We start from the raw sequence: 52,386 nt of genomic DNA, 5'->3' as shown, positions 1-52,386 counted from the left end.
CTTGGCCACTAGTCTGCTGTGTGACCTAGGGCACGTCACTTCACTTCTCTGGGCCTCAGTTACCTCATTTGGAAAATGGGGATTGAGACTGTGAACCCCAAGTGAGACAGGAATAATGTCCAACCTGATTATCCTGTATCCACCCCAGCACTTAGTACTGTGCCTGGCACATAGTAAGTGCTTAACAAATGCCATCATTATTATTATTATTATTATTATTATTGTTATGGGATCCGGGGAGTGGCCAAGGGGTGGACCAAGCCCGGAGGGCACCTGAAGGGGACAGAAGGCCGAGGGTCAAAGGAGGGGAGGAGCAGCAGCATGGTCTAGTGGTTAGAGCGTGGGCCTGGGAGTCAGAAGGACCTGAGTTCTGGTGTCGCTTCTGTTTTTTGTCTGCTGTGTGAAGCAAGTCGCTTCACTTCTCTAGGCCTCATTTCCCTCATCTGGAAAATGGGGGTTTAGACTGTGAGCTCCATGCGGGACAGGGACTGTATCCAACCTGATTAGCTTGGATCTACCCCAGCGCTTAGAACAGTGCCTGACACGTTGTAAGCACTTAATAAACACCATAAAAAGGGGGAGGCAGGAGGCAGGGGCAGGGTCTGGTCCAGAGCGATGCACTAGCCATTGGCTACTGACCCCCAAACATTCTCACACCCCATCCCCAAGGTCTGACACTTCTGGGCCTCAGCCTCTCGGGCCCAACTGGGTTTTGCTGGCCACCACTTTCCGGGGGCCTGACCTCCTCCCCTCTCCCCCACGGGCAGCCCCCGCTCTCCTCCTCCCTCTGGGCCCCGCTTGTCCCATCTATTATTCACAGCAGAGAATGGATTTTTAATTTGAGAAATGAAATGACTCTCCCCAGTGGCTTGGGAGGGTGGGAGGACGAGGGCAAGAAGAGGGGCGGGCAGTTGGCCCGGCGCCAGAACGAGCGCATTGCGCTGACTCAGCTGGCAGTGCAGCCATCCCCTGCTCCCGGGCCTCTAGGATTCACATAGGCCCACCGGTCACTCAGTCAGTCAATCGTATCTATTGAGCGTTTACTGTGCGTAGAGCACTGTACTAAGTACTAGGTGTGGCTTAGTGGAAAGAGCAAGGGCTTGGGAGTCATAGGACCGGGGGGGGGGCGGGGGGTCTAATCTCGGCTCTGCCACTTGTCAGCTGTGTGACCTTGGGCAAGTCACTTAACTTCTCTGGGTCTCAGTTACCTCATCTATAAAATGAGGATTAAGACTGTGAGCCCCACATGGGACAACCTGATTACCTTCTATCTACCCCAGCGCTTAGAACAGTGCTTGGCAAATAGTAAGCACTTAACAAATGCCATAATAATAATGAGACAAAAACAATATAACAGACACATTCCATGCTGCCCACAATGAGCTTACAGGCTAGAGGGGTCTAAAACAGCAGCAGAGATGCCGCCATTTTCTGACTCCCACCCACCAAATGAACAAATATTGTGGGACCCCAGCCCTAAATTCGCTCCCCTCCCTCTAGCCAGACCCTCTCAAGCTCAGGAGCCTAGGAGCTTTCAAGCTCCTCTGGGCTTGGGACTGTTCAACTCCTCTTGCCTCCTCCTCTTGCTCTCTCCAACCTACTGCCTCCAGAACCAGGGGGTGAAGGGAGTCCTGGGTGCGGGGGGACCGCTGCTCTTGGAGTAGAGACTGAATCTGGCAGTGCGGAGGCTCTGGAGACTCATTTAATTGTGTTTACTGAAGGCTTACTGCATGTAGAGCACTGTACTAAGCACATAGGAGAGTACAGTGTAACAATAAACAGGCACATTTCCTGCCTAAAGTGAGTTTACAGTCTGGAGGAGATGCTGTACTTGGCTCTGATTGGCCTGGAGGAGGAGGACAAGGAAGAAGAGGAGGAAGAAAGGAGAAGGAAGAAGAGGAGGAGAAGGTAGAAGAGGAGGAGGAGGAGAGGAGGAGGAGGAGGAGGAGGAAGAAGAGAGAAGGAGGAGGAAGAAGAGAGAAGGAGGAGGAAGAGAAGGGGGAGGAGGAGGTAGAGGAACAGAGGAGGAGAAGGAGAAGGAGGAAGAGGAGAAGAAGGAACAAGAGAGGAGAAAGAGTAGGTAGAGAAGGAGGAATAGAAGGGGGAGGAGGAGGAGGAAGAAGAGGGAGAAGAGGAGGAAGAAGAGGAGGAGGAGGATGAGAGGAGGAGGGGGAAGACTTGCATTACCCTCGGCAATTGGTTTCTGATTAAATTAACCATTCGTCACAGTGCCCGAGGACGTGACAGACAGAGAGAGAAGCTTCTTGCCTAGTGGATGGAGACAGGCCTGGGAGTCTGGAGGAACTGGGTTCTAATCTCTGCTCCGCCCCTTGCCTGCTGTGTAACCCCGGGCAAGTCGCTTCACCTTTCTAGACTTCAATCTCCTCAACTGCAAAATGAGGATTCAATATCTGTTCTCCCTCCGTGTTAGACTGGGAGCCCCATGTGGGATAGGGATGGTGTCCAATGTGATTGTATCTACCCTAACACTCAGCACCGGCTTGGCACATAGTAAGCACTTAACAAATGCCATAATTGTAGTTATTATTATGGAAAGAGAGAGCTACCTGACAAGACTGTCAGAACGGGAGGAGAAAAAAGTGTGGGGTGGAGGGGAAGAGCAAGGAGGTGTAAGCAGTGCGTGCTCTAGTGGCTCGAGCATGGGCTTGGGAGTCAGAAGGACCTGGGTTCTAATCCCAGTTCCACTTTGTCCGCCGTGTGACCCTGGGCGAGTCACTTCACTTCTCCGTGCCTCAGTTCCCTCATCTGTAAAATGGGGATTAAGACTGTGAACCCCACGTAGGACAGAGGTTTGCGTCCTACCTGTTAACTTGTATCTACCCCAGTGCTTTGGAAGGAGGCAACAGTCAACCAACTCTGTATTTTTACCAAGAAAACTCTGGATCCAAACCCCGGGAGAGACGCGTCCGTGGCGTCACTATGGGTTGGAGACGACTCGGCATAAGGCAAGACAAGACTCCAGCGCTCAGTACAGCAGGAAGTAGCTTGGTGTAGTGGAGAGAGCACAGGCCTGGGAGCCAGAAGGTCATGGGTTCTTATCCTGGCTCTGCCACATCTACTGTGTGACCTTGGGCAAGTCATTTCACTTCTCTGGGCCTCAGTGATTTCATCTGTAAAATGGGGACTGAGTATGCACCCTCTGTGGGACAAGAACTGTGCCCGACCTGACTATCTTGTATCTACCCTAGTGCTTAGAACAGTGCTTGGTACGTAGTAAGCACTTAGCAAGCACCATAATTATTAGTAGTAGTAGTAGTAGGACAGTGTCTGGCACATAGTAAGCACTTAAAACGTACCGAAAAAAAAAAAAGAAAGCAGTGTTCGCCCCACGGTGAATTTTCTCCAGTTTGTAGCAGTTGAGAGGGAGGGGGTGGGTCCTGCCTGTTAACTTATATCTCTACAAGCTCCCGGGGGGGCGATCTGTGGGCAGCGGGGCGCCGGTGCCCGGCTCTAGAGAGCCGTGCTGGTGACATCGCTGACCCCATGCCCCAGCAAGGTGGGCCCAAGCCCGCGGGTCAGCAGGTCCAGCTGCTGCAGGTAAGTAGAGTAGGAGGCCAGGCCAGGGGGTGGCGGCGGGAGGTAGAGGAAGCGCACGGCCGGCCGGGGGCTCTGCGCACGGATCAGCCGGTTGGCAGCTTCCAGGTAGCCGTGCCAGGGCCGGGCATCGGGCGAAGCCCCCCGGTGGGATCCTGACGGGGCGGCCGCGGCCTCCCAGGGCACCGGGTGCACCGAGGCGCCGATGCGGAGACCCCGCAGCAGGTCCTGGACCTGTTTCTCCCTGTAGGCCCTCCCGGGACCGGCCTCCATGCAGAGGAAGAGGCGCAAAGGCACCCCGCGCCAGGCCCGCGACATGCTGAGCACACAGGCCATCTGCAAGAGGAAGAGGGCACTGGTGCCCAGGTCTTCCAAGCCACCCCCAGGGCGCAGCCAGTCCACAGGCCACACGTCGATGCCCGCCCGGCGGGAGGCCCTGCTCGTGCCCAGCTCCGGGAAATGGCGGGCCAGCAGGACGTTCTTCCGCAGCTTCAGGGCATCGGCGATCAGCGCCACGTACTCCCGGGGGCACAGTGGAGGGGACACCGCCGCTTCCGCCCTGCCTCCAGCCGACCCCCGCGTCGGAGGGAAGTAGAACCGCGTCACTCCCGCACGCGGATGACCTGACAGCCCGTCCCGGGGCAGGCTGCCATCGGAGAAGCCCAGAATCAGAGTATTGGGCCGCATCCCCCCTGCAAGAGTGACAATAATAATAATATGAGTAACTATGGTATTGGTTAAGCACCTACTATCTGCCAAGCATTGGTCTAAACGCTGGGGGAGATACAAGCTCATCAGGTTGGACACAGTCCCTGTCCCACATGGGGCTCACAAAGCAGCATGGTGTAGTGGATAGAGCACGGGCCTGGGAGTCAGAAGGTCATGAGTTCTTATCCTGGCTCCGCCACTTGTCTACTGTGGGATCTTAGGCAAGTCACTTCACTTCTCTGGGCCTCAGTTACCTCATCTGTAAAATGGGGAATAAGACCGTGAGCCCTTCGCAGGACAGGAACTGCACCCAACCCGATTTGCTTGTATCCACCCCAGCACTTAGTACAGTACCTGGCACATAGTAAGTGTTTAACAAATACCAAAGTGATAATAATAATAGGAATCCCCTTTTTACAGATGAGGTGACTTATTAGCCTGGAAAAATTAAGTGACTGGCCCAAGGTCACCCAACAGACAAGTGGCAAGGCTAGGATTAGAACCCGGGTCCTTCTGACTCCTAAACCCGGGATCTATCCACTAGCCCATGCTGCTTCCTGGCCATGTGGCCAAAAAGCATCCTGGGGACCTGTGCCCTTCTCCACTGGGCACTGATAAGGCTGCCCTGACTCCCCGCTCCGGCCTCTGGAACACCAGCGCCCCACTTCTTGCCACAGGCCCCCGATTCTCTAAGCGAGCCCCTAAATTGCCACCCCCGCCTCCCCACACCCCTGGGCCTGAAATCCCTGCCTCGGCCCACCCAGGGACTCACCCAAGCCGGACGTGAGCAGCAGCTGCTGGGCTCCCAGCCGGACGGAGCTGGCCAGCGTCAGGGCCACGAAGGCCTTGATCTGTAGGTCCTCCACTAGTTGCAGCCATGAGTCTTCCTGGGCCAGGAGGGGGTCACTGGGTAGCGAGTCTAGGGTGGAGAGGGAAGGAAGGGAGAGCAACAACAGCACGGTCGAGGGACTGGGGGAGGAGAGGCAGCTCTCTCATCCCCCCTCCCAGCTGCTCTCCCCATTTAGTAGAGGCAGCCTCCCTGCCCCCCGCCCAGATCCTCACCAAGATCCATCCCTCCTCCCCCTCCCCAAAGCTCTCTCCATTTGCTAGAGAAGCAGCACGGCCTAGTGGCTAGAGCACGGGCTTGGGATTCAAAGGATGTGGGTTCCAATCCCGGCTCCACCACTTGCCCGCTGTGTGCAAGTCACCTCACTTCCCTGGACCTCAGTTCCCTCATCTGTAAAACGGAGATCGAGACCGTGAGCCCCATGGGGGACAGGGGCTGCGTCCAGCCTGATTACCTTGTATCTACAGGGCTTGGTACATAGTAAGCGCTTTACAAATACCATCATTATTATTATTATTATTATTATTAGAGGGGAGCTCCCAACTCTGCCCACATCCCCCATCCTTCTCCCCGCAGCTCTCCCCATTTGTTAGAAGGCAGCCCCCCACTCTGCCCACTCCCTCACCCAGGTCCTGCAGCTCCACATGGCCCAACAGGTAGAGTCCGCTCTTCTTGAGGTGGTTGACGAAGTGGATGAGTGCCAGGCTGCCCCGGGGGTTCCTCACCAGCAGCAGCACCTGCGGCCGCCAGAACTTGACGTGGTCCTTGCGGGTGTCCAGCAAGAGGAGATACTTCCGGACCTGGACAGGGAGAGCCGTGGGGCAGGGCCACGAGCTGATGGACAGCTCTCTAGCCCAGGGCCTTAAAATGACCCACAGCACCTATGGGGGTGGAGGGGTGAAGCCATGATCGTTGAGGGGAGGGAACGTGTCTACCAACTCTTATGTATTGTACTAATAATGACGATATCTGTTAAGCGCTTACTGTGTGCCAAGTACTCTCCCAAGTGCTTAGTATACTGCTCTGCACACAGTAAGCGCTCAATAAATACCATCGGTGATGATGATCTGATGAGAAATCTCTAGGGCAGGGCCTTGGACAGTACCATAAGGAGCAGGAATGATGGTCAGAGAAGCAGTGTGGCCCAATGGATACAACATGGGCCTGAGGAGTCAGAAGGACCTGGATTCTAAACCCGACTCTGCCACTTGTCTGCTGTGTGACCTTGGGCGTGTCACTTCACTTGTCTGGGCCTCAGTCACCTCATATGTAAAAAAAAGGAGATTAAGATTGTGAGCCCCATGTGGGACATGGACTGTGTCCAACCTGACTATATTGTATCTACCCCAGTGCTTAGAAAAGTGCCCAGCACATAGGGAGCACTTTACAAAATACCCTCCCCCCCCCCCAAAAAAAAATATATATATATATGGGGGTGAGGCCGTGACCTGATGAACAGCTGCTTGGTCAGAAAGGGATGATGATAATAATAGTATTTGTTAAACACTATGTGCCAGGCACTGTACTTAGCACTGGGATGGATAAAAGCAAATCAGATCGGACATAGTCCCTGTCTTACATGGGGTTCACCATCTCAATCCCCATTTTACAGATGAGGTAACCGCGGTCCAGGGAAGTGAAGTGACTGGCCCAAGGTCACACAGCAGGGATAATTAGTCAGGGATGGGACCACTTACCTGGTGGAAGATCAGGGCCTGGCTGACGTGACCCCAGTCTCGAGGGACCCCGAGTCGGCGCAGCAGCAGCAGAAGGAGCAGCCAGAGCCCCAGGCTGGTAGCGGCATAGAGCGGTTGGACCAGGAACACCATGGCCCCGCAACCCAGCAGCCCCAGGGCACAGCTGTGCCAGGAGAAGAACTGGAATGTGGGCCTGGGAAGCAGGAGAGGGAGTGTTCACAGGAGCGGGCCCACCGGAAAGGAGTCCGGAAGAAAGCTGCCTGAGCCTGGGGTTGGTTCATTCATTCATTTGTTAATTCAATCGTATTTATTGAGCACTTACAGTGTGCAGAGCACTGTACCGAGTGCTTGTGAGAGTACGATACAACAATGAACAGTCATATTCCCTGCCCACAACGAGGTCACAGTAAGAGAGACAGACATCAATACAATGTTGGTATTTGTTAAGCGCTTACTATGTGCAGAGCACCGTTCTAAGCGCTGGGGTAGATACAGGGTCATCAGGTTGTCCCACGTGAGGCTCAACTCACAGTCTGAATCCCCATTTTACAGATCAGGTCACTGAGGCACAGAGAAGTGAAGTGACCTGCCCACAGTCACACAGCTGACGAGTAACAGAGCCAAGATTTGAACCCATGACCTCTGACTCCAAAGCCCGGGCTCTTTCCACTGAGCCACGATAAATTAAATGACAGTTCTGTACATAAGTGCTGTGGGGCTGGGATGGGGGAAGAGCAAAGGGAGCAGGTCAGGGCGACGCAGAAGGGAGTGGGAGATGAGGAAAAGAGGGAAGGCCTCTTGGAGGGAGTGTGCCTTCAATAAAGCTTTGAAGGGTCGGGGGAGGGTAATTGTCCGGCGGATTTGAGGAGGGAGGGCATTCCAACCGGAGGCAGGACACGGGCGAGGGGTTGGTGGCGAGAGAGGCGAGATCGAGGCACAGTGAGAAGGTTGGCACTAGAGAAGCAAAGTGTGTGGGCTGGGTTGTAGAAGGAGAGAAGCGAAGTGAGGTTGGAGGGGGCGAGGTGATTGAGTGCCTTAAAGCCAATAGTGAGGAGTTTTTGTTTGATGCGGAAGTGGATGGGAAACCACTGGAGTTTTTTTGAGGATAATAATAATAATAATAATGTTGGTATTTGTTAAGCACTTACTATGTGCAGAACACTGTTCTAAGAGCTGGGGTAGATAGAAGGTAATCAGGTTGTCCCATGTGAGGCTCACAGTTAATCCCCATTTTACAGATGAGGTAACTGAGGCCCAGAGAAGTGAAGTGACTTGCCCACAGTCACACAGCCGCCAGGTAGGGTGAATTGTCCAGAATGTTTTTGTAGAAAAATGATCCGGGCAGCAGAGTGAAATATGGACTGGAATGGGGAGATGCAGGAGGCGGGGATGTCAACAAAGAGGCTGATGCAATAATCTAGGCAGGTTAAGATAAGTGACTGTATTAACGGGGTAGCCGTTTGGATGGAGAGGAAAGGGCGGATTTTAGCCACGTTGCGAAGGTGGGACCGACAGGAATTAGTGATGGATTGAATTTGTGATTTGGAAGAGAGAGAGGAGTCAAGGATAATGCTAAGGTTACGGGCTAGTTAGACAGGAAGGATGGTGGTGCCGTCTATAGCGATGGGAAAGTCAGGGGGAGGACGGGGTGGGAAGATAAGAAGCTCAGTTTGGGTCATGTTAAGTTGGAGGTGATGGGAGGACATCCAAGTAGAGATGGCTTGAAGGCAGGAGGAGATGCGATGTGATATTGGAGAGAGGGAGAGAGATCAGGTCTGGAGATGTAGATTTGGGTACCGTCCGCATAGAGGTGGTAGTTGAAGCCGTGGGAGTGAACGGCTTCTCCAAGGAAATGGGTGTAGATGGAGAATAGAAGGGGATTCAGAACTGAACCTTGAGGAACCCCCGCAGTTAGGACGTGGGAAGCAGACAAGCCCACGAAGGAGACAGAATGAATGACCTGAGAGATAAGATGAGAACCACGAGAGGACAGAGTCAGTGAAACCGAGGTTGGGTAGCGTTTCCAGGATAAGGGGGTCGTCCACAGTGTCGAAGGCAGCTGAGAGGTCGAGGAGGATTAGGATGGAGTAGATGCCGTTGGATTTGGCAAGAAGATCATTGGTGACCACTGAGAGGGTGGCTTATTTGAAGTGAAGGGGATGGAAGCCAGACTGGAGCGGGTCAAGGAGGGAATTGAAGGAGAGGAATTTGAGACTGCAGGTGTAGACAGCTGGCTCAAGGAGTTTGGAGAGGAACGATAGGAGGGAGATGGGGCAATAACTGGTGAGAGTCGTGGGGTCAAGGGAGGGGTCTTTTTAAGATGGGGAGAGATGGGCATGTTTGAACGCAGTGAGGAAGAAGCCACTGGAGAATGAACGGTTGAAGATAGCTGATAGGGAGGTAAGAGTTTTGATAAGGTGCGAAGAAATGGGTTGGATGTGCAGGTGGAGGGGTGGCTTTTGAGTGGAGGCAGATCTCCTCTAGAGATACTGCTAAGAAGGATGGGAGAGTTGAAGAGGGGACCAGAATGGGGAGGGACTGAGGAGAGGCAGGGGCGATTTTAGGGCACTCATACCTGATGGTGTTACTTTCCTTAATAAAGTAGGTGGCCAGCTCACTGGGGGCAAGGGATGGGGGAACTGGGGACAGAGAGCCTGAGGAGGGAGTTAAATATCTGAAACAACTGGCAAGGGTGTCGATTAAGGGTGGAGAAATAGTTTTGCCAGGCACAGGCGAGGGCAGCATTAAAGCATGCAAGGATAAACCCGAAGAGGACAAAGTCAGCCAGAAACTGAATTTACTGCCAGCAACGCTCTGCGGCTCAAGCACAGGAGCGAAAGAGGCAGGCTGTGCAGGTGATCCTGGGCTGTGGGTTAGTGGTATGAGATTGTCGAAGGGAAAGGGGAGCGAGTGAGTTGTGTTCAGCAGAGATGGTGTTGAAAACTTCTATTTGGTCAGCAAGGGAAGGTAGTTCGGGTATGGAGGCTAAGTGGGGCATGATGAGTTGAGAAAATTGGATGAGGTCCAGAGACTGGAGGTCTCTGTGGGGGAATAGTACCGATTTACGGGGAGGTGGTAAGACTGCTTGGGAGGAACAGCTCTTCTGGGAACTCTTCCTTAGTGCTCCCCAGTTTACCCATCCTTCCCTCCCGAGCTTCACGTCACCCTCATTCCTCTGGGAGGTTCAGAGGAAGCCAAGGGCCAGAAAAGCAGCATGACGCAGAGGATAGAGCACGGGCCTGGGAGTCAGAAGGTCATGGGTTCTAATTTTGGTTCTGTCATTTGTCTGCTATGTGACCTTGGGCCAGTCACTTCACTTCTCTGTCTCAGTTACCTCATCTGTAAAATGGGGATGAAGACTGTGAGCCCTGTGTGGGATAGGGTCTGTGTCCAATCCGATTACCTTGTATTTACCCCAGTGCTTACTACAGTGCCTGGCACATAGTAAATGCTTAATCAATGCCACGATCATTATTGTTACTACTACCAGATAATAATAATAATTATTAAAAAAGCATTTTATAGCTCAGCTGGGGCAGAATGTACAATCTCCTAATCCTTGGGTTTAGAGCAGAGTGGGGAGGGAAGTTGGGGCAAAGCCATCCTGGAGTTGGGGACTGGATTTGGGGGGACGGTTCGGAAGCAGACCGGCCCGGCCCTGCCCTTCCCATGGATGGGAGGGAGGTACTAAGGCTAACATTTAAACCCTCAGCGTGACCAGGAAGGTACTCTCTCCCACCTCACAGGACTGCCTGCTGCCCCCCTCACCCCCAACCCCACCCCGACCACCCCAGACTCCATCACTGCTCTCAGAACTGATTACAGTTGAAGGAGATCATTAGCTAATTAGAGCTGAGGCCACTAATTGTCCCTCGTAGGGGAGAGGGACATGCAAGGCAGAGGAACGGAGGAGAAGAGGAGCCCACGCTGGGCTCTGACGTGATCATCCTCCCCCTGTTTTGACAGCCCCCGGTACCAGCCCCACTAGGCAAAACCATTCGTCTAGGGGGCTTTGATTCTATTCATCCATTCAATCCTATTTGTTGAGCGCTTACAGTGTGCAGAGCACTGTACTAAGCACTTGGGAGAGTACGATACAACAAAAAACAGACACAATCCCTGCCCACAATGAGCTTATGGCTTACAGGAGGGAAGACAGACATTAATATATATAAAAAAATGACAGATATGTACGTAAATGCTGTGGGCCTGGGAGAGGGGAAGAGAAAGGGAGCAAGTCAGGGCGACACAGAAGGGAATGGGAGAAGAGGAAAGGGAGGACTCAGTCAGGGAAGGCCTCCTGGAGGAGATGTGACTTCAATAAGCCTTTGAATGGGGGGAGAGTAACTGTCTGTCGGATTTCTCCTAATCCACACCTTCCCCACACAATCACGATACTGGGACGGGAGTTGGGGGAGCTCAGAAGCATTTTCTCAGGTCCCCTGGCTTTAGACTGTAAGATTGTTGCGACCAGGGAATGTGCCTGTTTTACTGTTAAACTGTACTACAGCTAGGGCCTGGGAGTCAGAAGGACGTGGGTTCTAATCCTGACTCCGCCACTTCTCTGCTGTGTGACTTTGGGCAAGTCATTTAACTTCTCTGTGCCTCAGTTTCCTCAACTGTAAAATGGGAATTAAGAATGTGAGCCCTATGTGGGACAGGGACTGTCCCACAACCCAATTATCTTGTATGTACCCCAGCATTTAGAGCAATGCCTGGTACATAGTAAGTGCTAAACAAATACCACCATTATTTGTATTATTATGGTAACAATAATAATAATAATGGTGGTATTTGTTAAGCGCTTACTATGTGCCGAGCACTGTTCTAAGCGCTGGGGTAGACACAGGGGAATCAAGTTGTCCCACGTGGGGATCACAGTCTTAATCCACATTTTACAGATGAGGGAACTGAGGCACAGAGAAGTTAAGTGACTTGCCCACTGTCACACAGCTGACAAGTGGCAGAGCCGGGATTTGAACCCATGACCTCTGATTCCAAAGCCTCTTTCCACTGAGCCACGCTGCTTCTCTCCCAAGCGCTTAGTACAATGCCCTGGACTCAGTAAGCGCTCGGTAAATACGACTGACTGACCGACTGACTAGACTTGGCAGTGCCCTGCCGATCTCAGGTTGGCACAACTTCTATTGTCAATAAATAATTTATTTATTTATATTAATGCCTGTCTCCCCCCACCCCCACACTTTAAGCTTGTTGTGGGCAGGGAATGTGTCTGTTTATTGTTGTATTGTACTCTCCAAAGTGCTTAGTACAGTGCTCTGCACATAGTAAGCACTCAGTAAATACGATTGAATGTTTGAAAGAATGAACCTGACCAGCTGCCAAGTCCTGAGGAGCCAGGGTTGAGCGGACACCACTGAAGGACACCGACACACAAATCCAGACCGTGCCAGTGTGGGTGGGCAACACGTGGCTACGATGATGTTCGCCTTATGGACAGGCCTTCATTCAAGCCTATTTATTGAGCGCTTACTGTGTGCAGAACACTATACTAAGCGGCCTGGAGAGTACGATACAACAATAAGCAGACACGTTCCCTGCCCACAATGAGCTTACAGCTTAGAGGACCACAGCCTAGAGAATAGGATAGGATCTAGGCCAAGGCCCCCTGGTCTCCCCTACCTAGTGTCCTGCAAAGATTAGGTGACCCACTTCCCAGCAGGCGAAACCCCAGGTACCCATTATCCAATGGGATGCACCAAAGTTCTCTCCTCCTCCATATTCCCAGTGAAAATATGGCTCACCCAATCCCCTCTTGGTGAGGCACCAAGCAGAAGAGGCAAGAGGCCTCCCCGACTCCCTTGCCCAGTGGAGTGAAAGCTCCCAGTACATCAGTCCAATGAGGCTCCATCCCCCTGCTTCGCCCTGGCAACCACGGGATTTCTGCCATGGCCCTAGGGGCGCCCCGAGATTTACGGCTGATCAGCAGCTTGTTACCCAGCGCGTCTCGGCTCATTGAGGAGCTGAGCGGTGCCTTGTGAATGATTCCCTCCCCTCCGATACAGGGTTGCGCTACGGCCCCCCCCCGGCCTCTTCTACTGGGGAATGGGCAGATCCCCTCCCCCGGCCCGCCGCCCACCTCCCGCTCCATCCTCTAGGTCGGATCGCCCGCCACCGGTCTCGACCAGGGTGGGATCTCCGGATCGGGAAGGTCCTTGGTCCCGGGGCAAAGCAAGGTCCCCAAGAGCCTGGGGTGTCTATTTGGGAAGGTTGGGAAGGGATTGCTGATGGGTATTGGGTTACCTGAGGAGGGAACGGGGCTGGAGAAGGAGTTATAGCTGGGCCCAGTCAGCCCCCCGGCACCCTAGGGAGAGCTGTCAGTCAGGCCAGAGGGTCGGTCCCTGCCTCAACCCTCCCTCCTCATCTCCCAAAACACACACACTCACAGACACCACCCACCAGCAGCTCCTGCACTCGCCTCTGTAATGGGGCTTAATCATAACATGCATTAGGCAGGCCACACCGCCTGCAATTACAGCTTCAATCAGCTCCCCGGTCCCCCCCGCCACTAATGCCACCAGCGGGAGGATGCCTCGCTGCCACTCCACCCCCGCTTTTGGGCTCCCCAAAGCCCACGCTGCCCCCACCCCCACCCCGCCACACAGGCACCCCGACCCCCCAGATTACCAGAAGGGCTTATTAGGGAAATGGAAAAGTGCTTAGCAGAGGCCTGGGAGCCTGACAAGTGACACCTGCCAGGAGCGTAGAGGGGGGGAGGAGAGGCTCAGAGCGGGGTCACAGGCAATTATTTTAAAAGCTTGTTGAGGAGAAATGTGCTACTTTTCTGGAGTGTGGGTATTTTCTCCTCTGGTTCCTGACATACACGCGCACACGCACGTGCAGGCGAGCACCTAGGCACACACACAGACACATGTGCACACAAAGACCAGCAAAGAGCCTACCGTGTGTATACAATACTTATTATTACTAGTATTATAATTCAGTGTCCTTAAGCGCTGGAGAAGATACGAGATATGCCCAGGTATAGCCACATATACTCTCACAGGTGAAATCACAGGCACAAAACCTGCCTTGAGACTTAAAAATACACACCGTTCCGCTTCTATGTTGGTGTTCAGGTGCACCTCGACAGACACAACCACTGACGGTCAGGTCCGACTGTACACATACACACGCACCCACACACCCCACTTTTCCAAAAGGACAAGGCCCCGGAGGGATTCCCTCCGGCCCAGAGAGCTCTGGATCTTGGCTCTTCCAGCATCAGCTCTCCATTTCTTCCTCTCGCTACTCGTGACACCCTTCCCACCTCCCCCAACCGTGGAGGTAGAATGGCCCCGCAGCTCCTCCGCCCAACGACACCCATCTCAGTCTCTGGGGGTCTTAGGAGCCAGCCTGGCTCTTCACGTCACAGGGCTCTTGGGCCTTGGGCCCCATAAACAGGTGGTGGACAACTGGAGTACTGGAAACTCGGGGTATGGGGAGCAAGAAGGTCATGTGGGCGAGCGAAAATCAAAATGGCAGAGGTAGGGGCCCTGAGCTGAGAGAATGTGGGGAAGGGGAGGGGGAGAGACCAGGAGAGGGCGGGAGCGGGGGTGGGGGTGGGGGCTGCTGTTGTGCTGTGATTTTCTCTAATTGCTGTTTTGCTGAGAGGTAATTAAAATCCCTTTTTATTTCACACGTCAGAGCCCTCGCCAGCGCACGGAGCAGGCACAGGGGGAGTCAGGAAAGGCGGGGGGGGCGGTGTAAGTGGGCATTCCGAATGGGCAGGCGGCGGGCGGGGGGGATAGGGCACGGCGGGCTGCAATCCGAGTCCACCTGAGCTCCCGCTGCTGCCCATCTTCCCGTCGTGGACGGAGCCTCTCTGGCTCATTCTAAGTCCTGCCCTGGACCGAAATGCCCACCGTCTGCCCAGCGAGACTGTGCCACCGAGGTCTGGCTCGGCCCCAGGCGCAGAGTGGTGGCAGGCTGACTGACTCAGTTGGCAGAGCATCTCCCTGAGGATGACGGCAGCATCCAGGAATAATGTCTTCTGTTCCCCAGCCTCCTCCTCCTCCTCCCTCTCCAGCCTCCCTGCCCGAGCTCCCTACCCGCGCGACTCCCCTTCCCCATCAGCCCGACCGGTACCTGAAGTTGGGAGCTGATGCCCACTTTAGTGCCAGGCAGGCCAGATCCACAGTGGCATAGACCATCAGGAAGCAGATGGTGACGATGGCAGCGATGGTGTTCAGCTTCCCAGCGAACAGCACCAGCTAGGGATTAGGAGAGACAAACGGTCGTGAAGGCCCAGTCCGTTTTGGGCAAACTTGGACCACTCAGGTCCTATGATAACAATAATAATAATAATAATAATAATAATGGTATTTGTTAAGTGCTTACGACGTGCTAAGCTATCCAAACCCCTGCTGTGTGAAAAAAGCACAAGCTTGGGAGTCAGAGGACATGGGTTCTAATCCCCTCTCCGCCACTTTTCTGCCGTATGACCTTGAGCAAGTCACTTCACTTCTCTGGATCTCAGTTCCCTCATCTGCAAAATGGGGACTAAGACTGTGAGCCCTCTGTGGGACCGGAACTGTGTCCAACCTGATTATCAGGTATCTATCCCAGCGCTTAGAACAGTGCCTGGAACATAGGAGGTGCTTAGCAGATACCATAATTATTATTATTGTTAAGACATGCTGTTTCTCCCAAGACCACCTGCTCATGACTGGAGGTACATGGGGAAAGTTCGGGGGGCTCCTGGCTGTTAATAAGTCCGACTTATAGTCCATAGCAGCGGAGGAAACTGGGAATGGAGCTGGAATGCTGAGGGCCCTGTAAACTGTAAGCTCGTGATGGGCTGGGAGCTGTGTTGTACTGGACTCTCCCAAGTAATAATAATAATAATGTTGGTATTTGTTAAGCGCTTATTATGTGCAGAGCACTGTTCTAAGCGCTGGGGGAGATACAGGGTCATCAGGTTGTCCCCTATGAGGCTCACAGTCTTAATCCCCATTTTACAGATGAGGTAACTGAGACCCAGAGAAGTGAAGTGACTTGCCCACAGTCACACAGCTGAAAAGTGGCAGAGCTGGGATTCGAACCCATGCCCTCTGGCTCCCAAGCCCATGCTCTTTCCACAGAGCCACGCTGCTTCTCTAAGTACTTAGTCTGTGATCCACATACAGTCGGTGCTCAATAAATACCACTGATGGACTGAATGATTGACAGGGAAGGGATGAGCCACAAGTCTCTGGTATGGGGGAAGCTCTCTGGTCCAGCCCCTGGGTGGGATGGGCTCAAAACTAGGAGCTCACTTTCTGGGAGCTGCTCAAAGCCGGCACTGCAGGCACCAGAAAGAGAAGCAATGTGGCCCAATGGAAGGAGCATGGGCCATAAAAACCTGTTCTTTGTTTATTTTATTTATTTAATGGTCTTTATTATGTGCTTATTATGATCTAGGTTCTAATTCCAGCTCCATCACATGTCTGCTGTGTGACCTTGGGCCTCAGTCACCTCCTCTGTGACATGGGAATTAAGCCCATGAGTTCTTTGTGGGAAGGGACTATTTCCAACCTGATTATCTTGCATCTACCCCAGCACTTAATACAGGGCTCGACTGTAGTAAACGCTTAACAAATATCATTAAGAAAAAAGATAATCAGGGGCCAGGGGGCACTCTGGGTTGCGAGCGGTGAATCAGTCACACTGGGTGATTGGGAATATCGCCTCCTCGAGGACTTAATTGCAGGAGCTGAGTGGGAGCGTGCCTGGCCGTGCTAATGGAGACCCTTTCCTCAGTCCCTCTACCCTCCCTTCCCCTCACCAATCAGGGAGATCTCCCAGTCATTTGCCTTTGATTTATAATTCACTTAGCTGGGCACAAAGGGCCGATGCAGCACTGGAGGAGTTCCAGCCTCTCCTGTCCTCCCGTCATCTCCCTCCTCTCCTCCATCATGGTGGGGAGTAGGGGGAAGGGGAAGCGAAGGGAGCCAAGGAACGGGAATGGAGGAGGATCCGCTGCGGATCGGGAGGCTGGCCCGGTGAGGCTGGCAAAATCGGAGCCCCAGACCTGGAGCCCAGAGTCCAAGCATCCCTCTTCCTCCGGGGTCCTGGATCCCATGCCCTCCTGTCCAAACCAGACCTGGTGCCCGGCGCTTGACATGGAGTCAGGGGAGTCTGGGACTGTCGGGACAAACCCTGCCTCTCCATTCCCGCTCCACCCTGGGACACGAGAGACCCTAGAAGGCCCCCATTTCCTCAGCCCTTTCCCCTCCCATTCATTCATTCATACAATCATATTTATTGAGCTCCAGCTGTGTGCAGAGCACTGAACTAAGCCCTTGGGCCAGTACAACGTAACAATAAACAGACACATTCCCTGCCAACAACGAGCTGACAGTCTAAAGGGGGAGACAGATATTAATAAAAGACTGAGGCATCAGCCGTCACTGACAGAGGACTGCAACAGAGTGCGCTGGACGCTGGGGTTCCCTACACAGGTTACTTCCTGCGGGGTCCGCATCTGACTCGGGATTGGCACACGGGCAGGCACTGACACAATGGGCACAGGAATTCCTAGCACAGTTGAAGAGCTGGCAATCCTGGCACTGAGTCACTCCACCTCTCTCCTCCTCCTCCCTCCCCTTCTCTCCTCCTCCCACCCTGGCCTGTCTGTTAATTAACCTCTCCAGGTCAGGGTCACCAGACATTCCCTCCTCCAGAAGCTTATGGCAACCTTTCTTTTTCTCTGTCTTCTGCTTTCCCACTTCCCTCTTTGCCTCTGCCCAGCGCCCACCCCCAAACCTAACTCCAAACCCCAACTCTGGGGCTCAGCTGGTATCCCAGATGTTACCTTACTTCTTCTCTTCTGCAGAGCAGCTAGTATGAGAGGGCTTTATAATAATAATAATAATCTTTGTGATATTTGTTAAGCGCTTACTATGTTCCAGGCACTGTACTAAGCGCTGGGGTGGTTACTAGCAAATCGGGTTGGACACAGTCCCCGTCCCAGGTGGAGCTCAAGGTCTCGATCCCCATTTTACAGAAGAGGTAACTGAGTCCCAGGGACGTGAAGTGTCTTGCCCAAGGCCAAACAGCAGACAAATGGTGGAGCCGGGATTAGAACTCAGGTTCTTCTGACTCCCGGGCCCGTTCTCTATTCACTAGGTCACGCTGATTCTCTGGGAAATGGGAGATGATATCAGATGGGAAATGAAGATAGGGCTCTTCTCCTAGACATTGGATTGGGTGGCATTGCTGGCGGTGCGGGGAGGGAGGAGGGCCGGAGAAGGGAGGGAAAGGGGGAACCAGCAGAAACTCCTTTCTTGCGAGGAGGATGGAGAGTGCCTAGAACGTGCCTGGGAGTCAGAAGGACCTGAGTTCTAATCCCGCCTCTGCCACTTGTCTGTTGTGTGACCTCGGGAAAGTCACTTCACTTCTCTGGGCCCCAATTACCTCATCTGTAAAATGGGGATTCAGATTGTGAGCCCCATGTGGGACACGGATTGTGTCCAACCTGATTAACTTGGAGCCACCCCAGCGCTTAGTACGGTGGCTGGCACATATTAAGCGCCTAACAAATGCTATTAAAGAAAAAAATGGTGCTCCCAGCAAAAGTGGCCAGTGGGGCTTCCAGAAGAGGTAGGGTCGATCAGGACAGAGGCCCTGAAGCACAATTCAGGGGCGATGCTGAACGACAAGGAGGGAGAGCACTAGCCATCCCAACCTCTCCGCATCTTGGAGAGCAGGGGCACGGTCTCACCAAACTCTCCCCCTCTCTCTTGTCATTAAGGAGCAGTTCTTCCCCAGAGTCGGGCGAGGAAGTCCCAGCAGGGAGTCATCCTTCCATCCCTCCTGCCCATACCTAATTACCTCCTCCCAGCTTCATTAATCACCCCCATTTGTCTAACGATCCGGCGCCATTGATTCCCAATATGACAAAAGTTCATTAGAGGGACTGGCCTAAGATAATCCTCCGCCCCAGGGTCCTGAAAGCTTCCGTCCCAGGTGAGGGAACCTGGGCCACCCCAAGCAGCCTGTCCGTGGCCCAGCTCCCCTCGGGGCCAAGCCGACCTGGACTTACTGGTCCTTCTGGGCACAAGACCCGAGGCATGGGGCTAGGAGAGGAGATGGAGGTCCAAAAGCAGCGTGGCCTAGTGAAGCAGCATGGCATCGTGGATAGAGCACGGGCCTGGGAGTCAGAAGGTTATGGCTTCTAATCTCGGCTTCACCACTTGTCTGCTGTGTGACCTTGGGCAAGTCACTTCACTTCTCTGTGCCTCAGTTGACTCATCTGTAAAATGGGGATTAAGACTGTGAGCCCCCTGTGGGACAGGGACCGTGTCCAACCCCATTTGCTTATATCCACCCCAGTGCTTCGTACAGTGTCCGGCACACAGTAAGTCCTTAACAAATACTAAAGTTATTATTATTATTATTATTAGCGGATAAAGCACAGGCCTGGGAGTCAGAAGGACCGGAGTTCTAATCTTGGTCCTGCCACTTGTCTGCAGTGTGACCTCGGGCAAGTCACTTCACTTCTCTTGGCCTCAGATCCCTCATCTGTTAGATAGGGATCAAGCCTGTGAGCCCCATGTGGGGCTAGGACCTGATTTGCTTGTAATAATAATAATAGTAGTTGTAGTATCTATTAAGTGCTTACTATGTTCCAGGCACTGTGCTAAGTGTTAGGGTACAGGTAATTGGGTTGGACACAGTCCCTGTCCCACATAGAGTTCACAGTCTTAATACCCATTTTACAGATGAGGAAACTGAGGCACAGAGAAGTGAAGTGACTTGCCCAAGGTCACACAGCAGACAAGTGGCAGAGCCAGGATTAGATACCATTTCCTTCTGTCTCCCAGACCCGTGCTCTATTCATTCAATCATATTTATTGAGCGCTTACTGTGTGCAGAGCACTGTATTAAGCACTTAAGTGCTCTATCCACTAACTACTGTATCCACTAAGCCACGCTGTATCTATGCCAGCCCTTAGTACAGTGCCTGGCACATAGTAAGCACTTAATAAATACCTCAATTATCATTATTATTATTATTATTATTACGAGGGAAGAGTTTTTTGTGGAGAGCCAAGGGTGTTTCCCTTTTCCAAAGGTAGAGTGTGGAAAATACTGTTGGTATTTGTTAAGTACTTACTATGTGCCAAGCACTGTTCTAGGTGCTGGAATAGATACAGGGTAATCAGGTTGTCCCAATTTAGGGCTGACAGTCTTCATCCCTATTTTCCAGATGGGGTAACTGAGGCACAGAGAAGTAAGTGACTTGTTCAAGGTCACACAGCTGACAAGCGGCAGAGCGGAGATTAGAGCCCATGACCTCTGACTCCCAAGCCCGTGCTCTTTCCACTGCCAGTTTCTGGTACCATCCTCCCCCCAGCTCCACAACCACTCATCTCTACTGGTAAAGCCGCCTGCTGAATCTTGTATAAGGGGTTGCCTCTTCAGGCACTTATCTAATAACAATAATAATAACAATGATGGCATTTGTTAAGTGCTTACTATGTGCAAAGCACTGTTCTAAGCACTGGGGAGGATACAAGGTGATCAGGTTGTCCCAACGTGGGGCTCACAGTCTCAATCCCCATTTTACAGTTGAGGGGACTGAGGCCCAGAGGAGTGAAGTGACTTGCCCAAAGTCACCCAGCTGACAAGCGGCGGAGCCGGGATTTGAACCCATGACCTCTGACTTCCCAGCCCTTGCTCTTTCCACTGAGCCCCTAGGCCGGGCTGGGAACTGGAGAGGGCCCATCTGAGGCGGGGGTGAGGGGGCTCAGACTTGCTGTCCCCCAGCCTCACCCCACCCACATCTGTCCACATGTTTGTGGCACTGCTGGCTGCCGCCCTCCCTTAGTGCCGATGTTCTCCGGTACCTAATGGGCCAATTTTTTAGCATTACGGAGATTTGGCCAATTTGGCAGTACAGACGAGAAAGGAGAGTGAGCAAGCTGTCGCAGGGGCTGGGGAACGGGGGGGAATAAAGAGAGGGAAAAAAAAGGAGCAGGGGGAAGTAGGGGAAGGAAATGGGAAGAAGGAACAGGGGTCTGGGAGCCAACGGTAGATTCTTCCGGGGAGTCGGGAGCTTAGAAAAGGAGCCTTTCCCCACCCGTAACCTCAGTGAGCGCCCTGCTTCTCCCTCTTCCTCTGCCGGGCAGGTTTGCTCAGGACCAGTGTAAACTCCCTTCTAGCCTGAAAGCTCACTGTGGGTAGATCTACCAACTCTGTTGCAGGGAAGCAGCGTGGCTCAGTGGAAAGAGCACAGGCTTGGGAGTCAGAGGTCATGGGTTCGAATCCCGGCTCTGCCACTTGGCAGCTGTGTGACTGTGGGCAAGTCGCTTCACTTCTCTGGGCCTCAGTTCCCTCATCTGTCAAATGGGGATGAAGACTGTGAGCCTCACGTGGGACCACCTGATGACCCCGTATCTACCCCAGCGCTTAGAACAGTGCTCTGCACATTCATTCATTCAACAGTATTTATTGAGCCCTTACTATGTGCAGAGCACTGGACTAAGCGCTTGGAATGAACAAGTCGGCAACAGATAGAGACGGTCCCTGCCCTTTGACGGGCTTACGGTCTAATCGGGGGAGACGGACAGACGAGAACAATGGCACATAGGAAGCACTTAACAAATACCAACATAATTATTACTGCACTCTCCCAAGCCCTTAGTACAGTGCTCTGCACAGAGCTAGAGCTCCATAAATATGATTGATTAATCGGTTGATTGTAGAATGTCCCGCCGCACCCCCGCTTCAGGCCCTGGGAAGAGTTAAAGAGACGGTAGCCCCAGGACCTGGCTCTTCCTCTTTCCTCTTGGCCCCAGCCCGGGCCCCCCCAACCGCCAACCCTCTCCCCCACCCCACCCCCAACCTCACCCCACTTTTCTCCTGCATCTCACCTGCACCAGGCCCCAGCTGACCAGAACCGACACCCAAGGGTTGCCGCTGCAAGTTGTCCTCTTGACCGGAGCTAGAATTTTCCCTGTATATTGAGACAGAGTAAGAGGCCCGAGCCCCGCTCCCGACACCTTCCCCAGGCCCCCTCCCCAGCATAAGCACTTAAGAAATACGATTATCATTATTATTATTATACAATCAATAATGATAATAGCATTTGTAAGTGCTTACGGTGTGCCAGGCACTGTACTAAGCACTGGGGTGGATCCAACCAAATCGGGTTGGACACAGTCCCTGTCCCACGTGGAGCACAAGGTCACACAGCAGCCAAGTGGCGGAGCCGGGATTAGAATCCACCTCCAGTGACTCCCAAGCCCCTGTTTTTGCCACTAGGCCAGAAGAAGTGCTGCTTCTCTGAGCACTTACTGTGTGCAGAGCACTGCGCTAAGCGCTTGGGAGAGTACAGTGCAACAATAAATAGATACTGCCCACAGGGGAGACCACTGTAATAATAATAATAATAATGTTGGTATTTGTTAAGCGCTTACTATGTGCAGAGCACTGTTCTAAGCGCTGGGGTAGATACAGGGTAATCAGGTTGTCCCATGTGAGGCTCACAGTTAATCCCCATTTGACAGATGAGGTAACTGAGGCACAGAGAAGTTAAGTGACTTGCCCACAGTCACACAGCTGACAAGTGGCAGAGCTGGGATTCGAACTATTTAGCGCTTGGGAGAGTACGCTACGAAGGAGTTGGTAGCCGCGATCCCTGACCTCAAAGGGCTTCAGTCTAGTGGATCTGGTTGGGGTCCTGAGACTCTGTGTTGTCCTCTGCCTAGGGGGTGAGGAGGGGCGGTCGCCCCCAGGGGTTCCACCCTGCACATCGGCAGACCGGGCGGGTTTTGGCAGGAACTGCCGTTTGATGGTCACACCTCCTCCCACCAGTGTCCCCTGGCAGGGCTGTTGGGTGAGTCTGCAGCGCCCGGACTGATGCTCTCCAGCCACGGCTGCCAGCCCCAAGAGGGCCCAAGCCGGGAGGGAGAGGATCGGCTGGCCGTTGCTGGGCCACAGCCCGGGCTGGGCTTGGCGGACTGCGCCATCTGGGCCAGCGGCGGGAGCTGGCGAGGAGCCCCGGGCCAGCTGCGCCCCCGGGCCCGCCTGCTCCTCCCCCAGCCCCACCGAGGCCCGGGGACAAGCAAGCCACTGAGCAAAAGAGGAGCGGTGGGAAGGGGGTGGGGTGGGGAGATGGGGGACGGGCGGGGGCCTCGGTGCATTAAGCCACCAGAAAGCGCAATATTTCATCGTCGGCAATCGCAGCGAAGACATCAACTACTTGGGGAGCGCAGCCTTAAAAGCCTTTTGATTTTATTTCTTCCTCTTCGCATTTTTTTCCCTTTCCCTGCCAATGTCCTTGAACATGCCTCCCCGTCCTCTGTCCCTATAGTTGGGTGGCCTTGTATCTACCCAGTGCTTAGAACAGTGCCTGGCACAGTGTAAGTGCTTAACAAATACCATCATCATCATCACCAGGGCGCTCTAAGGGGGCTCCCGGACCCAGGGGGGGCAGGTGCCTGGTGGAGGATGCCCTCCCCTCCGCCCCCAGGGGAGGGGACCCCAGGTGCTTGACTGGGCCCGTTTCCAAAGGGCGAGGATGTGTGTCCTCTAGACTGTAAGCTCGTTGTGAGCAGGGCATGTATCTATTTATCGTTTTACTGTACCCTTCCAAGCGCTTAGTATGGTGCTTCTCAAACAGTAAGCACCCAATAAATACAACTGATTGAATGAATGAATGGGAGTGTCACTTAGCCGGACACACGGCCGGGGGCTTCGGTTCTGATCCCAGGGGTCAGGAGGCCGGTGACCCCGTGAGGGAGGGAAAAACGTCAGGGTCACCCGCCACCAGAAAGGCCTCTTCCTCCCTTCCCTCTAAGCCAAACCAGGAAAGGAAAGAAGGGACGGGTGTTACGGGAAACGGCTCCCTCGGATTGTGACCTCCTTGAGGGCAAGCATCGCGGTTCCCAATTACATTGTTATCCCCCAAGTGCTTAGCCCAGGACTCAGCAGACGGTAAGCGCTCAATAAATATCACAGATAGGTTGATTGACTGCCCCTTGTAGTGGGACGGAGAAGTTAGGAGTTGTTCTCCCAGCGACATTTGGAAGGCCCTGCCCTGCCTGGCCAGAGAGAGAAAGAAGGGGTTGGAGAAGGAGTCGGTTAAATCGCCTTCCCTCTCCGAGTTCCAGCGTCTGCTCTTTATAACCACTGTCGCCGACGCCGCCCTAAATGGCGGAGTAATGGACAGACCGCACCCGGCCTGCAGAGTGATACACGTACACACGCTCACTCTCACACTCACTCACATACCCTCTCAGGAACACATGTAAACTGCGCACGGCTTGCAGAGTGCTCCACAGATACACACACACACTCTCTCTCTTTCTCTCTCTCTCTCTCACACACACACACATACACACTCCCCCTGCCAGGGACACATACACACAGGGCACGGTCTGCAGAGTGCTCCCCAGACACTCTCCTCCACCCCCCAACACACACACGCTCTCCCATACACACGCACCCTCTCAGGGACACACACGAGTCGCACACGGCCCGCAGAGTGCTCTCCAGACACACACTCACACTCACATGCGCCCTATCAGGGACACGTACAGTATTCAGAAGTACAAAGCGACAGACACAAAGACACCAACGTAATATGAGGAAAAATGCCACCGTAGACACAGGTGCGCCTCCATGAAGACAACACGCACGCACATGCATAGGCAGACGTATGAAGATGGATGCCCAGAGGCACGGGGTAGCAACCGGACCGATACCCAGACACACCTAGCAGACACAAAGAGACACCGACGTAGGGATACATGCATACACCCGTGGCGAGGCACAGTAATAGAAAGCACCGACACTCATAAACAGAGGCAGCCAGGTATTACCAATTCAGTTAGAAAGGGCATGACATCAGAAAGGGATACATGACATCATTAACCGGCCAGAAGAGATTACCCACCAGAAAGTACCTCCCCTTCCCTCCCCAGGGTCGCCTTTCCTTCCATCTCATCCCCCTCCACCCTGCCTGAACTAGGCTTTTCCTCCATTTCCTTTCCCCTGCAACGCCCTGGTCCTCCCCCATCCCACCTTCCCCCAGCACCCCCATGCCTCATGTCAGACTAATAGGAAGCGACAGGGAATTTCACATCTGTCTTGTCAGGAATTAGTTAATTGAATAAGTCACTCTGCAGCAGAAGCAGTGATCAGTCAACCTGTCCCGGGCAGGGGGAAGTGTGGGGGGGGAAATAGGGAGAGCCCCAGGGGTCGGGGGGATGCACAGCCGACCCCTGCCCCTTAGGGATCCAAGTTACCCTCGACCCTGCCCTTGACCCTTATCCGGCCTTGCTGGGCAGAAGTCCCTACAAGCACCCTCTTTCCCTCAGAATCATGGAGAAGGTCAAATAGTTGTGACACGTTTCCTGGCAGCGCTCCTTCGGAGTCTCACTTTGGGACTCCATTTCTCCTCTCCCCCGGTTGGAGGACTCTTCCCTCTCTCCAGTGGCCCTGACCTGCCAATAAGCCTCATCCGGCCAGCAGTGGGAAGCAGCAAGGCCTAGTGGATAAAGCGCGGACTTGGAAGTCAGAAGGATCTGAACGCTAGCCCCGGTTCTGCCACTTGTCTGCTGTGGGTGACCTTGGGCAAATAAAATAAAAATAAATGTTGGTATCTGTTAAGCGCTTACTATGTGCAGAGCATTGTTCTAAGCGCTGGGGTAGATGCAGGGTAATCAGGTTGTCCCACGTGAGGCTCACAGTCTGCATCCCCATTTTACAGATGAGGTAACTGAGGCACCGAGAAGTTAAGTGACTTGCCCGCAGTCACACAGCTGACATATGGCAGAGCCGGGATTCGAACCCATGACCCCTGACTCCAAAGCCCGGGGCTCTTTCCACTAAGCCACGATCACTTCACTTCTCTGGGCCTCCGTTACCTCATCTATAAAACGGGGCTTAAGACTGTGAGCCCCATGTGGGATATGGACAGGGTCCAACTGGACTTGGCTTATATCTACCGTAGCGCTTAGTACAGTGCTTGGCACGGAGTCAGCGCTTAACTAATACCATAAAAAACAAACACACAAAAACCCAGCAGTGGCTGAAGGAGTCCGGAGAAGGGCAGCCAGACAGGGTTCCAGAGGGAGAGCACCTAGAGGAAAGGGAATGGGGTGAGCTCGTTGTGGGCAGGGAATTTGTCTGTTTATTGTTATATTGTGCTCTCCCAACCACTTAGTTCAGTGCTCTGCACACGGTAGGCTCTCAATAAATACAATCGAATGAATGAACGAACGGAGGGAGTGTGGGAGAGGGGGAGGCATATAACTCAGAGTCACAAGCAGCTCAAAGCCGAGGATTAGGGCAACCAAGTTTGGGGCTCTTACTCCTCTCTAAGCCCTGTTCTTTGTAATTAATTATGGTATTTGTTAAGTGCTTACTATGTGCCAGGCACTGTACTAAGCACTGGGACGGATTCAAGCAAATCGGTTTGGACACAGTCCTCATCCCCCATGGGGCTCCCAGTCTCAATCCCCATTTTCCAGGTGAGGTAACTGAATAATAATAAAATAATAATAATAATGGTATTTGTTAAGCACTTACTACCACTAGGCCATGCTGCTTCCACTAGGCCCCGCCTGACCCCGCCCTGGACTGGTTCATCCCACAGTGGGCTAAAGGACCCAAGCACAAAGCAGGGAGGTGGAGGGAGGGAAAGTATGGACGATGGGAGAACTCAGGTGTCTCTCCTCCCCTTCCCTGGGTGACTGCCCCCCGCATCCCCTACTCCTAAGGACCCCCTACATTCCCCTCCCCAATTGTGCCCTGGTCCCCAGTTCTGGATGCTTCCACGGTCCTTCTCCCTTCCCCTTCTCCTTCACCTGGCAGCCAAGAAAATAAAACTAATCCCAGAGGAAAGTCATTACGGCGGGCAGGCCGGCTGGGGGAGGGGGAGGAAAGGTGGGAGAGAGGAGGGGGCGAGCGGGGAGGGGGAGGGGGCTCCCGCCGAGAACTCATTCCCCAGGCGGCGCGGGAATAAAGAGCCGCTGCCAAGCAATTTGTCGGAGCCATTTAAGCCTGGAGGTTTCTCTCTCCCGCTCCCACTCTCAGTCCTGCGCTCTGGCCTGGTTTCTTTCTGTCTCCCCTTGGCTCTGCCTCTCTGGTTCCCTTCCCTCGGGTTCTCCAGGGTCTGTCTGTCCATCTCTCTTTCCACTAGGCCATGGTGCTTCTCTGCCTGGACATAATAATGATAATATTTGTTAAGTGCTTATTATGCGCCAGACTGTACTAAACGATGGGGTGGATACAAGCAAATTGGGTTGGTCCCTGTCTCACAAGGTGCTCCCCGTCTCCATCTCCATTTTACAGATGAGGTAACAGAGGCCCAGAGAAGTGGAGTGACTTGCCCGAGATCACACAGCAGACAAGTGGCAGAGCCAGGATTAGAACCCATGACCTTCTGACTCCCAGGCCTGGGCTTTATCCACTACACCATGTGCTCGGTTGCTTGGAGATAGCGAGCCACAGTGAGCTCCTTGTGGGCAGGGAATGTATGTTTATTGTTGTATCGCACTCTCCTAAGCGCTTAGTACAGTGCTCTGCACACAGTAAGTGCTCGATAAATACAATTGAATGAATGAGGATTATGGAGACCAGGCCTTTATAAATCTGGGGAGAAGGCCCAGGCGGTGCCCAATGTTGGCACGAATTGCTGCCTTTGTGTCCCCTCTCCAGCCGGGAAGCAGGGCTAAAAATGGTCCAAGGAAAGAGGTGAGCTTCAAATGCCCACCCAGGGAGAAGGGGTACTACCAAGGGTCAGGAGAGGGGCAGGGGGGAGTCCAGACAAAGGGGAGCCCACGGGGGACACTGACCAAAGAGGTCATCCTTGGCGATGGCATACAGAACCCGAGAGGCCCCTATGAGGTTGCTCATTGCAGCCGACAGGGTGGAGAAGAAAATGCCCAACGTGACGACAGGAGGCCAGATGTTGATGTCCCTCAGGAAGCCGTAATCCTTCTGCAGGAGGAGCCTATGGGGAGCACGGAAAAAGGGGTGAGGCAGACATCGCTACAGGCAGCGCAACGGACCGGGGGGGGTCCACCGAGAGGTGGAGGATGGGAGGGGGGAAGGGAGGTGAGATGGGGGAAGGGGGTGGAATGAGATGGGTGGGAGGGAGGGAAGTGGGAGGGATTCAAGGAGGGAGAAAGGTGGGAGGGAATGAGGTGGGAAGGAGGTGAGGTGAGAGGGAGGGAGGTGGGAGGGAGGGAAGGAGGAAGGAAGGTGGGAGGGAGGGAATGAGGTGAGAGGTAAGTGAGGTGAGAGGGAAGGAAAGAGGGAGGGAGGTGAAGTGGGAAGGAGGTAAGGAGGGAGGGAGGTCAGAAGGGTGGGAGGTGTGGAGGGAGAGAGGTGGGAGGGAAGTGAGGTGGGAGGGAATGAGATGGGAGGGAATGAGATAATAATAATGATGTATTTGTTAACCGCTTACTATGTGCAAAGCACTGTTCTAAGCGCTGGAAGGGACACAAGTGATCAGGTTGTCTCATGTGGGGCTCACGGTCTTCGTCCCCATTTTACAGATGAGGGAACTGAGGCGCAGAGAATTTAAGTGACTTGCCCAAAGTCACACAGCTGACAAGCGGCGGAGCCGGGATTAGAACCCACGACCTCTGATTCCCAACACTGCTTCCCAGAAATGGGAGGGAAGTGAGGTGAGAGGGAGGGAAGAAGGGAGGGGGTTGGGATGGAAGTGGAAGGGAGGTGAGATGGTGAGAGGGAGTTGGACGGGAGGAAAGTAAGGTGGGAGGGAGGTGAGATGGGAGGGAGGTGAGGTGGGTGGGAGGGAGCCGAGGTGGGAGGGAGGTGGGAAGGGAGGGAGAGAGGTGAGAGGGAATGAGGGAGGGAGGTGGGGAAGGAGGAAGTTAGGTAAAGAGGAAGGGAGGGAGGTGGGAAGGAAGTGAGGTGGGAGGGAGGTGAGGTGGAGAGGGAGGGAGGCAGGGAAGCAGGGAAGGGAGAAGAGGGAGAGGGAGAAAGCCGATCTAGGGCAGCCTCCCTGCTTGCGTGAGCCACTCTAGGATGGATCGGGGTCACCGGGGTCACCTAACTCTGACTTTGAAATATAGGAAAATCCCTCCCAGAGCCTAGTGTATTTGGCCAGCAGGCAAGAGGTCCCAGGGCCCAGCTGCTGAGGGGACTCTTACCCTGCCACATGACCCATAAGTGACACCAGACTCTCAACTCTCTCCGTGCAAACAGGTAACACACAAACACACCCCAAGATAATAAAACCACATAGCCAGTCCTTTATCCCTTACAGTTTTCACCCCACCACACACACATACCATTCCAAGCTGTAAGTAATAGTAATAATAATTATTATGGTATTTGTTAAGCTCTTACTATGTGCCAGGCACTGTACTAAACTCTAGGGTAGATGCGAGCAAATCGGGTTGGACGCAATCCCTGACCCACATGGGGCTCCCACTCTCAATCCCCATTTTACAGATGAGGTAACTGAGACACAAAGAAGTGACGTCAGTCATTGTATTTATTGAGCACTTATAGTGTGCAGAGCACTGTACTAAGCTCTTGGAAGACCATAACATAACAGAGTGGATAGATATATTTCCTGCCCACAATGAGATTACAGTCTAAAGGGGGAGACAGACATTCATATAAAGAAATTAAGAGGTCCTCAGCCAAGTGTGTAATCGACACAGAGGAGAGGATGGATTGACTTGCACAAGGTGACACAGCAGACAAGTGGCGGAGCTGAGATTAGAACCCGTGACCTTCTGAATCCCTGGCCCATGCTCTATCCACTACACCAAGCTGCTTCCCCCAGATGTGGAGGTCATTCCTGCTGCTTCCCCTTCTCCCCTTCAAAGTCCTACTGAGAGCTCATCTCCTCCAGGAGACCTTCCCAGACTGAGCCCCCCTTTTCCTCTGCTCCTCCTCCCCTCCCCATTACCCCTACTCCCTCTCTCTGCTCCAACCAACCCCCCCGCCCCACAGCATTTGTGTATATTTGTACACATTTATTATTCTCTTTATTTTATTAATGATGTGTATATATCTATAATTCTATTTATCTATTTTGATGCTATTGATGCCTGTCTACTTGTTTTGCTTTGTTGTCTGTCGTCCCCCCTTCTAGATTGTAAACCCACTGTTGGGTAGGGATTGTGTCTATCTGTTGCCGAACTGTACTTTCCAAGCACTGAGTAGAGTGCTCTGCACACAGTAAGCGCTCAATAAATACAATTGAATGAATGAATGAACAAAAACGCTCAGCCCAGGCCTCTCCACTCCTCAAGAACCTCCAGTGGTTGCCCATCCACCTCCGCAGCAAATAGAAACTCCTTACCATCAGCTTTAAAGCACTCAATCAGCTCACCCTCTCTGCTGACCTTACCTACCGATCTCCTACTACAGCCCAGCCCGCACACTCTGCTTCTCTAGCGCCAAATTACTCACTGTGCCCCGATCTCATCTATCTCACCGCCGACCCCTTTCCTATCCCTTCCCCCTCACCTGAAACTCCCTCCCTCTCCACCAGAATGCGACTTTCCCCATCTTCAAAGCATTATTAAGTCACATCTCCTCCCAGAGGCCTTCCCCGGTTAAACCCTCTTTAGCCGGGCTCCTTTTCCCTTCTGCGTCGCCTATGAACTTGGCTCCGTGACCTTTGGGCATTTGATAGTTGCCCCACCCGTAACACCACAGCATTTATGAACCTATCTTGAAATTTCACCTTATAAATTGCTTATTTATATTAATGTCTGTCTCCTCCTCTAGACTGTAAACTCATTACGGGCTGAGAACGTGTCTGCTAATTCTGTCGCACAGTACTCTTCCAAGTGCTTAGTATAGTATTGTATAGTGCTATGTACATAGTAAGTGCCCAGGAAGTGCCACTGATCGATTCATTAGACACACCAGAGGAGCTTCAGTCCCAGCGAACCTCAAAGAAGATGAAGAAGGAGGAGGAAGAGGGGGAGGAGGAGGAGAGAAAGGAGGAGGAGGAGGGTGGAGTCAAGAGTTTAATTTGCTTGTCTGGCCTGTCAACCCTGTTAATCTGATCCCACAGGAGCAACGAGAAGGCTTCACTCCCGGTGACAAACGAGGAGGGGCGGTGGCGGTGAAGGAGGCTGCCCTGGCCGCTGTCAGGGTGAATAATGGTGGCGCATTAAGATATTAGGCCCTGACAACAACGCTCCCTCTCCCCCGCCTCTAGAGCCAGCCTGAGAAGGAGGGGGAAAGGCAATCCCTGGGGGGGGGGGGAAATGAAATTATGGGGGAAGGGGGAGAAAGAGGAAACAGGCCTAGGAACGGAAGCAGAGAAAGGGCCAGGGTTGACAGTCCCCTCACCCCTGCTACCAGAGAGGTGACCACAGAAGTGACCGGGATGGGATGAATGGAGAGGGGAGGGAGGGAGGCGATGGGTAGGGGGGTGGTTGCCAGCTACATTGGCCTCAGCAATCTCCCCAGTTCTGGCTCCAAAGTCCCTGTGATAATCAGTTTCAAGGTGGGCAGGAAGCCAGCGGGCCCCTGGGCTCCAGCTACCTATGTCTTATCAGAAAGAAATGGAAACGACATTGATGGGCAATTAGCAGGGCTAAGCCCTGGATGCATAGAAGGTTGCTTGATCTGGGGGCCGGGGAGTGGAGGAGGTGGAGGGGGAATGATCGCGGATTCCCACCAAATCCTGTTTCCAACCCCTCACCGTACGCAGCACGGGGAAACCTGCTCTTTTCTCCCTCTCGAATCAAGAGTGCTCTCTGACAACAAAGCCAAGTGGATTTACAAGTGTGTGTCTGTATAACGTGCCCATTTATACCCACAGACACGCACGCCGATACATACACAGACACCGGAACAGAAAGACAGTCAGCCAGCCCCAGTGGCCCCAAGCCAGTTTACAGGGCATTAGGGGTGGTAGGGTAGGAAGTTTCTGCTTCTTAGATCTGATGGAGTTGTATCTACCCCAGTGTTCAGAACAGTGCTTAGTACACAGTAAGCGCTTAGCAAATACCCTATTGATTTTTTAAAAAAGGCCCTGGGTCATCTTCCCTTGGGGTTTATCCGTCTCAGGTCTTGGGCCTAAGAAGAGACCACCAGCCCAGTCTGCCCGAACCAGGGAATTAAGTTAGGCCCGAAGAGAAGGGTGGGTGCGGAGTGAAGGGGGAGGTACACACCTGTCACAGGTGCAACTGGCCAGCAGAAGAAGTAGGCTGTAAGTGAGGAAGGTGAGGAAGACCGCTGTGAGCGTCCCCCGGGGGATGGAGACGCTAGGGTTCTTCAACTCTCCTGGAAGGAAGATGGAAGACGGAGTCATTCGTCGATTCTTACAATCGTATTTATTGAGGACTTACTGTGTGCAGGGCACTGTACTAAGTGCTTGGGCGAGGACAGTATAACAATAAACGGACGCATTCTGTGTCTGGGCCAGTGGGGAGGGGCACCGAGAGGGGCAGAGGGGAGAGGGGAGATGCCAGAGACGAGAGGAGTCAGAGGACCGTTTCCGGCCGTGCCCGACCCCACAGCCCTTCTGGGGAAGACTCGTCCCGGTCTTACCTGACATGTTGGCCCCGGCCATGATCCCCGTGCAGCCGTTGAAGAGGATGGCGAACACGGAGCTGAAGCTCATAGTGAGGCCCGTGGTGTAGTCCGGGCCGTAAGCGGCTGTCAGGAGCAGGGAGAAATAAGGACTGTCTCATCTCGTCTCACCCCTCACCCTGCCCACCCTCCCACCCTCCAGCCGAGAAAGAGAGGGGTTTGGGGTGAAGAGCAAGGAGGTTCAAGAAGGATCCGAGATGTCTGTTCTGCCCTCCACTGGTAATAATAACAGTAATAATGATTGTGGCATTCATCATTATTATTATTATTATTAATAATAACAATAAAAGCAATGGTATTTGTTGGTCACTCATTATGTGCCATGCACTGTATTAAGCACTGGGGTGCATAAAGCAAACCACATGAGTTCACAGTCTCCACCCCCATTTTACAGATGAGGTAACTGAGCACAGAGAAGTGACGCGACTTGCCCAAGGTCACACAGCAGACAAGTGGCAGATCCGGGATTAGAACCCCGACCGGCTGACTCCCGGGCCAGTGCTCTATCCACTACGCCATGCTGCTTATTATGATGAGCCCAAGCACCGTGCTAAGCACTTGGATGGAGAGGAGATAACTGGTTGGAGTTCTCCCAGTCCCGCCACCCTCCGGTGAACAGAGCAGGCCGGGGCATGGAGAGGAAGGGCACGACGGCTGAAAGACAGAAGGGTAGACACTCCTCCCTCTCCCTTCCTCCCTGTTGCTCCCTCAGCTAAGCCTCCCAACTCTTCCCTTCCTCTCTCCCGGGCTTTCACCTTGTCCCGGCCGGGTAACTCACGATATAGGTTACCCCATAGGGTAACAAGCTTGAAACCGGTGAAGGATCCGTTGATCGCCAGGGTACCATTGCCTTCGGGCACGGAGAGGTGCACGACGGCGGGTCCGCGGGCAAAGAAGCTGATCAGGACGGCGCCCAGGGCCCCCACCACCACGAGGAAGATAAGAAGCGTGGCCCGGGCGTAGATTTGGGCTCCCAGCAGGCACACCAGCAGGCAGAATAGCAGCAGCACAGAACCATACAGCAGCTCATACCAGTAGCTGCGGATCAAGACGTGCACCCCGGTGCCCGGGCCGTCCCCTGTAAGAGACAGTGAGGTGTGGGCACTTTAGAAGGGCACCCATCCTCCCTCTTCCTCCCACGACGTCCCAGAGCATCTCTTTCTTCCCCTCCTCCCATTTGCTCTCTAGGAAGTAGACGATATGGACCCCGCCATCCCCAAGCCCCAATCCCTTGAGCCTCCCCGCCTCCTCCCTCTCCCGCTTCCCCATCCCACAGTGCTTGGTAGTTCTCCCGGTCCAGCCACCCTCCGGTGAATAGAGCAGGCTGGGGAATGGAGAGGACGGGCACACCCCTCCATGGCTTCCTCTCCAGCTCTCCCCACCATCTGAAAGGTTGAAAGACAGACAGGACAGGCAGCAGAGGGGGTTTGGACATGTCTACTGCTGACCTGACCCATCGGTGACTTTGAATAGAGAAGCAGCGTGGCTTAGTGGCAAGAGCCCGGGCTTGGGAGTCAAAGGTCGTGGGTTCTAATCCTGACTCTGCCATTTATCAGATGTGTGGGTTTGGGCAAGTCATTTCTCTGTGCCTCAGTTACCTCGGCTACAAAACGGGGATTACGACCGTGAACCCCACGTGGGACAACCTGATTACCTCGTATCTACTCCAGTGCTTAGAATAGTGCTTGGCCCATAGTAAGCGCTTAACAAATACCGTCATTATTCTTATTATTGTTATTTAAGGATCTCCCCCACGACTGAGAGGAATGTCTCAAGAATCCAAAGGATTGCCTCAGGGGCCCTGAAAATCCCAGTCAGCCCTTCTACATCTCTCAAACCCGTCACAGCCAATGGACCCTAAAATGAGTAAATTCTAGGATGGGCCAGTTCTGGAAGAGACGGGGTCTAGAATGTGCCGCAAGGACTCTCAAATAATAATAATGGCACTCAGTAAGCGCTTAATAGGTGCCAGGCACTGTACTAAGCGCTGGGGGAGTCACAAGATAATCAGGTTGGACAGAGCCCCTGTCCCACATCAATCAGGTGTTTAGTACAGTGCTCTGCATACAGTAAGTGCACAATAAATCACATTGTATGAATGGTGGCTATTGAGAGCTTACTATGTGTAGAGCACTGTACTAAGCGCTTGGGAAAGTATAGACCCCGGGCTTGGGAGTCAGAGGTCGTAGGTTCTAATCCTGGGCTCTGCCACTTGTCAGCTGTGTTACTTTGGGTGGGTCACTTCACTTCTCTCTGCCTCAGTTACCTCATCTGTAAAATAGGGATTAAGATTGTGAGTCCCACATGGGACAACCTGATTACCTTTCATTCATTTATTCATTCAATCGTACTTATTGAGTGCTTACTGTATGCAGAGCACTGTACTAAGCACTTGGAAAGTACCCCAGTGCTTAGAACAGTGCTTGGCACATATTAAGCGCTTAACAAATACCATCATTAACATCCAGTGCTTAGATCAATGCTTGGCATATAGTAAGCGCTTCACAAATACCATAATTTTTGTATTTTTTTACAATGCAGAATTAGTGGATCTGTTCCCTGGCCATGACGAGCATACACATGGGCCTCACAGTCTAAGTAGGAGGGAGTAGCGTTTAATCTCCATTTTACACAGGGCACAGAGAAGCGAAGTGACTTGCCCAAGATCATACAGCTGACACGTGGCAGAGCCGAGATTAGAACCCAAGTCCCCTGACTTTTAGGCCGTGATCTATCCACTAGGCTACGCTGCTTCTGTTCTGGAGAGCCAGTTCCTACTGAGTGGTGAGGGTGGAGTTGGGCTTGGGCCGAGGGAAGGCGGCCACCAGATCGAAGCCCTCCCGCCCAGTGGTTCTTGTGGTTCTTCCTCCCCAGCATCCAGCTCTTCTGAAGGTGACACTGCCGGTTGCTACGGCAACCGCTCCGATGTCACCCACGGGAGACAGTGACATCAAGTGGGGAGCGCGCCCTAGGTGCCGGGGAGACTGGCGTCATCTGGGAGACAGTCTCAGGGACCAAATCCAAAACCCCTCCTGGGGAGAGAGAGAAGGAGCCTCCCCGGCGGGCTTGCGGGTTTGGGTGAACAGCAGGGAAATAATAATAATAATGGAATTTGTGACGTGCTTACCGTGTCCCAGGGACTATGCTAAGTGCTGGGGTAGATACAAGATAATTGGGTTGGACACAGTCCCTGTCCCACACGGAGCAGCGTGGCTCAGTGGAAAGAGCACGGGCTTTGGAGTCAGAGGTCATGAGTTTGAATCCCAGGTCTGCCACTTGTCAGCTGTGTGACTGTGGGCAAGTCACTTGACTTCTCTGGGCCTCAGTCACCTCATCTGTAAAATGGGGATTAAGACTGTGAGCCCCATGTGGGACAACCTGATTCCCCTATGTCTACCCCAGCGCTTAGAACAGTGCTCTGCACATAGTAAGCGCTTAACAAATACCAACATTATTATTATTATCTTAATCCCCATTTTACAGAAGAGGGAACCGAGGCCCAGAGAAGTGAAGTGACTTGCCCAAAGTCACACACAGCAGACCAAGATACAAGCAAATCGGGATGGATACAGTCCCTGTCCCAAAATGGGGCTCACGGGTCTCAATGCCCATTTTAGAGATGAGGGAACTGAGGCACAGAGGAGTTAAGTGAGTTGCCCAAGTTCGCCCAGCAGACAAGTGGCAGAGGCTGGATTAGAACCCACGATCTTCTGCCTCCCAGGCCCGTGCTCTATCCACTAGGCCATGCTGCCTCTCTGTAAAGGCCACGGAGTCGGGGGGTTCTCCGGGGAGTCTGAGGCCTTGTCGACCGAGCAGACCTGAGTCCTTGGACCATGGGAAAGGAGCCAAACCATGCAACCTCAGCTGTGGCCGCGGTTCTGAAACAAGACGGATGGCCTTCCAGCTCAGATCTGACAGCACCCGGGCGGCTCCTGGCCTATCCCCTCCTCCCCGGCTCCCCCAAGGGCCGCCGGGCCCCGTGCCAGGAAATCCTTTGCGTCCCCACCCCCGTCCCACGCTCCTCTAAGCTGAGGTTGCTCCTTGGTGTAATATATAATGTAAAATTATATCTGTAATTTTATTTATTTGCACTGATGCCTGTTTACTGGTATTGATGTCTGTCTCCCCTCCGGCCCCCTGCCCAGACTGTGAGCTCGTTGTGGGCAGGGGTTGTCTCTCTTTATTGCTGTATGGTACTTTCCCAAGCGCTTAGTACAGTGCTCCGCACACAGCAAACGCTCAATAAATACAACTGATGGAATGAATGAATGAATGAATGCTCCTCGGCCCTGCGGGCCCTGGTCTTTTCCAACTCCCATTAATAATAGTAATAATTTAATAATTTCGGTATTTGTTAAGCACTATGTGCTGAGCACTCTTCTAAGCGCTGGGGTAGATACAGGGGTATCAGGCTGTCCCACCTGAGGCTTACAGTCTTAATCCCCATTTTACAGATGAGGAAACTGAGGCACCCAGAAGTAAAGTGACTTGTCCAAGGTCACACAGTTGACAAGTGGTGGAGCCGGGATTAGAACCCACAACCTGTGACTCCTAAGGCCGTGCTCTTTCCACTGAGCCACACCGCTTCTCTACTGCTGTCTCCCTTGGAGGACAGAGAGGGGACTCGGCCGAAGGCAGGAGGGCTTTGGGTGAGAAGTGTAAGTGTTCAATAATAATAATAATAATAGTAATGATGGTGATGGTATTTGTTAAGCGGCGAGCACTGTTCTGAGCGCTGGGGTAGATACAAGGTAATGAGGTTGTCCCACGTGGGGCTCACAGTCTTCATCCCCATTTTACAGATGAGGTAACTGAGGCACAGAGAAGTGAAGTGACTTGTCCAAGGTCACACAGCAGGAGGAGAAGCAGGTGCGGAGACAGAGACAGGGCCACTGAGAGACATGAAGGCCAAGACAGAGAGAGAGAGAGCTCCGGAGGGGGAATCGGAGAGGCCAGAATAAGCCAGAAGCGGCCAGTCTATCTCCCACCGACCCCCCCCCCCCCGTATCTTCCTCTACCTCCCCGGCTCTACCTCCCACCCCCTTCCCCTCTTTCCCTCCCTCTCTCCCCTCCCCTGCAGCCGCACTTTTCAAGTCCTTCGAAGCTGAACTATTTTCCGAGCCATTTCACCGGACGGCAGAGAAAGGGTTGGGCCGCGGGGAGCCGAGGAGGGTCGAGGTGGAGACGGGGTGGCGGGGTGTGGGGAGGGGGCTCACCTGGGGGCCTTCCGAACACATCCACGATGGCTTCCACCAGCCCCAGCACGTACAGAGCGCAGCCGCCCCCGTTGGCCAAGAAGAAGAACAGCCCGACACTGGCCCCGAACTCAGGGCCCAGGGCCCGGCTAATCATGTCTGGGGAAGAGTCAGGAAGCGGTGCTCTCCGGCCAAGCCGGGTTCTTTCTCCCTCTCTCCCCTGCCCTCCCCGTAACCGAATCCAGGGCAGGATAATAATAATGTGATGGTATTCATTAAGACTGTAAGCCCGTCAGTGGGCAGGGACTGTCTCTATCTGTTGGCCGTTTGTACATTCCAAGCACTCAGTACAGTGCTCTGCACCTAATAAGCGCTCAATAAATGCTATTGAATGAATCAAGATTTTATGTGTGCACAGAGCTGTTCTAAGCACTGGGCAGGCACAAGGTAATTAGGTTATCCTATGAGGGGCTCATAGTCTTCATCCCCATTTTGCGGATGGAGGAACTGAGGCACAGAGAAGTGAAGTAACTTGCCCGAGGTCACGCAGCAGACAAGCGGCAAAGCCGGGATTAGAACCCACGTCCTTTGACTCCCAAGCCTGTGCTTTTGCCATTAGGTCATGCTGCTTTCACTGGGCCATCCTGCTTCTCCGGGGCTAGAGATCCCCTCCCCTCCACCCCCAGCGGGCAGGATTTCCCACTAGGCCTCCCACCCCCCCTCCTTCACCAGCTCCAGACACTTGATTCTATTTATTGCTATCGTTATTGCTATTGTTCCTGTCTGTCCGTCTCCCCCGATTAGACTGTGCGCCCGTCAAAGGGCGGGGACTGTCTCTGTCTGTTACCGATTTGTCCATTCCAAGCGCTTAGTCCAGTGCTCTGCACATAGTAAGCGCTCAATAAATACTATTGAATGAATGAATGAACTTAGCAGGGGGCGGGTTGACCTCCGAGGGCCTCTGCCGCCTCCTCCCCGAAGCCCTCGGGCATGCCACCCTCTGCAGGCTCCTTGCCCCGTGCCGGGACCACCGTGGGCGACGCAGCCCTTAGGCCTAGGCCGGTCTCCTCCCTTCCCCGTTCATCACGAGCAGTCGGACGAGTGGAGGGGCATTTTCTAGGGCAGTTTCATCGTGGGGGAGGACAGTGAGGTCCTTATTTGGAATGGTACTGGTTTAAGTGCTCACTATACTGTACTGTACTGAAGACACCCCCAGTGGTCACGGCATCCCTGCTGGGAGAGACGGAAGCTCCCGCGGAGCCTCCCGGTGGGATGAACAACCAGGATGGAGGTGGGCAAGGATCCAGACGCCAGCCCGGGGTCCTGGAAGAGGAGGAGGAGGAGGGTGGGCCCTCTCCCCTGACCCTGCCGAGAGGGGGGTCCATCCAAAGAGCGGTGGAGGAGGGGAGGATGAGCACTCCTTTCTCCATCCCCATCCTCCCAGCCCTGTTTAGCAGCCCAGACACGGACCCGGAATGGATTCCCATTACAGTCACGGAGAGAAACAATCAGCTAATGGGCCCTGCGCTCCTCCTCTCCTCTCTCCCTCTCCCTCCTCCTCTCTTTCCTGTTCTCTCCTCCTCTCTTCCCCCCTCCGGCCCCCTCCCCTCTCACCTTTTGCCCTCCCTCTCCACTCCCTCATTCCGCCTCTGCCCCCTCTCCAGACTTTGGGCAACTCACTCAACGTCTCTGGGCCTCGGTTATCTCATCTGTAAAACGGGGATGAAGACCGCGAGCCCCACGAGGGACAACCTGATGACCCGTATCGACCCCGGCGCTTGGAACAGTGCTGGGCACGTAGTAAATGCTTAAGAAATACCATCATTCTTATTCCCGTGCCAGTGCGCGGCTCGGGGGGGGGATGGACGGGGATGGGGGAGGGACCCGGCGACGAGCCCGACAGCTGGGGGGTGGATGGACGGGGGCCTCGGAGATCTGGGCCGGAGGGTGGACAGGGGAGAGTGAGGACAAGGATACAGTAGGTGCCACCTGCATCGAGCACGCCATTGGTGGAGATGGCACAGACGGAGAGCACGGTGAAGCCGATGATCAGGAAGGCCAGAGCCAGCATGCCCAGGGCTTCGCACAGCCCGGCCTGGCCCAGGACGAAGCCTGTGGGTATGGAGAGTCCGGGTTGGCGAGAGGGGAGAAGAAAGAAAATGGTATCTGTCCATTCATTCATGCGATCGTACTTACAGAGTGCTTACTCTGTGCAGAGCACCGTACTAAGCGCTTGGAAAGTGCAATACGGCAGTAAAGAGAGATAATCCCTTAGATAGAATTATAGATTTTTACATATATACATAAGTGCTAAATGCCTTCTCTGTGCCAAGCACTGCTGTAAGCAGGGATTGTCTCTATCTGTTGCCAAATTGTACGTTCCAGTGCTCTGCACATAGCAAGCGCTCAATAAATACTATTGAATGAATTTATTGATATCGATGCCTGTTTACTTGGATTGATGTCCGTCTCCCCCCCCTCTAGTCTGTGAGCCCCTTGTGGGCAGGGATTGTCTCTCTTTGTTGCTGTATTGCACTCTCCGAGTGCTCAGTACAGTGCTCTGCACGCAGTAAGCGCTCAATAAGTATGAACGAATGAATGAACGAAAGGTTTTCCCACGTGGGGCTCACCGTCTTCTTCATCCCCATTTTACAGATGAGGTAACTGAGGCGCGGAGAAGTTAAGGGACGGGAGGTTAGCGTTGCTCAGAACCGGGGTCTCGACGGGAACGGAGACAAGCTCGGCCGGTATCGACAGCCGGAGGCTGCTTTGGATTTCGGGCAGCCGATCTTCAGAGAGTTTGGGCGAATCGAGGGGACTTTCAGGAGGAGGAGGAGAGTCCGGAAGGGGTTTAGCAGAACCAACGCTTCTGGTGGGCTTTTAACCGGTGGTGTGTCTTTTTTGAGGTGTAGAGGTGCGTGGATTTTTCCTACCGGCCTTTGAGGGAATCCTGCTTTCAAAATCCAATTGCCTTCCCAAAGGCCAAATGAGGCAGCTAGATGACTAACAGCAACCCAGCGGATGCTGAAAGAACCGCTGGGTTGACTGACGGAATTTCACATTACAGCTAGTGGGTTTCTTTTGAAAACGAAGTCGTCGGAGAGTTCTGTTGAGCTGGAGGGGGACTGTGTGAAGAATTCACACACGGAGAGGGGCCGAGACTGCTTTTTTGGGGAAGTGAGTTGTGGGGATAAACTCCTGCCCCCTCTCCCTCCAGCCAGCCCTCTAGCACAGATTGGAGGCGAGTGGGCCCACCCTCTCCCTGCGGCAGGGAGCGAGAAACCCAAGGTATTTGTTGAACGCTTTCCGGGGGCAGAGCCCTGTACTAAGCACTTGGGAAAGTACAATACCCTAGAGTGGTAGATCTGATTCCCTGCCCTCAAGAATCAGTGTGGCTCGGTGGAAAGAGCCCGGGTTTAGGAGTCAGAGGTCATGGGTTCTAAATCTCGGCTCTGCCACCTGTCAGCTGTGTGACTTTGGGCAAGTCACTTCACTTCTCTGGGCCTCAGTTACCCCATCTGTAAAATGGGGATTAAGACTGTGAGCCCCACGTGGGACCACCTGATCACCTTGTATCCTCCCCAGCACTTAAAACAGTGCTTTGCACATAGTAAACGCTTAACAAATACCATCATTAAATTAAATTAAATTACCTTGTATCTACCCAGCGCTTAGAAGAGTACTTGGCACATAGTAAGTGCTTAACAAATACCGTAATTATTCTCCACTAGATAATAATAATAATATTGATGGCATTTATTAAGTGCTTACTATGTGCAAAGCACTACTCTAAACGCTGGAAGGGATACAAGGTGATCAGGTTGTCCCATGTGGGGCTCGCAGTCTTCATCCCATTTGACCCACGTGGGGTTCACAGTCCCAATACCCATTTTCCAGATGCGGTCACTGAGGCCCACAGAAGTGAAGTGACTCGGCCCAGGTCACCCAGCGGACAAGTGGCTGAGGCAGGATTAGAATCCATGTCCTCTGACTCCCAAGCCTGGCCTCTTTCCACTAAGCCACTGATTTATAATATAAAATTTAAGTGTAGGCGGGGACTCTCCATCCTCTAGCTTTAGAATAAAAATAACGCTATTAATATATTATTATTGGAGTTTGTTCAGCTCTATGTGTCAAGCACGGTATGAATAACTAGAATAATTACGGTATTTGTTATTAATAATGATGATAACGGTATTTGTTAAGCACTTACTATGAGCCAAGCACGGTTCTAAGCGCTGAGGTAGATATAGGGTAATCAGGTTGTCCCACATGGGTTTCCCAGTCTTAATCCCCTTTTTACAGATGAGGTAACTGAGGCACAGAGCAGTGAAGTGACTTGCCCAAGGTCACACAGCAGCCAAGTCGTGGAGCTGGGATTAGAACCCACGTCCTCTGACTCCCCAACCCATGCTCTTTCCGCTAACACGCTGCTCTAAAATGGGAATTCTGTAAAATGGGAATTGCGACTGTGAGCCCCAAGAGGGACAGGGACTGTGTCCAAGCCCATTTGCTCGTATCCACCTTAGGGCTTAGTACAGTGCTTGGCACGGAGTAAGGGTTTAACGAATACCACAGTTATTATTATCATTTCCGGCCTGATGGAGAAGAGGTCAGATTCCCACTTCCCTCGCTAAGCAGTGCCCTCTAACCCCCACCCACCCCCACAATCACACGGATACACCCACCCACACAACCACACAGATAAGTACACACACACACACAATCACACATACACCTCCTCACCCACACATTCACACAGAGATACCCACACACCATACACACAATCACACAGATACACCCACTTACCCCCCCCCCCCCACAACCACACAGACACCCACCCATTCACCCAACACACACAATCACAGAGATACACCCACCCATTCACCCAACACACAGATACACACACCCCCCAACACAAATACAGATACACCCACCCACCCAACCACACAGATACACTCACCCACACAGAGACACCCACCCCGACATACAGAATCACTCAGACACCCACCCCCCGACCCAATCCCACAGAGACACCCACCCAATCACCCAGGTGCACCCACACACCCAATCACACAGATATACCCACCCACGCACTCCCAGACCCAATCACACAGACACCCGCCCGCCCCCCCCCCCAATCACACATATACACCCACCCGCTCACCCCCAGACCCAATCCCACAGAGACACCTACCCCCCAACACCCAATCACTCAGATGCAACTACCCACTCGCCCCCACACCCAAGCACACAAAGACACCCACCCACTCACCCCCCCACATAATCATACAAAGATACCCACCCACTCACCCCTACACACAATCCCACAGGGACACCCGCTCACTCACCACCCACCCAATCCCACAGATAGGCCCGCCCACCCACTCATCCCCATGCACAATCAACAGAGACACCCCCCCACTCACCCCCCCACATAATCCCACAGAGACACCCATCCAATCCCACAGATGCACCCACCCACCCAATCCTTCAGATAGGCCCACCCACCCACTCACCCCCATGCACAATCAACAGAGACACCCACCGACTCACCCCCCCCCACATAATCACACAGAGACACCCACCCAATCCCACAGATGCACCCACCCACCCAATACTAGGCCCACCCACTCACCCCCATGCACAATCCCACAGAGACAACCCCCACTCACCCCCCGACATAATCCCACAGAGACACCCACCCAATCCCACAGATAAGCCCACCCACTCACCCACTCACCCCCATGCACAAACAACAGAGACACCCACCCACTCACCCCTGACATAATCCCACAGAGACACCCAATCACACAGATGCACCCACCCACCCACCCAATCCTACAGATAGGCCCACCCACCCACTCACCCCCAACATAATCAGAGACAACCACCCAATCCCACAGGTGCACCCACCCACCCAATCCTACAGATAGGCCCACCCACCCACTCACCCCCAACATAATCAGAGACAACCACCCAATCCCACAGGTGCACCCACCCACCCAATCCTACAGATAGGCCCACCCACCCACTCACTCCCATACACAGTCAACAGAGACACCCACCCACTCACCCCCCTACATAATCCCACAGAGACACCCACCCAATCCCACAGATGCACCCACCCACCCAATCCCACAGATAGGCCCACCCACCCACTCACCCCCATGCGCAATCCCACGGAGACACCCACCCAATGACCCAGGTGCACCCACCCCCCCGGTGACCCAGATCCTCCTCCCCCAGCCAGGCAGGCAGAGAGGGGTGCAGAGGGTGTCCTCGGGCCCCAGCAGGGCCGAGTCTTCGCCCCCCTCGGGTCCCCCCCAAAGCCCCCTCCCTTCCCGCGGGCTCGGCCGCCTCTAATGTCGCCGATATTTCCTCCTGTCGCGAAGCGATTAGCCCTTAAATGGGGCGCGCTTCATCTTCTGCCGGCGGCTGCCGGGCCGAGGCCCGCTTTATTCCCCCCGCTCTTCCCGCTCCTGTAATTGCCTGCCGCGATTTATTGGGATTGTCCCGCTCGGCTTCATTTCTCCCTTTCCTCTCCTCTCTTCCCCCAGCCCCGCTGCCCTCCCCCGGGCATCCCCCCCGAGCCCCCCCCCCCCCCCGGGACGAAATAATAATTCTAATAACGCCATCCTTAATAACGCTATTTGTGAAGCGTTTACTAGCTGTGCCAGGCACTGTGCTAGACGCTGGGGTGGATGATGAGAATAAGAATGATAATGATGAGGGTGTTCGTTAGGCGCTCGCACTGTACTAAGCGCCGGGGTGCATAATAATAATGATAATAATAACGATGATGACGATGATGGTATTTCTTAAGCGTTTGCTATGTGCCAAGCACTGTGCTAAGCGCTGGGGTGAATAATGATAATAATATTGATAATGATAATAAGGATGATGATGGTATTTGTTAAGCGCTGATGATAATAATAAGGATGATGATGGTACTTAAGCACTTGCTTTGTGCCAAGCACTGTACTAAGCGCTGAGATGGATAATAATAATAATGATAATAATGTTGATGACGATGATGGGGTTTCTTAAGCACTTGCCATGAGCCAAGCACTGTACTGAGCGCTGGGGTGGATAATAATAATAATGATAATAATAATAAGGATGATGATGGTATTTAAGCATTTGCTATGTGCCAAGCACTATACTGAGCGCTGAGGTGGATAATAATAATAAAGATAATAATAATGATGATGATGATAATGGCAGCGTGGCTCAGTGGAAAGTGCCCGGGCTTGGGAATCAGAGGTCATGGGTTCGGATCCCAGCTCTGCCACTTGTCAGCTGTGTGAACTGGGCAAGTCACAACTTCTCTGTGCCTCAGTTCCCTCATCTGTAAAATGGGGATTAAGACTGTGAACCTCATGTGGGACAACCTGATTACCCTGTATCTACCCCAGCGCTTAGTACACATAATACTGCACATAATAAGCGCTTAACAAATACTAACATTATTATTACTATTTGTTAAGAGCTTGCTAGGTGCCAAGCACTGTTCTAAGCGCTGAGGTGGGTAATAATAATAATGATAATAATAATAATGATGATAATGATGGTATTTGTTAAGCGCTTGCTATGTGCCAAGCGCTATACTAAGCACTGGGCTGAATGATAGTGATAATAATTATGGCCTTTGCAAGTGCTTTCTATGTGCCAAGCACTGTACTAAGCACTGGGGTGGATAATACTACTAATAATAATGAAGGTAATCAGGTTGTCCCACGTGGCTCACATTTTTAATCCCCATTTTGCAGATGAGGTAACTGAGGCCCAGAGAAGTGAAGTGACTCGCCCAAGGTCACACAGCTGACAAGTGGCAGAGTCGGAATTAGAACCCATGTCCTCTGACTCCCAAGTCCGGCCTCTTACCACTAAGTCACGCTGCTTCCTCTATAATAATGATGTTATTTATTAGGTGCTTACTGTGTGCCCAGCACTGTTCTAAGCGCTGGGAGCAGGGGCTTGGGAGTCAGAGGATGTGGCTTCTAATCTGCTGGATGACCTCGGGCAAGTCACTTCACTTCTCTGTGCCTCAGCTGCCTCATCTGGGAAATGGGGATTCAGACTGAGCCCCATGTGGGACAACCTGTTTACCTTGTATCTACCCAGCGCTCAGAACAGTGTTTGGCACATAGTAAGCGCTTAACAAATACCAAATTATTATTATTATTAGTGAGCTCACAGTCTCTGCTTCTTTTCTCCACCGGCTCCCTGCCCCTCTTCCCATTTTAAGACCCTCCTCCCAGCTGGGAGAGGGTCCTCAGCTCGGGGAGAAGGGGAGGAGAGATCAAGCTTCATTCAGTCGTATTTATTGAGCGCTTACTGCGTGCAGGGCACTGAACTAAGCGCTTGGGAGAGTACGACCGTAAGCAGACACATTCTCCGCCCTCAACGATCTTATTTATCGATTGTTATTTACGTCTGACTCCCCCTTTGGACCGTGAGGTCGTTGTGGGCAGGTTTTCATTCAATAGCATTTATTGAGCGCTTACTGCGTGCAGAGCACTGTACTAAGCGTTTGGGAGAGTACAATTCAACATCAAATGGAGGCGATCCCTGCCCACAACGGGCTCACAGTTTGGAAGACTTCAGGCGTGGGTCTGTTTTATTGAACTCTCCCAAGCGCTCAGTACGGTGCTCCGCACACAGTAAGCGCTCAGTTAATACCACTGGATAATAATGATGATGACATTTGTTAGGCGCTTACTATGTGCTTGTTCTAGTTACTATGTACACTGTTATAAGCGCTGGGGAGGATACAAGGTGATCAGGTTGTCCCACGTGGGGCTCACAGTCTTGAAGCCCATTTTACAGATGAGGTCACTGAGGCCCAAGGACGTGAAGTGACTTGCCCAAAGTCACACAGCTGACAAGTGACAGAGCCGGGATTTGAACCCATGACCTCTGGCTCCCCCAGCCCGTGCTCTTTCCACTAAGCCACGCTGCTGGATGAATGAGTTGACAGTCTTCCCTTTCCTGTGTGACTTTGGGCAAGTCTGTGCCTTATCTGTGCCTCAGTTTCCTCATCTGTAAAACTGTGAGCCCCACGTGGGACAACCTGATCACCTTGTATCCTCCCAGCGCTTAGGACAGTGCTTTGCACATAGTAAACGCTTAACAAATACCACTATTTATTATTATTATTATTATTTCCCTTTACCCGGGAGCCTCGGCAGAGAAAGTGGGGAGCGGGAAGCCGCAGCCGAGGGAGAAGGGAAGAAGGGAAGAGGGGAATTCGAGTCCTGACTACTGTCTCTCCCGAGGGGTCCCTTGCCCGATCTGTGGTCAGCCCCAAGATCCTCCCAGCCCCTTTCTTCGTTGGCGAATTTCAAGGCCGGACTGAATTAATACCCCGGGGAATTAATTCAATTCACTCAATTCAACCGTATTTATTGAACGCTTACTGGGTGCAGAAGACTGTACTAAGCGCCTGGAAAGTACACTACAGCAGGAAAGAGAGACAATCCCTGCCCACATCGCCTGCCCAAAATGGGCTAACAGTCTAGGGAGTCCTCAGCTCCACCCCTCAACCTCTGCTTCGGATTAATTATTAATGAATTAATGTTGGTATTTGTTAAGCGCTTACTATGTGCCAAGCACCGTTCTAAGCGCTGGGGGAGATACAATAATAAAGAGAATAATAAATTACAGGCTGGAGGGAGTTACGTGAGAAGGAGTACGTTAGTGCTGTGGAAGGATTAAATTGAAGAAGCAACGTGGCTCAGTGGAAAGAACGTGGGCTTGGGAGCCAGAGGTCATGGGTTCGAATCCCAGCTCTGCCCCTTGCCAGCTGTGTGACTTTGGGCAAGTCACTTCACTTCTCTGGGCCTCAGTTGCCTCATCTGTAAAATGGGGATTAAGATTGTGAACCCCACGTGGGACAACCTGATCACCTTGTATCCCTCCTCAGTGCTTAGAATAGTGCTTTGCACATAGTAAGTGCTTAACAAATACCATTATTATTATTATTATTAATAAATCTCTGCACTTTAGTATGTCCTTCGGAATAAGGAGGGGTTCTGAGGGGGAGGGAGGGGACCAAGGAAAAGGGGTCAGTGGGGTCAAGGTCGGGGATGGGGGGTGGACACAGGGAAGAAGGGGGTGAGGGGTAGCGGGCCTGGGACGTCGAGACCGTGGGGAATTTGACAGATCTACTCCGAGAGGCCAGCGGGTCCTCGGGGAATGTGGAGTGCCCCTGCTAGGAGCTCGGCAGCCCGGGCCTAGGGGCAGGAGAAGGAGCGTGGCTTTAGTGGCAAGAGCCATGGGCTTGGGAGGCCGAGGACCTGGGTTCTAATCCCGGCTCCGCCACTTGTCTGCTGTGTGACCTTCACTTCTCTGGGCCTCAGTTGCCTCATCTGTAAAATGGGGATAAAGACTGTGAGGCCCACGTGGGACAACCTGATTACCTTGTATCTACCCCAGCGCTTAGAACGGTGCTTGATTGTGAGCCCGTTGTTGGGTAGGGGTTGTCTCTATCTGTCACCCAATTGTCCATTCCAAGCGCTTAGTACAGTGCTCTGCACATAGTAAGCACTCAATAAATATGATTGAATGAATGCTTGACACATAGTAAGCGCTTAACAAGTACCATAATTATTATTAGGAGGGAGTAGGTGTGATAGAGGGAGAGAGGGAGAGAGGAAGAGGGAGAGGGGAAGGGGGAAAGAGGGAGAGGGAAAGAGGGAGAGAGGAAGAGGGAGAGCAGGAGAGAGGGAAAGAGGAAGGGGGGAGAGGGAAAGGGGAGAGGGAAGGAGGGAGAGAGGAAGGGGAAGAGAGAGGGAGGGAGAGAAGAAAGGGGAGAGAGGGAGAGGGAAGGAGGGAGAGAGGAAGGGGAAAGAGGGAGAGAAGAAGAGGGAGAGAGAGAGGGGAAAGAGGGAGAGAAGAAGAGGGAGAGAGGGAGGGGGAAAGAGGGAGAGGAAGAGGTAGAAGAGAAGAGGGAGAGAGGGAGAGGGAAAGAGAGAGACAGGGAGAGGGAGGAGAGGGAAGGAGGGAGAGAGGAAGGGGGACAGAGGGAGAGGGAAGGGAGGGAGAGGGAGAGAGGAAGAGGGAAAGCAGGAGAGAGGGAAAGAGGAAGGGGGGGGAGAGGGAGAAGGAAAGAGGGAGAGGAAGAGGGAGAGAGGGAAGGACGGAGAGAGGGAGAAGGAGAAAGGGAAGGAGGGAGAGAGGAAGGGGGAGACAGGGAGAGGGAAATAGGGAGAGGAAGAGGGAGAGCAGGAGAGAGGGAAAGAGGAAGGGGAGAAAGGGGGAGAGGGAAAGAGGGAGAGAGGAAGGGGAGAAAGGGGGAGAGGGAAGGAGGGAGAGAGGGAGAGGGAAAGAGGGAGAGAAGAAGAGGGAGAGCCAGAGAGACGGAGAGAGGAAGGGGGGGAGAGGGAGCCCCGTTCCCGACTGGGAGCCCGTTGTGGGGCAGGGATGTGGTCTCTCTCTGTTGCCGAATTGTACATTCCAAGCCCTTAGTACAGTGCTCTGCACATAGTAAGCGCTCAATAAATACGAATGAATGAATGAATGAATTAGAGGGAGAAAGAGAGTGTGTGTGAGTGTGTGTGTGTTTTGAAGCCCGGCCCCAGCCAGGAGGGAGGAAGGGGGCCGGAGAAAGGAAGAAGAACAAGGAGCCCCAAAGGGATGGGCGCAGGTGTCCATGATCCGGCTGAGGGAAGGAAGGAGGGAGATGGAAAGAAGGCAGATCCCAGGTAGAGGGGCAGCGGACTGGAGAGGACAGACGCCCCCGGGTGACCCGAAAATATCAGGGGCGGTGGCCCGGCCCCGGCTTGGTGGGGCGTCTCTCCCAGCGTCCTCCTCCAGGGAGAAGTAGAGAAAGGACACTTCTCCTTCCCGCTGCGGTCCTTCGGGGACGGTGAGGCCTTGGGGCCCCGGGACGGGGCAGTGCCAGGGGGTTCGGGGGTTTGGGGAGGGGTGGGAGGGAACGATGATTACCCCGGTGAAGTTTTCAGCAGACCGGGTTTGCAGGCTGCTCGCCCTGCCCCCTCTGCACCCCGGTTTCTCGCAATTGGCGCCGGAAAAGGGGTGGGGGACTGGGGGTGCAGAAAGTTGGGGCTCTCACTTCCACATTTCAAAACGAGAATGGGAAGCTGCTTAGAAATCCTCACCGCAACCCGGAGGCCGGGAGGGAGGCCGTGGCGAGGGGGTGGGGAGCAGGGAGCTGATAACGTTGGTATCTGTTACGCGCTTACTATGTGCCGAGCACTGTTCTGAGCGCTGGGGCGGATACGAGGTCATCAGGTTGTCCCGCGTGGGGTTCACCCTTTTAATCCCCTTCGCGGTCTTCATCCACATTTTGCAGATGAGGTAACTGAGGCCCAGAGAAGTGAAGTGACTTACCCAAAGTCACACGGCTGACAAGTGGAGGGGCGGGATTAGAACCCACGACCTCTGACTCCCCGGCCCGGGCTCTTTCCACTAAGCCACGCTGCTTCTCATGCTGCCCTCCCCCTCCCCCGATCCTAGCTTGGAGAAAATTGGGGGTTGGGGAGGGTGGGGAGAGGAAGGAGTCGCCAGGGAAAGCACCGGGAACCCGAAAGGGAGAGGGCCTCGCGGTTTGGGTTCTAATCCCGGCTCCGCCACTTCGTTCAATCGTATTTATTCCTTCAAACGAGCGTTTAGAACAGTGCTTGGCACATACTAACCGCTTACAAATACCATCATTATTACTTATTCAGCGCTTACTACATGCAGAGCCCTGGATTTAAGCCACTCGCCTGCTGTGTGGCCTTGGGTAAGTCGCTTCACTTCCCTGTGCCTCAGTTCCCTCATCCGTAAAATGGAGATTGAGACTGTGAGCCCCCCGTGGGACAGGGACTGTGTCCAACCCGATTTGCTTGTATCCACCCCGGCGCTTAGTACAGTGCCTGGCACATTGCAAGCGCTTAACAAATACTGTTAGTATTTGATGAGAGGAGGACTCTGGAGGCCTGGGGTTTTAGGAGGCGAGGTAGCGTGGTTTAGAGGCAAGAGGCAGGGTTTGGGAGGCAGAGGACGTGGGTTCTAATCCCGGCTCTGCCCCTTGTCAGCTGTGTGACCTTGGGCAAGTCACTTAACTTCTCTGGGCCTCTGTTCCCTCATCTGTAAAATGGGGATGAAGTCTGTGAGCCCCGCGTGGGACAACCTGATTGCCTTGTATCTACCCCAGCGCTTAGAACAGTGCTCGGCACATAGTAAGCGTTTAACTAATACCAACATTATTATCCCGACTCCGGTACTTGTCTGCTGCGTGACCTTGGGCAAGCCACTTCATTTCTCTGGGCCTCAATTCTCTCATCTGTCAAATGGGGATTAAGACTGTGAACCCCACGTGGGACAACCTGATTATCTCGTATCGACCCCAGCTCTTAAAAGAGTGTTTGGCACATAGTAAGTGCTTAACAAATGCTATTATTATTATTAGGCGGGGAGAGGGCGGCCGGGAGGGTTAGAGGGTGAGGACTGTGAGAATAATAATAATAATAATAATCACGGTATTTCATTCAATCGTATTTACTGAGCGCTTACTGTGTGCAGAGCACTGTACTAAGCGCTTGGAAAGTACAATTCGGCAACAGTTAGAGACAATCCCGACCCAGCAACGGGCTCACAGTCTAGAAGAGCGTTTACTCTGTGCCAGGCACTGTACTAGGCGCTGGGGCGGATGGGGTTGGACACAGTCCCTGTCCCACGTGGGGCTCACAGACTCGCCCCCCCCCCCATTTTACAGAGGAGGGAACTAAGGCCCAGAGAAGCCAAGTGACTGACCCAAGGCCACCCAGCAGAGAAGCGGCGGAGTGGGGATTAGAACCCACGACCTTGTGACTCCCCAGGCCCGTGCGGTGGGGTCGGGGATCGGGGGAGGGGGGTTTGTTTGGGAGGCCGGGGCGGAGGGGCCGGCACTCACCGAGTCTGAGGAAGAGCACGACGCTGACCATGGACAGCAGGGTGGGCAGCAGGACTCCCAGGGAGGTGGACAGGCGGCGGGCGGTCGGGGCCGGGGCCGAGCCGAGGCCCGGGGCCTCCAGGCTGTAGGTCAGCAGCGGCCGCTGCTCCATTCGCCGCCGGGCTGGACAGGACGGGACGGGACCGGACGGGGCTGGACAGGACCGGACAGGGCGGGATAGGATGGGACGGGACGGGACAGGACCGGACAGGGACCGGACAGGACAGGACCCGGACAGGACAGGACCCGGACGGGACAGGGCCGGATAGGATGGGACAGGACGGGACGGGGCAGGACAGGACCGGGCAGGGACCGGACAGGGACAGGACAGGACCCGGACAGAGAACAGGGCCGGGTAGGATGGGACAGGACCGGACGGGGCAGAACAGGACCGGACAGGGACCGGACAGGGACAGGACAGGACCAGGACAGGACCCGGACAGGACAGCACCGGACAGGGACAGGACGGGGCAGGACAGGACCGGACAGGGACCGGACAGGCCCCGGACAGACCCCGGACGGGACCGGACCGGCCAGGACCTGACGGGCCCGGCAGGAAAGAGGCTCAAGGCGGGCACCGGGGTGGGAGGGAGCGCGGAGCCTCGGCAGCCTCCGGCACGTCCCGCCCGGGCCCCGCTGACCCGCCCACCTGGGAAGCCCCTCTCACCGGGGAAGCTCCGCCCTGCCCAGCGGAGCCCCGCTGCTTCGCATTCGATCAGATTTATTCATTCATTCAATCGCATTTATTAAGCGCTTACTGGGTGCACAGCACTGTACTGAGCGCTTGGGGACGTACGATTCGGCGTCAGAGACGATCCCTGCCCAACAACGGATTGAGCGCTTCCTGGGTGCAGAGCACTGTACTAAGCGCTTGGGAAGTACAATTCT

General features: G+C 53.5%; 1 protein-coding gene across 1 annotated transcript; it reads right to left on the bottom strand.

Annotated features, from left to right (window-relative positions):
- Positions 1–3,282: 3,282 nt before the first annotated feature.
- LOC100082621 (solute carrier family 12 member 9-like) lies at positions 3,283–51,680 on the bottom strand. The gene is made up of 13 exons (XM_029068519.2): positions 51,460–51,680; positions 39,534–39,668; positions 37,578–37,715; positions 33,140–33,439; positions 32,320–32,427; positions 31,941–32,052; positions 27,618–27,775; positions 21,687–21,769; positions 14,917–15,041; positions 6,808–7,000; positions 5,736–5,910; positions 5,036–5,182; positions 3,283–4,247 (listed from the first exon to the last, which is right to left on the bottom strand). The coding sequence occupies exons 1-13, from the start codon at positions 51,608–51,610 to the stop codon at positions 3,472–3,474; spliced, it is 2,601 nt and encodes an 866-aa protein (XP_028924352.1). The 5' UTR covers positions 51,611–51,680; the 3' UTR covers positions 3,283–3,471.
- Between the last annotated feature and the right edge of the window lie 706 nt (positions 51,681–52,386).

This window comes from Ornithorhynchus anatinus, chromosome 1, assembly GCF_004115215.2.
Source record: "Ornithorhynchus anatinus isolate Pmale09 chromosome 1, mOrnAna1.pri.v4, whole genome shotgun sequence".
In the NCBI taxonomy this organism is placed as follows: Eukaryota; Metazoa; Chordata; class Mammalia; order Monotremata; family Ornithorhynchidae; genus Ornithorhynchus; species Ornithorhynchus anatinus.
The sequence above is the reverse complement of the archived record's forward strand: the minus strand, read 5'-3'. Positions and strand labels throughout refer to the sequence as shown.

What these genes read in the sequence shown, in the direction of transcription:
- LOC100082621 (XM_029068519.2), bottom strand. Translation starts at nt 51,610, where the DNA reads ATGGAGCAGCGGCCGCTGCTGACCTACAGCCTGGAGGCCCCGGGCCTC. An exon ending in GCATCAGCTCCCAACTTCAG is followed by an intron (nt 7,001 to 14,916) that starts GTACCGGTCGGG and finishes CCTGCTTCCCAG; the next exon opens with GCCCACATTCCAGTTCTTCT. An exon ending in AGGCCCTGATCTTCCACCAG is followed by an intron (nt 5,911 to 6,807) that starts GTAAGTGGTCCC and finishes CTCCCTGTCCAG; the next exon opens with GTCCGGAAGTATCTCCTCTT.